The sequence below is a fragment of the Camellia sinensis genome, chromosome 8 (genome assembly GCF_055761805.1).
Source record: "Camellia sinensis isolate YWXY chromosome 8, ASM5576180v1, whole genome shotgun sequence".
Taxonomy (NCBI): Eukaryota; Viridiplantae; Streptophyta; class Magnoliopsida; order Ericales; family Theaceae; genus Camellia; species Camellia sinensis.
In genome coordinates this window covers 156,347,774-156,414,221 of record NC_138968.1, presented here as the reverse complement: position 1 = coordinate 156,414,221, position 66,448 = coordinate 156,347,774, and the positions used below count along the sequence as shown (strand labels likewise).

The window sequence follows — 66,448 nt, the reverse complement described above, 5'->3', positions numbered from 1 at the left end:
GTGTCTACAGGGTGCCTCAATCGCTTCACGGCAGCCCGGCCCCAGCAATGGCCGAGGACCGACCCGCCGGGGGACCACTACCGACATACCGCCCCTGACAACCCGTACAACCTAGGCGAGACAGTGATCGGCTCCCACCACAACCCCGGGCACCAAGAAATCTTGCCCCCCTGGTTGGAGAGATTAGATTCATCGCTAGCGGGCTCGTATGCGGAGGGCCATCGCGTTCGGCTCAGCAAGCCGAACTCCAAAAAATCAGGCAAGGCTCCAACAAAGAAGTAACGACATTGGATTGCCCTTTCAAACACCCCAAGCAATGGTCTGAACCCATCACCTTTACAAAGGCCGACTGCACAAGCATACGTTACCCCCACGACGACCCCTCGTCATCTCAGCTCTCCTATCCAACTACAAAGTTAAACGGGTACTTGTCGACAACAGTAGCTTTTCAGACATCATTTTCCTGAACGCCTATCGCCAACTCAAGGTCGGAGAAGAAAAGTTGTCCCATCTCCAGACCTCTTTAGTCGGCTTCACCAGCGATCGGGTGACCTCCATAGGCTCCATCGATCTTCCCATTACCATCGGCGAATATCCACGGTAGACCACCAAACTACTGACTTTCCTCGTCGTCAACTATCTTTATGCTTATAACATCATCCTCGGACGCACAGCTCTCAACACTTTCCAAGCTATCACCTCTATATACCATCTAGTCATGAAATTTCTGACCAACCTCGGGGTCAGCACAGTAAGGGGGGAGCAGACGATGCCCAAAGAGTGCTACGTCGCTTCTTTAAAGGTGGTCAAATTGAAGAAGGCTATGATCATCGAAGGTCTTGACATTAGAGACGATGAAGAGTTAGTCAGAGGGGAACCAATGGAGGAACTTGTCAAAGTGCCTATCGATCCTACTGATTCAACCAAAACAGCCAGGATTGGTAGCCAACTGTCCTCTCAGGCCAAGGCTGATCTCACGGCTCTCTTGGCCGAGCACAATGATGTCTTTGCTTGGACTTATTCAAACATGCCAAGTATCGATCCCTCTTTCATTACTCATTGCCTCAGTATTGAGCCACATTTCTGACCTTTCCACCAGAGGCAACGTATTTTTTACCTAGAACGCAATACCCTCATTGCTATCGAGGTGGACAAACTACTGAAGGCACAGTTCATCAAAAACGTGGACTACCCCAGGTGGCTGTCCAACGTGGTCTTGGTCTGCAAGAATAATGGCAAATAACAACTCTGTGTTAACTATTCTGACCTCAATCGAGCTTGTCCCAAAGTAGCTATCACCTCTCCCAGATAGATCTGTTGGTTGACGCAATTGTAGGACATCAGATGCTTAGCTTCATGGATGCCTTCTCCGGCTACAACCAAATCCTGATACACCCGGCCGACCAGGAACACACCTCCTTCATCACGGACAGAGGAACTTATCACTATCGTGTTATGCTATTCGGCTTGAAAAATGTCGAAGCAACTTACCAACGCCTGGTTAATGCCGTCTTTCATCACCAGATAGGTCAGAACATGGAAGTCTACGTCGATGACATGCTAGTCAAGAGTAAACTCTCCTCTGATCACTTGGTAGACCTGCGAGAGACCTTCGAAATTGTACGCAAATATCAGATAAAACTGAATCCGGAGAAGTGCGCCTTCGGCGTAAGAATTGGGAAGTTTTTACGCTTCATCGTTAGTCAACGGGGCATTGAGGCTAACCTCGAAAAGATTAAGGCCCTAATAGAAATGCAGTCTCCCAGAACGGTCAAGGAGGTTCAACGGCTCATGGGCAAAGTTGCCACCCCCAACCGATTTATTTCTCGGGCAACTGACAAGTGTCTTCCATTTTTTAAAGTCCTCCAACAAGCGTTCGAATAGAGCACCGAATCCGAGGATGCTTTTCAACATTGAAACAGTGCATGGCTAACCCTCCCATCATCTCTCAAGCGTTGCCAGGTGAAACCCTCTTCCTCTACTTAGTTATGTCAAACACTGCGGTCAATGCTGCCCTCATCAGGGAAGACGACTCAATACAACGTCCAGTCTACTACATTAGTCGTGCTCTCAAGGGGGCAGAACAAAACTACCCTTTGTTGGGAAAAATGGCCCTCGCCTTGGTCATAGCCTCCAGACGCCTCCGACCTTATTTCCAAGCTCACTTCATGGTGGTTCTCACTGACCAGCCTCTGAAAAAGGTCATGCAACAACCAAAATCGTCAAGCCGACTTATGCAATGGTCCGTTGAGCTAAGTCAATTTGAAATCTCTTACCAACCTTAAATAGTGATCAAAGGCCAGACTGTCGCCGATTTTATCTTGGAATTCACCAATCTCACCTCGAACGTGGCCCCTCTACCAGCACACTTCACCACTGATGCAGAAGACCCCCACTCCTGGATCCTTAGTGTTGATGGTTCATCCCACAAAGAAAGTAGTGGAGCCAGTCTAATCCTCACCACCCCAGAGGGTGAGTATTTCAAGTGTGCCATCTGTTTTCTGTTTGACGCAAGCAATAATGAGGCCGAATATGAGGCCTTGATAATAGGTCTTTGACTAGCCAAAGACATTGGTGTAAGCCATATCCAAGTATTCAGTGATTTCCAATTGATTGTCGGACATTGCCCTTCCTCTTGTCCACCTCTTAAATACTTTCCAAATCAGACACATCCCTAGGTCAAAAAACTCCAAGGCGAATGAAATGGCTCAATTAGCCTCGGCCGACTAGTCAGACTTCATCTATGGCATCCGTATTGAATACCTTACCCATCCGGCTACTTCGCCAAACCCACAAGAGGTCCACTTCCTCCAGAACGAACCTATCCCATGGGCTCAAGACATCCTTCCATTTTTGACACAAGGGGAGTTGCTAGACGATAAACAGCAGGCCGGCAAAGTCAGAGCCCGATCATCTAATTACATCATTATCAGCGGCCTACTACGCAAACGGGGATTCTCGTGCCCATACCTCAGGTGTCACAGTCCTGCTCTAGTGACCTATGTGATGAGAGAAGTTCATGAGGGCATTTGTGGAAATCATTTAGGTGGAAGATCTCTGGCTCATGAAATCCTCTGCACCGGCTACTTCTAGCAAACTCTCAATCAAGATGCCAGCAAATTTGTGTTTAAGTGTGATAAATGCCAGCGCTTTGCCAGCATCCCCCATGCTCCACCAACAAAACTGATTACACTCAACAGTCCCTACCCTTTCATTAAGTGGGGCATCGACTTAGTCGGTCCTTTGCCCATTGGTAGGGGCCAAACCAAGTTCGCTGTGGTTGCCATTGACTACTTCACCAAACGGGTGGAAGCGGAACCCTTGCTACAATTACTGAGCGAAACACTACCAGGTTCATCTAGCAGTCAATCGTGTACTGATTTGGAATCCCCCAAGCCATCATTTCGGATAATGGCAAACAATTCGACAATGCCAAGTTCAGGAAATTTTGTAAAGAGCTCAACGTTAGACCATGTTTCACTGCCCCAGGCCATCTCCAAGCCAATGGGCAAGTTGAAGTGTCACGACCCGAACCCGCCCCCATGGGTTAAGGACGTAACCGGCCAGTAATCCTAAGATTACCTACGGCCTCAATCCAAACCAAACGTATTTTAACAGAGTTAATGGGGGCCAAACGGAAGCAATTTAAAACTTTGTCCATAGAGCTGTGCTTACATGGCACATCAAAACAAACCATACATACGTACGTTAATAACTCACAACAGAAACATAGTGACATAGGTTCTGTACAGACAGGATCATTGAAAATTAAGTCAACCCATAAGAACTATAAGCAGACATATACAAAACTTCGCCAACCTGACAAATGTAAAAACATAACAAAAAGGCGAAGGCGGGTCTCATGCGTGAGACACAAGGGCTGACTCTCTCAAAACCTTGGTGGTTTCATACAGACTTCACCGAGGCTGGGTCTGGACTTCTCTTGGCTCACCTACAAACACATGAATGAGTGTGAGCGATAGCCCAGTGAATAATATCAAATACAGAAGTCATATAAACAATGGCCTTTGGCCCATTCAGATCTCCATTCTTGTCAAGCGGCCTTCGGCCCATTCGATTATGTCAAAACGGCCTTCAGTCCAATCATTTATGTCAAAACGGCCTTCGGCCCATACATTCGTATCAAAACGGCCTTCGGCCCATACATTCATGTCAAAACGGCCTTTGGCCCATTCATTTACTCGTTCATGTCAAGACGGCCTTTGGCCTGCTCATTCATGTCAAAACGACCTTTGGCCTACTCGTTCATGTCAAAACGACCTTCGGCCTACTCGTTCATATCAAAACGACCTTCGGCCTACTCGTTCATATCAAAACGACCTTCGGTCCATTCATTTACATCAAAACGACCTTTGGTCCATTCACTTCAAAACGGCCTTCGGCCCATTCACTTCAAAACGGCCTTTGGCCCACTCATTCATGTCAAAACGACCTCGGGTCCATTTATGTTTATCAAAACGACCTTGGGTCCATTTATGTTTATCAAAACGACCTTGGGTTCATTTATGTTTATTCATATCAGACTTACGTCCATAATCCCAATCAGCAATTCATAAAGCTTATAAGGGAATAGACAATTGGACATTCACAAGCATTCAAATATCGATATTACTCACAATGATCGGCTTGTGGATTCACCCTGGAGCTCAACCCTACACATTCCATGAACACAAAAGGGTCATTGACAATTCAATCCGTTCCTTAATTCACATATTCCTCTTTAGGCTTTATTCTTATCTTATTAACTCATTTACAATGCTTAACATATGCCGAAGAGTGCTTACAAGTGAAGGAGAACGGAAAACGAAACAGAACGCAGGAACAAAATTTCAGAAAACAGGGTCCCCGCTCGAGCAAGGACTTCCCCGCTCGAGCGGACCCTATAGGCCTGCAAAAGTGCTGGTTGCATCAAAAATACGCCCGAGCGTGAAATAGGATGCTCGAGCGGAAGGCCTGTCAAAATAGCTCCCCCGCTCGAGCGTGAATTACCCCGCTCGAGCGGACATCAAGTCTGCAAACAGTACTGGGAGCACGCATTTACCGCTCGAGCGTTAGGTTCCCCGCTCGAGCGGACCTCAAAATTCTGGAAAACCCAGAACTGTGTTCTTGAGCTCCAATTCGATTTTCCAGCTACATTACTTGCATGCAATGGCTCAAATCTCAAATATAATCATACCAACATGATACCAATGCAAGATTATAACATCATGAAGCTCAATTCCATGATTTATCTACATGCATGTCCCAAAATATCTCAAACCCATCATCAACATGCTCAAATTCAAACATTCAAGACTTATACTCCCATGATTTGTACATGCATGTGGGAGATGCTCATCATTCTCAACTTAGATAACACAAATGGTGATCAAGACATGAGTTTCCTTTAATATTTCACATAGGTTATACACATTTGTGCTCAAACATGCAAATTTCAAAGTATTTCTTACATGCATGCACATATTAAGCTTCAATTCAACAATTCCAACACAATTTCATTTCAATCTTATTCTTGATCACCAAATTAGCTTGAACACACAAAATTACGAACTATAATCCAAGAATTACTCACCTAGAAGCTTTGATCTTCTAAGCTCTAGTCAATTCTTGAGCTAAATCCCCAAACTTTCCAAGCTTTAAGCCAAATTGCATACTTTCTCTCCCTTTCTCTCACTAAGGCCGGCCCTTACTCTCTCACAATTGAATCCCTTAGATTCTTGAGTTCATAAGAGTTAAAGGGGAGTGTAATGTTATTATACAATAAGCCCCACTAATATAATAATTTAATATAAAATATATGGGCACTTAATTCATCAATTTAATCAGTTTAATCTGACCAGGATCAATTTCTAATTAAATTTCACCGTAGGCTCTAAAAATTATGCCAATCGCAACGGCATAATCAATTTCGGGTTCTGTGGTCGATAAGGCCCTCAATTTAATTTCCAGAGCAGATTATTCAAACAGATATTCCTACGGTGAACAGGTAGAATTCCAAAGTCGCATATATTCACATAATGGCACACAAAAATCATATCAAAACATATAGTCACATACGTATTAGGGACCAATTAGCATATTACGGAACAGGGGTATTACACGAAGTCACCGATCGCGCCCTTCTGAAGATCATCAAGACTAAGTTAGAAGCCACTAAAGGACTCTGGGCTGAGGGATTACCGAACATACTCTGGGCTTATCGGACGACAGTTCGAACCTCCACTGGGGAGACCCCCTTTCGCCTAACATACGGCGCCAAGGCAGTCATTCCAGTGGAAATCGGCCTGCTAACCTCTCGGGTTTTACACCCGAATTTAGAACTAAACGAAGAGTTGCGTCGGGCTGACCTGGACCTAATTGAAGAGCTCCGAAAGGCAACTGTTTTCAGATGGGCATTATACTAACAAAAAATGAGAACCCATTATAACTGCAAAGTCCGACCTTGAGAGTTCACAGTGGGAGACCTAGTCTTGTGCAAAGCAACCCTTGCCATTAAAAATTCCACCGAGGGCAAGCTAGTAGCCAAATGGGAAGGACCTTATTTTGTCAAAAGCAGACCCCGCCCAGGTACTTACCGTCTCCAAGATATGGAAGGTAGAGACCTTCCCCATCCATGGAATGCCGAAAACTTGAAGCGTTATTTCCAGTAAAATGGCGTCTCCTGGTTTTGTATCATTCAATTGTTGTATGTTCTCTTTTGCCAATCTGCACAGTTGTTCATTTTTGCCCTTTCCATACACGGTGTAAATTTGTAATCGACAGGCTGTGCCTTAATGACAACAATTTCACATCTCCATTATCTGTGTTGCGTTTCAATAACAAGTTTTAGACTAAGTCTCAGCCAGACTGAGCATGAAGAGCTCAGCCAGACTAAGTTAAGCCAAGCCTCAGTCCGACTGAGCCCTCCAAGCCTCAGCCAGACTGAGTTAGTCCAAGCCTCAGGCCAACTGAGCCCTCTGAGCCTTAGCTAGACTGAGCATGAAGAGCTCGGTCAGACTGAGTTAAGCCAAGCCTCAACTCGATTGAGCCGTCCAAGCCTCAGCTAGACTGAGCTAATCCAAGCCTCAGCCTGACTGAGCCCTCCAAGCCTCAACTAGACTGAGCATGAAGAGCTCAGCCAGACTGAGTTAAGCCAAGCCTCAGCCTGACTGAGCCCTCCAAGCCTCAGCCAAACTGAGCATGAAGAGCTCAGCCAGACTGAGTTAAGCTAAGCTTCAGCCCGACTGAGCCCTCCAAGCCTCAGCCAAACTGAGTTAAGCCAAGTCTCAGCCAGACTGAGCCCTCCAAGTCTCAGCCAGACTAAGCATGAAGAGTTTAACCAGACTAAGTCAAAACTAGCCTCACCCAGATTGAGCATGTAGTTAAAACTAGTCTAAATTACTTAGTTAAATCTCAGTTCATTCTTATCCTAGGTCATTTTTACCATTCACACAAGTTAGATTACTTGTCTATTTTTACCATTCATACACTTTATTAATAAATTGTACCATTCAAAAAAAAAAAAAAACAACAACAAAAAAATAATAGAACTGGCACCTTTATTTATTAACAACTTGCACCATTATACACTTCATTATAGAAATTACATTTACTCTATTATAAAAAAATAAAAAAATAAAAAAAAAGAAAAAGAAAAAAGAAAAAGAAAAAGAAGCAGAAAGACCACCCAACTCTTACTCCCCTTCACTGGACGCAAGATTTTCCTATTCCACCCCCTCATCCAGGGGAGTCTGGGTGACGTAGTCCTCTCCTACCTTCACCAGACTGAAGTCCATATCTGGGAACAACTCTTGTGCCTTATATTTGAAGCTTATCCAGCCGCTGTCCCAGTATTGGCTCATCTCGTGCTTGTAGAAGTCTGATCGCTGAAAACTTTGGATCACTTCTTCTTTGCTCTTACCTTCAGCGGCCACTCCTAATGGCCCAACATTCCCTTCACCCTCCTTAGCCAAGCTCTTGGCGACCACTGCGTCAATGGCCATCTGGAATTCGGCAGACCCCTTAAATTCCTCCACCGCCGCCACATACAAGTCTGGGTATGCCGCCCTCTCAGAGGCCATTTTGGCCCTCTCCTCTTCCAGCATCCTCTCCAACTCCGCAATACGCTCATCTGCTTCTTCCTTGTCTTTAAGGGCCTGGTCGCGCAGATCTTCGTTGTTGGAGAGGGCCTCTTCCAACCTTTCCTTGGCAGTAGTGTAGGCTTCTTGGACTTCGCCTACCTTCCTCTGCTCCTCCACCAACTCAAACTCCAGCGATCTTGCCTTGTGGGGTACCACTTCCAGCTCTGATTTGGTCACAGCGAGCTCGGAGGCAGTGCGTTTCGCTAAGTAGCTCTGCACCACCGCCAATACTTCCATCTTCTTAGCCCTTTATGCATAGTCCAGGCCCTTTGCACAGCCACTCCGCGCAGCTTTTCTCTAGCCCGCCATCTCTACCTTTAAGTTTTACAACTATGCTTTCACCCCTTTCTGCTGGGCCTTTAGCAGCTCTGCCTCCAGCTTCGCGCGCACCGCTTTATTCAGCAGGGCTGCCACCAAGGTCGTCGGCTCTATCTACGCTGAGCAGAACCCTCTCAGGAGGTCGGCCTCTGTAAGTTGCACCATCGACCGCTGGACCGCATCCTCTACTACCCTTAGGAGATGATCTACGGCGACCCTGGCTTCGCCCTCTTCTTTCGCCGATCGACCAGCTACCACGCAAACATGATATGTGGCAGTCTTTAACATGGCACTCATCTCTAATCTGGTCACTCGCCCTCTCCCTACCCCAGGACTTGGGCACATTTTTGGCATAGTCCTAATCTTTGGCGATTGCTCTCCCAATCTCTCGCCTCCTGCCAACTGCTTTAGTTCAGCTGCGCTACTCACCACTTGGGTACTTGGGCCTATGGCCTCTCCTACCACTTGGGCACTTGGGGTTGGCTCTGCCATCCCCTCCTTCACCTTCTTCAAAACTGGCCCCCCTTCACTTTCCTCTGCAGCCGCCCTCCTTTTCTTCTTCTTCTTCAACACCGCCTCCGCCTCTTTTTTGCTCCTCTCCTTTAGTGGATCCACTAGGGGCGACAGCGATGCAAAATTAGTCAGATCCTTATCTCGCAGAGGCTTGGGGCGTGGTCGGACTCGCTCTTTCATGACCAACTTAGGTGCACAGCCTAACTACGATTCTTTATACTTGTCAGCCTTAGCAAATGTCCTCTGATCCTCTGCCTCCTACATTTTTCTCCTTGCCACTAACTCTTTCGGCGCAGGGTCCTTCACCCGTTTAACTCTATTCACTGCCTCTGCCTCCAGCCTTGGCTCCACCGACTTGATAAGAATTTTCCACATTGTGCGCACCCCCTCTCGCTATTTGTTGATACGTAGAACCACCTTGGTCTCCACCCCTTCACCTACAATGGTAAACCCGATACTAATCGTCTACCCGTCACTGCCTGCAACGTCACCCATGTTTCTTGTTGGCTAGAGGCCTTGTAGCAAGAAAAGAACTCATCCACTGTCATCGCTGCTCCCCCGGTCGCCCGTGGCTATGCGATCGCACAGGCCAGTAATATTTTCCATGCATTGGGCATAAGCTACCCTGGCGCCACCTCCAATCAGTTCAGTATGTCCACCACTATTTGTGGGAGCGACAACCTCAGACCCTCTCGCAATGCCTCCTTGTACAACGTAAACTCTATCGGACGTGCATCCGATGCCCTCTCCTTAGACGTATGCAACTTCGACTCTATCTCCACTGGAATCTGGTACTTCTTACGCACCTCCTCTAACTCCTCTGTCGTAAACGTCGACTTGTCAGCCTTGGTGTGTTAGTGGTCAAGCCCTACTTGGCTAATCAGCCTTGTGCCACGATCATGGTAGACGGACGAGGTCGCGCCGCTTGCTTCGCCCCTCTTTCCTCCCACCTCTCCATCCTATATTGCTCTGCCATTTCCACCGCATCGTCTTCACCCAACGCCTTTAATCTCATGGCTGGCGCTTTGTCTCAAGCCATCTCTTTTACGTTTCTAAGAATTGCTTCGGATGCAGGCGCGAGGAAGTTCGCAAACTGTTGAAAGAGAGTGTCACACGAAACGAATGAGGTCAGGTTTGGGATGTGTTGGTTTCTCACAATGAGATATGTAAAACGGATAACTCTAAATGCCCATAGTTTGCCTATATTCCAAGGATCGAGATTAAATTTCACCAGTTTAAAATTTTTAAAAGTTTCAACCCCCACAATTTCCACGTCCTATCCTAGACCTAACGCTTCGCTTTCTACTAACGCATCACCTCCCTCACCACTGGTTTAGATCATGCCACATGTACAATCACGATTCCCCACCCTTTTCCATTCTCTGTCTATTCCACTTCACATCACCACATGCTTCATCGCTCCTCGAGCCACGCGCGCCACCACCACTTCTCGCTTGGTCCCCCTTCGCGGTCGGCTTTCCTCTCGGTCAATCTTCTCGCTCGTCCCCCTTTCGCCGTCGGCTCTCCTCTTGATCGATCTTCTTTCTCGGCCCCCCTTCGTGGTCGGCTCTCCTCTTGGTCGATCTTCTTGCTCGTCCCCCCTTCATAATCGGCTTTCCTCTCGGTCAGTCCTCTCGCTCGTCTCCCCTTCGTGGTCGGCTCTCCGCTCGCTTGGTCTTCTTGCTCGTCCCCCCTTCGCGATCAGTTCTCCTCTCGATTGGTTTTCTCGCTCGTCCCCCTTCACGGTCGGCTCTCCTCTCGGTCGGTCTTCTCGTTTGGCCCCCTTTTGCGGTCGGCCTTTCTCTCGGTTGGTCTTTTTGCTCGGTCCCCCCTTCGCTGTCGGACCCCCTCTCAGACGATTTTCACAGTCGGTCCTCCTCACAGTCGGCTATCTCACTTGGCCCTACACAGTCTCCATCTTCCTTCTTATTCCCTTCGTTGAACTGAAGCTGCACTTGGTAATAAGGGACTACTGACATTGGTAGGCCCACAAAAGGTTTTGGCCTACCACTTAAAACCCAATTCACAATTCAAGTACTAAAGTCCAACACCCTTGAGAACCCAGTGTTAAACTAGAAACCAATGGCATCTAAACACGTGTGAAGTAGGGAACCAGCCACGCAAGTAGATAAAGATCCAGTAGAGTTATTGCACCACACATCAGCCATTAATGAGGCTCCCACAACATTAAATGTTATAACCCTTCACATCGGAACAGACAGCCTCACCGTGAACAATGCAAGCTAGAGTATAGACTTTCGACCAACACGACAGGTCGGAGTGGGCAAGGAAATGATGGACAAAGAATATAAGGAGATTTCCAAGACACATCAAAGGTTAAGATCTACATTCTTCTTCTTATCTCTCTCTCTCTCTACATAGTCAATCTCCTCTCTTCTAACTTGATCGTCGGAAGGTCCAGTGGAGGACTCCCATTCCCCGTTGGACATTTTTGCAAGCACGCTAGCAAGCTCAGAGATTGGTGAAAGGTGTAGGAAGCGTGGGTCGGCCCGGCTCGCCCACCCAGTTGACCAGGAAAATCATTATATTTAATATTTTAGTATATCTATATATGCAATGTTTTAAAAACCGGACCGGTGAGTGAACCGGAAAAGGGATCGGGTGGACGGGTCACCGGTTCAACCCAACGGTTGAACCGGAATCGAACCGTAACGTAATAAATATATTAAAATTATATTTAAATAAAAATATAAGTAATAAAATTACAAATTAAAAATATTAAAAATATTAAATTATCTTAAATATTTGTCCTAATATTTTTTTTACTGAAAAATATAATAATATATTTTAAAATATTATTAATTTCAATTTTAGAAGATGAAATCAAATATTTAATATTCCCTTCAAGTGTTTTTAATTCAAATAATTTGATTGAAATGAGAAAATTTTTTTTGGAGGGATATCAAAATTTCAATATTCCCTCCAATGCATTTGATTGAATCCCACATGGATTTCTTGAGTCTTTTTGAAAGAATTTTTTTCTTATAAATAGGTGAAGACTTTCACAATAATTTCATCAAGCACTTAATGGGATTCCTCACAAGAGGAGACCCTTGAAAAAGAGTTTCAAATTAAAATTTTCTTATATTCTTATATATATATATATATATATATATATAAAATAAGAAAGAAAGAAAGAAAATAAAAAAAAAAATTTTGGCTAAATACACCGGTTTCCATCTTTGGCCGGTTCAGAGGGTATGTCCGGACCGGAACCCCGACCGGTCGAAGGTTCAACCGGTCGAACCGGCCAGTCCGGTCCGATTTTTAAAACCTTGTATATATGTATAATTCAGGTTGCTTGGGTTATTAGACGTCTTTACCCAAATCCGTCCAAATTTAATTCGAGCTTCTGAATTTTTATCTGAGCCCGTACCAAATTTGAAAATATCTTATCCAAGTCCTAAAAAAATTCGAATTGGGTTCAGGTTGCTCGGGTTTAACCCGCTCAAGTTGCACCCCTACTCGACTGTAATGGTCAAAAAAATTATTGGGCGAATTATACTAATAGTCCCTATAATTTGGGACTTGTTTCACTTTGGTTCTTAACTTTTCAATTGTGACACATTTGATTTTGAATTTTGAATCTTGTTCCACATAAAGACAATTGAAGATACCATTGCTTAATTTCAAGGAAAAAATCGTTAATTTGATAAAATATAAACTAATTTAACCCCCCCCCCCGAAAAAAGTCAAATAAATATTTTCAAAATTTTAAAAATTGCTTCTACCAACCAAAGATAAAATTATGTAAAATTGATAAATCTTTTAGACATTTATTTATTTACTAAATTAATTTTTATTATGTTTTTGGGTAATAATTATGTAATGGGTGGTTGTTAGGATTTTAATGTGTAATCAATATATTTAATATATAAAATATTTTTAGTTTTGGATTTTTTGGTTTAATGGATTAGTTTAATAATAATATTAAAGTTGTCGCCATATTTGACTTTTGAAAAAATAAAAACTAATTTAATGAAAATAAAAACTACCCATTACATGATGATCATCCAAACATATAATAAAAATTAATTTGATAAAAATAAATAAATGTCCACAAGATTTATCAATTTTATATAATTTCATCTTTAGTGGGTAGAAATAATTTTTAAAAATTTAAAAATATTTTTTTGACATTTATTTTTGTCAGATTAATTTATATTTTATCAAATTGACAATTTTTTTTCTTGAAATTAAGTCATGGTATCTTCAATTGTCCTTGTTTCGAACAAGATTCAAAATTTAGAATCAAATGTTTCACAATTAAAAAATTAGAAACCAAAGAGACACAAGTTCCAAACTATAGGGATCGCTAACATGATTCGCCCAAAATTATTTCAATCATTTGATGTGGGGTTAAATTTGTGATGGTCGAAAAATTGTTTCAATCATTTGATGTGGGGTTAAATTTGTGATGGTTGAAAAAATTATTTCAATCATTGACTCAGTAATTTCAATCATTGTTATGGGGTAAATTCGTAAAATGATGATGTATATAAGATATAATGGAGAAAATTTGGCTTCAAAATTAATCTGTGTAGGAAAATTACTTATAAAATTATTTGATTTTAATTTATAAAAATTATATTTTATTAGTATATAATTTTACTTGATTAATTTTATAATAATGAACCAAAAAAAAAACACACTAGCTTCAATTGAAAATAAAAATATATATAATATAAATTAGTCTTAAAAAAAAAAATCTCAATGAATTGGATGGAGTCATGGTGAAATTAATGAAAATAATATTAAAATATATAATTTATTTTTTATTAAATAAATTATTCTTAACAATTTTATATTATACAAGTTTCACATTAATGTAATATATTTAATATTTATTAGATTGTGGCATATTCACATGCTCGAAACTGGAAATTGTCAAGCCCAGCTTTGCCTACTTCTTATAATTATATTATTATTTTTACCATTAATCGAGTGACTGTCTGATTGACTGCAACAACACCCAAAAACTATTGGTAAAGAACTTCTAAAATATACATGTAGGGACATGTTATATGGTCAACCCTTCTCAGTTGTATATTTTATTGTTCCATTAGATGTTAAAACTGATGACAATACTTGTCCTTCGTTTGGGAATATGGGTTGATTTTTTGATTTTTTAATTATTTTAGCATGAGGTTAAAATAAATGATTATGGTTTGATTTTTGTGAGAGAAAAATAAAATGATTATAGTTTGATTTTTGTTAGAGAAAAATAAAATGATTATGGTTTAAATGTAATATTTTGTCTATTAATTTTTTAGCCTATTTTATCTTTTTGTAACTAAAATAGCCAAAGTAACCTATGTCAAACATACCCTAAGATTGTATTTGAAGTATAAATTTGAATATGAATTTATAAAGAAGAAAGAAAAATATGTGTGAAATATAAATGAAATATAACCATATTTCACTCATATTTTTTATATTTCTTTCCAAATTTCTATTATATCCATACTCCAAACAGCTAAGAATGAGAGAACCAAGATCGTATTGGCATGGAAAACAAACAAGGATGCAATTGGACAGTTTGTTTGGTGGGTTTCAAGCATTTTAGTGTTTTGTAGTTAAAATCTACTTGACTCCTTTATGTGTGTGCGCGTGTTGTTTTTTTTTTTTTTTTTGTTAAATTGAAAAATCTGATGGGATCAAAGGGTAGGTTGTGATTTTGCCAATTGTAGTAATAGGAGAGTTTGTTTGCACACTTCCAATCCCTTTATGCACTTCTTTTTTTTTTTATATATTTTTAATTTAATGTTTTTATGAACTTTTAGTAAAAATGTAAGGATACTAAATGTAATAATTCTAAAAAATAGTTAATTGCAAAATTAAAGTGGAATGACCAAAAGGAGAATTCAATAAACATGTAATGAAAAAAAGTGGGATGTTAGAAGTGTGAAGGTACTAATGAACCAAGAAAAATGTCACTTGTTCTATCAACTTCATTAACACTAAATGGATGGAAGATGACGTTATAATTTGATCTAAAATGTAATAGTTTGTTTGTGACAATTTAAAATGGAAGAGTGAAAGTAAGATTTTGATAAAAATATCACGGTGCTAAGTATAATTGATCCCAAAAAAGAATCATATTTCTTATTTTTAACTTCTTTTGGAAGGAAAGATTTGTGTTAAGAGGTCAATTAAAGGGCAACCATGAATGTTGGAAATTGGGTCTAGTTTAGAATTCATATCCAATTGGGTCGCCTATGGTGACATGACCATAACTCATTAGGAGACAGTTATTATGAGAGATTCATTTTGAATCAACTTGTCATTCATATAACCCACTATCTCATCTTTTAAGGAGATAGAGTTGTGAGTGGTTATAACTCTTCTACATAACATATACGTATTATATTTGGGACAGTAAGAAATTTAATCGTATAAATAATGTACTAGTCTTTTTCTCCTAATCTCTCTCTTCCTTTTCACTCTCCTTGGAAGCACAACCCACATTATCCATGAATTTGGTTTTAGTATGAAATGTATGCCTGAATCTGTTTATTTCCGTTAATTATTATTTTTTATTTTTCCTACAATGAACTTCAATTTCCCAACTTGAATATAGTATATAGGACAATAATTGGCGTTAGCTCTTTGAAAAAATGTTTCAAGCAATTGAGAATCTGCATAAACCCTTACTTTATAAGCTGAGTTACACAAAAAACTTGCATCAATTATTGTAGCCATGTTAGATGGAGATCCATTCTTTACAAATCTACCTGTACTTAAAACTCTTAACAAATGAAAGCAGGCAAAATTCAACTTCAATCTATTCCTCATAGCATATTTTTAATCACTAGTCAACCCTTTGTTTTAGACATTTAATTATCAAAAATGCAGAACAACGCAGTGACAGCTTTTTTCATGACAAATTCAAAGGCCTCAGCTCAACTATAAATACTGAACTTGTGTTTACTAAGTAGAAGCAAATTCATATTACTTGTCTCTGAAGTATGAAATCAATGGCTAATTCAAAGCTTTTCTCAGTTTTGTTTATTCAGTTGACACTTGTTCTTGTTCTCTTAGACCTTGCTAATGCACAAGGCTTGAAACTAGGGTTTTACAGCTCATCATGTCCCTCTGCCGAGGCTATCACCAAGAAGATTACAACAAAATTTATTTCTCATACTCCAAGTTTTGCACCAAAATTGCTAAGGATGCATTTTCATGATTGTTTTGTTAGGGTAATATATTCTCTCTCCATCCCCTTCTCTTTGTTCTCTCTTCTTTTTTTTTTTTTTCTTTTTTTTTTTTTTTTTTTTTTTGAATAATCCAAGAATATCAAATAAGGAAAAAGATTTTTGAGAAATCGACCCCGCTAACAAATTCTGTAAAATCTTATCTATTCATATTTATTTTTGTGTTAATTTTTATGTTTGGTTTTCATGTTTTTGGTACTTGTTAAGGGTTGCATGCATGGCTTAAGTTTTCACATAAATGATTTATTTATCTATTTTATATGGGTTAGTTTTCATAAGAATGGTAAGATCGTTGGTTGTTTCCACCATATCAAGTATGACGTTAGTTCCAATGTTTGAAACACATTTTCTACTTGGGTATCTAAAAACAATTTAATGGATGATTTTAGATAAAATATGCTTCTGCTTTTGGCATTTTTTTTATTAATCAAAAGTGGCATGTTATCCTGCTATCTATTGTGTACTCTCAATCGCACGATGTGATTAAAATCTCGAGGGATAATTATCTGGTTGGGAGTGCATTTGAAATAACAAGACAATATTTTGAGAATATAAGATTTAACCCTTGCAAGTTGCATGACTTAATTGTCATCGATAAATTTTTTAATCTAATTCTTGTAGGGTTGTGAGGCTTCTGTGCTACTCAATTCTACCACGAATAACCAAGCGGAGAAGGCTGCAATTCCCAACCTAAGTTTAAATGGATTCCAAATTATTGATGCTGTGAAAGCTGCACTAGAGAAGAAGTGTCCTGGTGTTGTTTCTTGTGCTGATATTTTAGCCCTAGTAGCTCGTGATGCAGTTTCAGTGGTAACAAATTTCTTCGATTAGATTTACCAATTAAGCTTGAATCAATCACTTACAGTTCACTAATATTACAAAGTTTCCTTGCAGATAAAAGGCCCATTTTGGCCAGTCCCTACGGGACGAAGGGACGGAAGGATTTCACTTGCCAGTGAAGTATTGACTAATCTACCATTCCCTACTTTCAACATAACTCAACTGAAATCATCTTTTGCCTCTAAGGGTTTAAATGTCAAAGACCTTGCAGTTTTATCAGGTAATTCAGAAATTAATTTTAAATATGGTACTGTATATATTGATATGTGTCGATTTTTTACGATTTTGTCATGATATATCCAAGTTCACCGATAGAAATGAAAATCGCATGTTCCCTACAAATACCATTTCGTAGTCGATTCACAGTTGATATTGCATGTTTGCAGCCAATAAAGACGTTATAAAGTTCTCTTTTTTAGCACTAGTAATTTTAAAAAATTCACAATCACTGATTTCATACATATCACTAAATATTTCCAATGTCGTTATGCTATGTTATTTAAAACTTGATGATAGAACTATTAATCAGAAATCTTTCAAGAATCATTCCCAAACCTTGATTTGATATTCACTAAATTTCTTTTTTCGTTCTGTTTTTCACAGGAGGACACACCATAGGAATTTCGCATTGTCCTTCTTTCACGAGCCGCTTGTACAACTTCACCGGTAAAGGTGACACTGACCCAACAATGAACCAGAATTACATAGCTCAGCTGAAGAAGAAATGCAAGCCAGGAGATACAACTACAATTGTTGAGATGGACCCAGGAAGCTCAAAAATATTTGATACGGATTACTACACTGTAGTGAGTAAAAGAAGAGGATTGTTTCAATCCGACGCGGCTCTTCTCACTGACAATACTACCAATGCTTATGTCCAGCTTCAGAAAACTCCCAAAGGATCTACTTTCTTGAAAGATTTTGCAGATTCCATGGTTAAGATGGGTCAGATTGGTGTCCTTACTGGCAATTCTGGTGAAATCAGAAAAATATGTTCCCGCATCAACTAATAGCTAATTTTCCCGTATTTTCTTTTCTTTTCTTTTCGTTTTCATTATATGTTGTTAAATTGGTAATTAATGATAAACTAAAGAGAGAGAATAAACTGTATATTTAATTGAATTGAATTAAATCTGCAGCTGAATTATAGTTTGTTTTTGGTAAGGATATATCTTGCTTTTGTAAACGTTGTCATCTTATGGTGCATGGTTTAAGCTTGTCATGCAATCATTTATTTATTCTTCCAATTAATAAGATTGTATTTTTATTTTTTTACATGAGTCCATTTGTTCAAATTTTATACTTCTTGGTTGTGTTTAATTTTGGTAGAGCTAGAAAGGGCACAAAAGAAAAAATACAGGTAAAATATAATTATATTTTATTCGTATTTTATCCATATTTTCTTTTTACCTTTTCAAATTTATTATCCAAATAAAGAAATCATTACGTTGTATTTAGTTGAGAGATTTGTGAATACATTTTGAAAGGGAAAGGAAAAAAAAGTAAGTGAAATGTAAATAAAATATATTTACATTTCATCTAGTTTCACACACATTTTCTCTTTTTCTTTCCAAATTCCTTCTCAAATTTCCAAAATAAACACAACGCCAATATCCTATCTGAGTCACTTATGGTTCTCAACTTGGTGTTATCACTTTCATCATAAACTATTAGTCGTGTGAGGATGTGAAAGAAAATGGATTGAACAGGGTCTAGTACAATCCCATAGAGAAATGCATAAAAATTTCTATCGTATAATAAGAAATGAGAGGTATGAAAGATTGAGATGAAGTAGATATTGAGATGAATTGGTTTAGTTTTTGAATGCCTGCAATTAGATGTCAACATGTTTCCTCCTTTTATGGAGTTTTAGTTTTTCTCATGTGTTTGGTTTATAAATTTGGGTAGAAATTTAAAAAATAAAAGAGAAAAGATGTATAAAATGTAATTATATTTTATTCATATTTTACTAATTTTTTCCTTTTCGTTTCTCTAAATTCCTACCGAAATTTATAAACCACACAAACACAACCTAAGTGCCACAATTTTGAAAGCCATATTTGTTTGTCAAATTGGATATTAGATGGGATTAAGAACTATCAATTCTAGAATAATCAACTCATTTGGATTGCATATCATAACTAATCTTTGGATTAACACAAGACTATTATAAATTTATAATTTAATCAATTTTAGGGAAATTCTATGGTACACATCCCTCTAAGGGTGTGTATCATGTGCACCCTATTATAAATTGATATAATTTTATTATAAAATTTAGTAATATCAACCACAAAATGTATAATCTCGTCACAAATTGGCGTAACAAAAAAAAAATCATAATCAAGTCACAAACTTTTGTCACATGAATCACAAAATTTTAGACATTTTATTAAGCTAATTTGTGACGGTGTTATGCATTTTATAATTGATGTTATGAAATTTTGTGATAAAATTATGTCAATTATGATAGGGTGCATATGATTCGCACCCCTACCATAGGATTTCCCATTAACACCAATTTCTCTTTAAAGTAATACTCATCACGTTCAGATGTTCAAATCGGCTTATTGGAGTCTATGCCTTGTTTCAACTGTAGACTTGACTCTTCCAGAGTCTATAAAACACCAGCAATAATACGAACACAGACTTAACTATTTAGAAATTATTGAGAATTATTATTTTGTAATTTAGATTTATTCTATATATGAATCTTATATTACCAAAATTTAATCTCTACCACACAATTCCCTATCCCAAAAAATCTGGGCTCTTAAGTCTGTGGTCCCAAACTTTTTCATAAAACACAGGCAAGTTCAATGTTCATATACTCCCAACCCTCGCTTCAAAAAATTTCAAGACTCGTGAGCATATTATTATGAATGATAAGAAAATTGTGAGGCACCTTTCAACTAGTTGAAGAACAAATATATAAATATATATTGCCTCTGCCGTAGCCTTCGCATTTGGGGTCTTTCAATCCAACCTCTTTCATTTAAAAATTTCTATTTCAAATCAATCTAAAGGCACGCTTTCTTTGCATCTGGACCCAAAAAAAAAAAAAAATCATACAGATAAACTCAACCCAGAAACAGCCCTCCAAGAAAGAAAAAAAGAAAAAAAAGAAAAAAAAAAGTAGTAGGTAGAATGAGAGTACCACATTGATTAAATATGCGAGAGGTTTCTAACCAAAAATAAATAAAAATAAAATATGTGAGAGGTTTCTGAGCTTTTAGTTTCTAAAAGTTCGAAAACCTAATCTTGTGAAGGAGCGTGCATTATTATTTGTCTTGTGGCTCGGAAAGTGGTAGGTAGAGTGGGAGTACCACATCGATTAAATATGCAAGAGGTTCCTGAGCCCTTGGCCTCTAAAAACTCGAGAACCTAGTCTTGTGAAGGAGCGTGCGTTATTACTTGCCTTGTGATTCGGACCATCTATCCCACTCAGAGTTGAGAATTAGGCCTATTTTGGTCACAATTTTAATCAATAAAATACTATAATTTTAATAAAAAAAATTAAAGAATATTATAAAAAGTCAATTTCTCTTTACTTTTATGTCATTTTGTAAAAAAATAAAAAATTGCTAAAAAAATTAATCCCCAAAACATTGTCAGTTGCGGTCCACTCGACTGTAATGGTCGAAAAAATTATTCAATCATTTGATGTGGGGTTAAAGTTGTGATGATCGAAAAATTATTCAATCATTTGATGTGGAGTTAAATTTGTGATGGTTGAAAAAATTATTTCAATCATTGACTCAGTTATTTCAATCATTGATATTGGGTTAAATTTGTAAAATGATGATGCATATGAGATGCAATGGAGAAAATTTGGCTTCAAAATTAATCTTTGTAGGAAAATTACTTATAAAATTATTTGATTTTAACTTATAAAAATTATATTTTACTAGTATATAATTTTACTTGATTAATTTTATAATAATGGACCAAAAAAAAAAAAAAAAACACACCATCTGTAATTGAAAATAAAAAGATATACATTAGTCTAAAAAAAATTCTCAATGAGTTGGATGGAACCATGGTGAAATTAATGAAAATAATAAAAAATTGTAATTAATTCTTCATTAAATTAGTTATTTGTGTTAATTTCGTATAATATAAATTTGATATTAATGTAATATATTTAGGGGTTGTTTGGGGTGTCCTAAATAAGTGCACTTTTTTATCTTTTTGGACTAAAAAATTGAAGAAGAAAATATAGATGTTTGGGGAAACTTTTTGACTTTTTATAGAAAAATGTGTAATAAAAAATTGTAAAAATTGATTTGTAGAAGAAAATTAGGATTGAGAGTTGTGCAGCCGTAATTGTTGACTTTTGATGAATAGTGTTAACTTTTTAATTTTTTAAATAACTTTTTAACTTTTTGATTTTTCCTAAATATGCCAAACTTAACCTTAATATTTATTAGATTGTGGCATATTCATGCTCGAAACTGAAAATTGTCAAGCCCAGCTTTGCTAACTTCCTATAATTACTAGCGTATAAAACTTAATAGATTATGGCGGATCAAAGATTTGTGTGATGAATGTTAAAAGAAAAAAAAAAATCTCGAGAGAGAGAGAGTCAGCCGAGAGAGAGACTGAGCCTCCGTTTGGGAAGTGGGTTGACTTTTTGGCTTTTTGACTTTTTTGACTATTTTAGCCTGGACTTAAAAGCTTGGTTTGGGAAGGACTTTTTGGCTTTTTGACTTTTTTGAGTTTTTTTGTGAGAGAAGAATGTAATGATTATGGGTTGGATGTGATGTTTTGTTTGTTATGACTAAAATAACCTATTTTATTTTTTGTAGCTAAAATAACCAAAAAAATCCAAACCATGATTTCCCACACCAAGCCGGAAGAAGAAAAGAAAGAAGAAAAAAGAGAAAAAGAAATGAGGGTAAGGAGAGGAAGGGGCAGCCCCACGTGAGTTGCCTCATTTACATAAAACAAATAATTTATTTTTTAACAAGTATCTATATATATATATATATATATATTAGTAGATAGTACACCTAATATGTGTATAATTTAAATAAGTAAATATAAAAATAAATAATAAAAAAATTAATATTATAATATGTATATTGTTTAAGTGGTAAAAATATTTTTAATAAAATTCAAAATCTTGAATTCAAGTCTTACTCTCGCTTTTGGATAGTATTTTTTTATTTTAGAATATGAAATTTTAGAATATGAAATTTGTCACGTGACAAAAGAAGAATCCACCACACTATTAAATAACAAGTCATATACTCACATATATAATAGTATGGATATTATTATTTTTACCATTAATCGGGTGACTGTCTGATTGACTCCAACAACACCCAAAAACTATTGATATGGAACTTCTAAAATATACGTGTAGGGACATGTTATATGGTTAACCCTTCTCAGTCGTATATTTTATTGTTCCATTAGATGTTAAAACTGATGATGATACATGTCCTTTCCTCACAATATTTAGATACAGGTTTGTTTTGATTACTTTCTCGCACTGAACTCTATTAAGATTGTATTTGAAGTATAAATTTGAATAGAAATTTATAAAGAAAAAAGAAAAATATGTGTGAAATGTGAGTGAATGTAACCGTATTCCATTCATATTTTTTATTTTCTTTTTCAAATATTTATCAAATTCATACTCTAAAGACAGCCTAAGAATGGGAGAACCAAGATCGTATTGGCATGGGGAACAAACAATGATGCAGTTGGCCAGTATGTTTGGCTGGTGTCAAGCATTTTGGTGTTTTGTAGTTAAAATCTGCTTGACTCCTTTTTTTTTTTTTTTTTTTTTTTTTTTTTTTTTTTTGGGTTTGCTGTTTTTGTTTTTTGTTTTTTGTTTTTATTAAATTAAAAACATCTGATGCGTTGTGAGTTTGCCAATTGTAGTAATAAGAGAGTTTGTTTGCACACTTCCAATCTCTTTATGCACTTTATTTTTTTTATACCTTTAATTTAATGTTTTTATGAACTTTTCGTAAAAATGTAAGTATACTAAATGAAGTAATTCTAAAAAATAGTTAATTGCAAAATTAAAAGTGGAATGACCAAATGAAAACTTAATAAACATGTAATGAACAAAAGTGGGATGTTAGAAGTGTAAAGGTACTAATGAGGAAAGAAAAATGTCACTTGTTCTATCAAATTCATTGACATTAAATAGATGGAAGATGACATTATAATTTGATCCAAAGTGTAACAGTTTGTCCGTGACAACTTAAAATGAAAGGGTTAAAGTCAGATTTTGATGAAACATCGCGGTGCTAAGTGTAACTGATTCCAAAACAGAATAATATTTCCTATTGTAAACTTCTTTTGGAATGAAAGATTTGTATTTGAGTGAGAGGTTAATTAAAGGGAAACCATGAACTTAAATTTCCCAACTTGAATATGGTACATAAGACAATAATTGGCATTAGCTCTTTAAAAAAATGTTTCAAGGAATGGATTGCGTAAACCCTTACTTTATTAGCTGAGTTACGCAAAAAACTTGCATCAATCATTTTGGCCATGTTCGGTGGAGATCCGAGATCCGTTCTTTACAAATCTACCTATACTTAAAAACTCTTAACAAATGAAAGTAGGCAAAATTCAACTTCAATCTCTTCCTTATAACATATTTTTAATCACTAGTCAACCCTTCGTTTTAGACATTTAATTATAAAAAAATGCAGAACAACGCAATGACAGCTTTTTTCATGACAAATTCAAATGCCTCAGTTTAACTATAAATACTGAACTTGTGTTTACTAAGTAGAAGCAAATTCATATTACTTGTCTCTGAAGTATGAAATCAATGGCTAATTCAAAGCTTTTCTCAGTTTTGTTTCTTCAGTTGACACTTGTTCTTGTTCTCTTAGACCTTGCTAATGCACAAGGCTTGAAACTAGGGTTTTACAGCTCATCGTGCCCCTCTGCCGAGGCTATCACCAAGAAGATTACAAAAAAATTTATTTCTCATACTCCAAGTTTTGCACCAAAATTGCTAAGGATGCATTTTCATGATTGTTTTGTTAGGGTAATGTATTCTCTCTCCATCCCCTTCTCTTTATTCTCTCTTTATTTTTTTGTAAAATCTAAGAATATCAAATGCAAATGAAGGAAAAAGATTTTTCAGAAATCGACCCCACAAACAAATTCTGTAAAATCTTATCTATTCATATTTATTTTTGTGTTAATTTTTATGTTTGGTTTTCATGTTTTTGGTACTTGTTAAGGGTTGCATGGATGGCTTAAGTTTTCACATAAATGATTTATTTATTTATTTTACATGGGTTAGTTTTCATAAGAATAGTAACATTTTTTTGATCCGATAAGAATAGTAAGATCGTTGGTTGTTTCCACCATATCAAGTGTGACGTTAGTTCCAATTTTCATCCAGTTGAAGCACATTTTCTACTTGGGCATCTAAAAACAATTTAATGGATGATTTTAGATCAATCATGGTTCTATTTTTGGCATTTTTTTTATTAATCAAAAGTGGCATGTTGTCCTACTATCTCTTTTGTACTCTCAATCGCACGTTGTGATAAAAATCTCGATAGATAATTATGTGGTTGGGAGTGCATTTGAAATAACAAGACAATATTTTGAGAATATAAGATCCTTAACCCTTGAAAGTTGTATGACTTAATTGTCATTGATAAATTTTTTAATCTAATTCTTGTAGGGTTGTGAGGCTTCTGTACTACTCAACTCCACCACGAACAACAAAGCAGAGAAAACTGCAATTCCCAACCTAAGTTTAAATGGATTCCAAATTATTGATGCTGTGAAAGCTGCACTAGAGAAGAAGTGTCCTGGTGTTGTTTCTTGTGCTGATATTTTAGCCCTAGTAGCTCGTGATGCAATTTCAGTGGTAACAAATTTCTTCAATTAGATTTACCAATTAAGCTTGAATCAATCACTTACCAGTTCACTAATATTACAAAGTTTCCTTGCAGATAAAAGGCCCATTTTGGCCAGTCCCTACGGGACGAAGGGACGGAAGGATTTCACTTGCCAGTGAAGTATTGACTAATCTACCATTCCCTACTTTCAACATAACTCAACTGAAATCATCTTTTGCCTCTAAGGGTTTAAATGTCAAAGACCTTGCAGTTTTATCAGGTAATTCAGAAATTAATATTAAATATGGTACTATATATGTTGATATGTATTGATTTTTTACGTTTTTTCCTGATATATCCTAGTTCACCAATAGGAAAGAAAATTGCATGTTCCCTACAAATACCAATTCATAGTCTATTCACAGTTGATATAGATGTTATAAAGTTCTTTTTGTTAGCACTAACAATTTTAAAAAATTGACGATTACTGATTTCATACATATCACTAAATATTTTCAATATTGTTATGCTATGTTATTTAAAACTAGATGATAGAACTACTAACAAGAAATCTTTCAAGAATTATTCCCAAACGTGGACTTGATATTCACTAATTTTCCTTTTTCTTTGTTTCACAGGAGGACACACCATAGGAATTTCGCATTGTCCTTCTTTCACGAAACGCTTGTACAACTTCACCGGTAAAGGTGACACTGACCCAACATTGGATACGAAATACATAGTTCATCTGAAGAAAAAATGCAAGCCCGGAGATACAACCACACCTGTTCCGATGGACCCAACTCCGAAAAAATTTGATATTGGTTACTATACTAATGTGGAAAAGCATAGAGGATTGTTCCAATCCGACGCAGCTCTTCTCACTGACAGCACTACTAGTGCTTATATCCAACTTCAGAAAACTCCCAAGCGATCTACTTTCTTGAAAGATTTTGCAAACTCCATGGTGAAGATGGGTCAAATTGGTGTCCTTACTGGCAATTCCGGTGAAATCAGGAAAATATGTTCCCGCATCAACTAATAACTAATTTTCCCTCTTCTTTTTTATTTATTTTTTATTTTTTGTTATTTTGTTATTTTGTTTTCGTTTCGTTTTTCATTAGTTTTATTTTCTTGTTAAATTGGTGAATAACTCTGCAGCAGAATTGTATTTGTTTGTTTGGTTGGTTTTGTAAAACGTTGTGGCATAATTATCAATCATTCCAGTTGATAAGATTGTTTTGGTTGCTTTTACTTGTTTATCATCTCTCTGATCATAAATTATTAACTCATGTGGGAACGTGAAAGAAAGAAAATGGATTGAACGTGTTTGTACCAAGTCAATGTTAGGTTTGTGAAAGGTTAATTAATATATCTATTTTTTTTTGTTTTTTTTTTTTTCTACTTGTGATCAATTCTTCTTACTCTATCTTCTCATTTGGGGTCTTTCAATCGCATCCTTTTCTTTTAAAATTTTTCCAATCCAAATCAATCTAAAGGAATATGCTTTTTGCATCTGAAAACAATCAAAAAAAAAAAAAAAAAAAAAAACAGATCAGACAATTGACAAGAGAGGCATAGTGAATACTCCCACATTGAAAAATAATCAGAAAAAGTGGATGTATGTGTAAGGAAAAGGAGGGAGTGGCGAGACCTTACTTGAACAGGATCTGTTCTGTAGGAATCGTACCTCTGAGTCCTTGGCCTGTTATGAGTCAGGAACTCTGGTCTTGGTGGATGAACCATGGCTGCTTGACTAGACCGTGATTATTGGTTCTAAAGTCTTAGAGGATCGTTCTCAGCCAGGATTCACCTGGTTGCGATGGTCAAGCAGGCTGTCTGACAGACCCTCAAATCTTTTTTGCAATTATTGACAAAAGAAACTTCATTCTTTCAACTTTCTATATTTTTGTAACTTGTAATTTTAAAAAGGAGAATTTCAAAAATAATTACTCATTCAGGTCAATCTTTTTTGCAATTATGGACAAAAGAAACTTCATTCTTCCAACTTTCTATATTTTTGTGACTCATATTTTTAAAAAGGAGAATTTCAAAAATAATTTAATTTTTACAAAAATTTACGGAGTAGTTATTTCCCATTTTAAAAAGGGTCTGGCTTTGGTCCAGTCCGATAGTGGACTGGACCATCCTGTTGGGCTCGTGGAGGCCCACCACGGGTCTCGTTGTGAGAATCTGAACCGTTCAATGTGTATAACTCGTCGAGTATGATATGCTTGTAAAAAATCATGTTGATCGGATATCGATAGCTATGTGATCAAATCCGTTTTATATAAAAAAAATGGACGGTGAATAAATTAACGGTTGATAAAAAATTATTTTGATCACATAGCTATCGATATCCAATTAACGTGATTTTTTACTGACATATAGTACTCGACGAGTTCTATATATTGAACGGTTCAGATTTTCAAAACGGGACCCGTGGTGGGCCTCTACGAGCCCAACAGCACGGTCAAGTCCGATGGTGGACTGGACCAAAGCCAGGCCCTCTTAAAAAACATTTGTCATTGATTTCAAACTTTTTTTTGTATTTGCTAGGGATACAAAGAAGATTATTAAATATTTTACCAAATATCTCAAATGGGTGTCTGTCCCACATATGTGAAACATTTGATAAAACTCTTAGGTGCCGCTTGGTAACACTACGTTTTCAGTTTTCTGTTTATATTTACAAAAATTTAAAAACTCAAATAAAAACTTGTTTGGTAAAATTTTTGATTTATAAATCAGTGGTCTCAGTTTATAAATTTGGCCACAAAATGAAAACACAAAAAATGTGTTTCCGTTTTGAGTTTTAAGTTTTTTTTTTTTTTACCACCTAACACTAGCCACCACCCGTCACCATTTTCCACCACCGTCTTTCGCCACCACCACCCACCACCCACCACCACCTGCCACCACCACTCACTACCCACCTGCCACCACCACTCACCACCCACCTGCCACCACCAGCCACCTGCCACCCACTCGCCACCACCACCGACCCCTCGTCGCCGCCACCACCACCACCACCATCACCCACCAGCTATCCACCGACCACCACTCGCCACTACCATCCACCGCCTGCACCTATTTTCCGCCACCACTTACCACCCACCTGCCACCACCATCCACCACCTGCCACCCACCCGCCGCCACCACCACCATCACCTGCCACCCACCCGCCACCACACCTGCCTCCACCACCCACTACCCACCACCACCCACTCACTACCACCTACCATCCGCCACCGTCACCCACCCACCTACCTACCACCACCACCCGCCATCCGCCACCCACCTACCACCACCGCCCACCACCACCACCACCACCACTCACTTGCTACCACCCATCATCACCCGCCACCACCCGCCACTACCCACCACCACCCGCCATCCGCCACCCACCTGCCACAATTACCCACCACCCGTTACCACCACCATCACCACCCACCACCGTCACCCACCCACCCATCGTTACCACTTTCCACCACCGTCTTCCGCCGCCACTTGCCATTTCTCAATCTTTTTTATATTTTTAAATTTTTTTAAACATTTTGTCAATTACCAAACACGTTTGTAGTTATGTTTTTCTAAAAATAAACAAAAACCAGTTTATAAATTTTTTGTAAATATAAACTGAAAACGTAAACGTTACCAAACGCTGCCTTAGTAAATATGTTAGGGGTCCTGTTAGCAAAAACCTGAATTGGGCCAAATCGGCAGGGTTGAATCTAGAAAAACTAATTTTACAAACAATAAACCGATCAAGCAATTGTGATTTGTATCCTATGCCTTACTAGATTTAAGAACTTCTTTTAAAAGTTATCAACAAAGAGAAACAAACTAAAAATAATATTATATTGTTAAAATTATTACTTATTGCAAAGATTTAAATAAAAACAAAAATATAAAAAATCAAAAAAAATTATTGATTACAAACAAAAAATCATTACGGAATCACTAAATTAAAACTACTCCAATGATAACAAACTACTCCCATAGATCTATTCTAACTCACGTTACGTGTTGATAATTTGTTGATTTCCCACTTATTCCTCCTTTAGCCTATTTATAGGCTTAACGTTGCCACAAACCCCTGCTAAACCACGTTGCCGCAAATTGCTCCACTATTATAGCACGTTGTTGCCATATACCCATGTTTGCGCCAAACGAAAACTAATAATAATAGATGCGGCCATAGTCACTTTTGAAATATGGTGCATAGTCTACCTTGATCTTGCATCAAACGAAAAATAATAATAATAGATGCGGCCATAGTCACTTTTAAAATATGGTGCATAGTCTTAATCGATAGACTATAATTGATAGGTCATCATTAACAAAATCAGATTTGGTTTATTTTGACAAGTTACAATTGACAAAAAAAAATAAAATATGGTGTCAACGGATTCCTAGCATTTTTTTTTTAATATTTTAGTACAAAACGAAAGTTAATAGGAAATATTTTTTATGGTCAATGAAAAATAATTCTATTTGGACAAAAAATGTTATTTACTTTTAAAAGGCTAAAAATATTTTTGTAACAAATTTTTTAGCAATGTCACTACACCACCACCACTACTCTTAAGATTGTACAAAATATTATCCAATCCACTAAAATGTCACCAATCCATATCAATCCACATCACTCTATCCATTACTTGTGGATTAAACTGTAAAATTTTTAATTCGCCTTCGAAACTGTTCTGTTTCGCTATAGTTAATACATATATATTTTTTAACTTCTAATGAAATATCGAATTAAAAATAAGTGTGAGAAATATTTAAGATGCAAAATTTATTACAAATTAATAGTTATATATACATATATATAAAATATTATGCAAAACTAGTTTGTATTATATATATGAAAAATATTATGCAAATACTTGATAATTGATTAAAATATCCTTTAATTCGCCAATCCGTCGAAAACTGTCCAAACCACGATTTGCCAACCCGTCAATCTGCCGTTCAATTTATAATTTTTCTCTCAAACTGCCTGAATCGCACCGTGCACACCTTTTACTACTCTTACCTCCACCATTATACTACCATCATCACAGCCATCACCACCTTTACCATCGCTCCACCACCATACTACCACCTCTATCTCCACATTCGTTCCACCAACACCAACACCACCACCAAACATAAAGAAATACTTTCTCTAAAAAATATATATTTTTTAAAATTTTTTTGTTCAAACAAACAAGCGTTAAAGGCACTTATTAAGTTGTTAGTATTTCATCTCCAATTTGGGCCTGATTCGTAGTTGCTTCTGAAGTGGTGTTGAAGAGTGTGAGATATGTGTTTACAGTGCTCTTTTTTGCTGGTTAGTATTGTTGGTTTGTGTTGCTGGTTGTTCTTCCCTTTGCTTTTGGGTTTGGGTACCAGTGCGGAGACATCTCAACACTTTGCTCATTTGTCATTGTACATTTAGAAGTGATGATGTTCTGAATTTTTGGTGATTTGTTCTTGGTGGGTTGAGTTTGGGTGTGTTTTTGGTTGGGTTGTTTTTTTTCCTTCCCCCTAGTCTCTGTTTGGTCTCTCACCAAACTTGGCTTAATGCTAGCATATGATTGGGTTTTCATATTGGTGCCAACTTAGTTAGAATGAGTATGTTTAGCTATGATACTTTTTACACTTACTTTTTTTTATTGATGCATTATTGGTGGACTTCTTCTAATTGTCAATAAAATTCTTTTTGGCTGATCAATTAAAAACGGCGACAAAATGAGCTTGCAGTGTGTCGTTCCCATCCCATCCCACATCATATTAGTAGCAAGACACTACAAATTCCTATAATTTTGTAAGTATAAAAATAAAAAAATAAAACTAATATAATATAATACGTTATAAATAATATTTTATAGCAATGTTGCATCTACATACTTTTTCTCTTACAAATCTCTCTTAATGACGTTACAAGGTTGACTGAAAGATTTTGAGAGAAGAAATGAGTGTATAACCATGAGACATTAATTTGTCTTTTTCTTGTCATGTCATTCGGTGAGATTTGTAAATAAAAATAAATAAAAATAAAGAATTGTGTAAGTAAAACATTTTTCAATATTTTAGTATTAACAGAAGTTTAATATACTTTCCAAGTATTTATATTTCTTGCACTTGGGTTTCAGGTAAATTTTCCACAGATGCAGTGGGCTAGGGGGCCACTCAGAAGTTTTACGTGTTCCAATCCATCTCAAGATTGGCCCATGTAATCAATCTTTTAGCCCAAACTCCATCCAGCCCACGTCATATACAGCCTTTCAACTTCCGTAATGAAATATGTTCTCTCCCTCCGCTCTCAATTAGTCGGCTCAAACCCTAGCCAGACTCGGCAACCCTAATTTACATACGCATAGCAAAGGCCTCTATATATATCACGCCTCCTAACCTTTCTTTTCCTATCAATCTCTTTTCCGTAGCTGCTGCGCCTTTCTGGTTAATCTTCTCTTCTTTGCTATCTCTTGTGTGTTTATATGTTTGTTCTTGGGTGTTGTTTTTGTTCAATGGTGGTGTGTGTGCGGTGATGAGTATATTTTGTGGACTAGAGTTTCTGATCTGGGTTTGGATCCCAGAATCTGACGACTAACCCTTGGCTGTCTGAGCACACTTCTCCCCAATTTTATTTTCTTTGTTATGTATTGAAACTGGTACTCTGTTTCCAATTGAATTAGACATGAATGGTTTCAAAATCAGAAAAACTATAAAAAAATCGTTTATACTTGTATTCGCATAAAATGTTTTTCATTTAATTTCATGGACAAATCTTTTTTTTTTTAAGATCAATTGTGGGGGCTTATGATGAAAATTCAAATTATCTTAGCGGATTTCAGTGAGATAATTTTTATCAATGATCTGATTGTTACACACACTGAAGCCTTTATTGTTATTATTATTATTCTGTCGTTTTTTTTTTTAATATATTTTTGTTTGTTATTGATTTGACGAAGTGTTTTTGACAAATTTGAGAAGAGGGATGTGTTGGAATTGCTATGATGAGATGAGACACCATTTGGTGTTTTATAGGGCAGTGGAAGATGTATCTCCGTGAGCCCCATTCTATAAACGACTTCTCCTTCCACTGAGCACTATCCAATCCCTTTCTACTAATTTGTTTTTGGTTTTTATTTGTTTAGTCTGAATTTGCCCGAATGAATTTTTTTTTCCGGAGTTTCTCATGGGAAGAGACTTATTTTGGTGAATTCAGAATAAATAAATTTGGTGGATGGATAATTAATTTTTCACAAATTTGTTTTCAGTTTTTGTTATATTTTTGACGATAGTATAGATTGCGCCCATTACCAATTCTTGGGGATAAAATAGGTTCCTCTAGGTGTAATGGCTAGGGCGCTATATCAAGTTTTTGTGGCCATCCTGATTGGTGGTTGTTTTCAGTACCATTTAATCCCGGAAACACCACATACAATTATTCTCATTTACTTGTCATATCGATCAGAGAGTGAAATTTGATTTCAGAACCCAATTCTCTTCCGAAAAATATTTGACAAAAAAATAATACTACTAATATAAATTGGTTTAAAGGTAAATTAATTTAAATTTGACAAAATATTGGGGAGTTATAATTTGCAAATAGATTTGGCTACCATTCTAATATTTTTAGACAATCTATAGGAGATTTTTTTAACAAACCCAATATAAAAGTAAAATATAAAAATCTACCGTAAAGAAATATTTTTGTGATCGTCTAATATAAAAATATACATTAATTATTTTTTTGCAATTTAAAAAAATGTATTCAAATTTATGATTTGCCTCTTGCAGGACAAGAGGATTATGTCTATAACACTGGCTGGATTACATGTGCTTCTCCTGAATTGGAGAAATGAAATTGGGAACTTTGGTTCACCTGAATTAGAGAAATGGGTGTGTGCAAATAAACAGAGATTGCTAACCAAGCCAGGGTTCTGAGTGCTAAATCCAAAAGGGTTACATTCTTTTACCAATGAAGGCAGTTCAATAAACACAGAAACAGATTAATGAGTGAAAGACCCAAACAACAGAATAGAGCTTGTTTGTAGTAGGAAATAGTGTTCCTAGTACTCTGTTTTGAGTCTTCTCTTCTGATTTTTCTGATCACCCACGAAATAGACATAACCAGGAACAAAATTAGGTGCAATGAATCAGAAAACCCACGTGAATATGAGAAGTTATTATTGGGAAGAAATTATTCAATACTTTTTGAAGTAATACTCTATTCTCTTTATCCATATTTCCTCATCAATTACCTCTCATGTTCTTTTATAATTTAAAATCAATACTCAATACTTTACTTTCTTTACCAATCATTGTAGAACCAAACAAGTATATAGAAATCACGAGAGAAGTAGAGGGAATTCAGTACTTTATTCATTGACGATTAGCTACTTAAATAGAATCATACAAAACTAACTTTGTTGAAAATAGGAAGCAATTAAATTACTACTAACTGATTCCTTTACTAGTGGGCAACTGACTTCGTATGGAATAGGACAACTAAGACTTATTCAAAGCAAATTAAATAAACTCTCAACACCCTCTCTTAAATTGAATGTTCTGAGATCGGTTTAGAAAGAAACAAAAAAAGCTTCAACAACCATGTATCACAACTCCATCTTTAAGCAAAATCTTTCAAAGAACAAACACCAAGCAATTGTCTCCGCTTTAAGAATGCAGGAAATGTGAGTGGTTTGATTAGAATGTCTGCAGTTTGGTCTTCACTTTTGCAAAATATCATATTTATAGTTCCATCCTTTGTGAGATCCCGTAGAAAATGGAACCGCACATCTATATGTTTGCTTCTTCTATGAAAAATTGGATTTTTGGATAACTTGATGGCAGAGCTATTATCACGATAGATTGGAATTGGACCTTGTTGATGGTAGTGTAATTCTTCAAGTAACTTCCTCAGCCTAATAGCTTGACATGCGCATGATGTTGCTACCACAAACTCAGATTCGGTAGTAGAGAGAGTAACAATCTGTTGTTTCTTTGATGACCATGAAACTGCTCCAGATCCAATGATAAAAACATAACTTGATGTGCTTCTTCTATCATCCACATTCCCTGCATAATCACTATCTGTGAAGCCAAACAAAGTCAAATTCTTTTCCTTCATGTAGAACGGCCCAAAATCAATAGTACCTTGTAAATATCGAAAAATTTTCTTGGTGGCGAGGAGGTGAAGCTCTTTTGGTCATTCCATATACCTACTAATGAGACTCACCGCGTGCATGATGTATGGCCTAGTTGTTGTGAAGTACATTAAACTTTCTACAATCTGCTTGTAGAAAGTGTTTTCTACCTTCTTTCCTCTGGGATCCTTCATTAGCTTCAAACCATGTTCTGTTGGTGTGCCAACTTGGTTGCAATTCTTCATTTGAAACCTATCCAAAATCTCTTGAACATATTTCTTTTGAAAAATAAAGATACCAACAGAAGATTGCACAACTTTGATGCCAAGCAAGTAGTGCATTATTCTAAGATCTATCATATCAAACTCTAACATCATTGATTGTTTAAAATCATCAAACATAGCCTTATCATTTCCTGTGTAGATCAAATCGTCAACATACAAGCATACAAAAAGAATTTTTCCTCGAAGTCCAATTTTCACATAAAGTGTATGCTCATATGGACATTTTTGAAAACCTTGCTTAGAAAAATAAGCATCTATACGACTGTACCAAGCTCTCAGTACTTGTTTCAGTCCATAGAGTGCCTTTTTTAATCGGTATACCTTGTTCTTACTCTCTTGTTGTACATACCCAGGTGGTTGATCAACATACACTTGTTCCTATAACTCGCTATGTAGAAATGCTGACTTCACGTCTAATTGGAAGATAGGCCATGAATTTTGTTCAGCCATAGAGAGCACTAGCCGAATAGTGTCTAGCATTGCAACTGGAGCAAACACCTCTTTGTAATCAACGCCAAACTCCTGTCTGTAACCTTTTGCCCCCAAACGTGCTTTATGCTTATCAACTTCTCCTTTCGCATTCAACTTGGTTTTGTAGACCCACTTGACACCGATCGTCTTCTGCCCATTGGGAAGATTTGTTAATTCCCAAGTGTTGTTTTTCTCAATAGCTTCAATCTCTTCATCCATAGCCTTTTGCCATTTTGATTCTTTGACCGTATCTTAAAAGACTATAGGAGCACAATTTGAAAAAAGAGCAAAATGTGTGGGTGGGTCTTCAGATTGATCAAAACCACTGACATGGTAATCACTCATCCATGCAGGTCTTTGTGTAATGCATTGAGGATGTGAACTGGTTGTTATATCTTGTTGCCCACTTGAAAATTCATCAACTTCAACCGCTGGTGGATTTTGATATGTTGTAAGAATGGAACCTGTTGAATATTGCTCATTTATCACAGGTTGTTGCCTCCTCTCATAATCATCATAATCAAAGGTTGCCGGAATTTGATGTCCATCACCATTATAATCCCATGACCAGATCTTTATTTCATCAAAAACAACTTCACAACTGATAACAATTTTCTTGGTGATAGGATTTTACAATTTGTAAGCTTTTGATTAATCACTAACACCAAGAAAAATGCATTTTTCTCCTTTGGGATCTAGTTTTCTTCTCTTCTCATTTGGAATGTGAGCATATGCAATACAATAAAAAAATTTAACGTTTGGTTTACATCCACTCCATGCCTCTGCAGGTGTCGTGTCTCGAACAGCAAATATAGGACTCCGATTCAGTATATGCACGCTTCAGTTTACTGCTTCAGGCCAAAAATTCTTTGGAATGCTCCCTCCTGCTAGCATGCTTCTCAGCATATTTAGAATTGTATGACTCTTTCTCTCGAACACACCATTTTGTTGTGGTGTGTAGGCTGTTGTAAGTTGCCTCTGGACACCATGCATATCACAAAAATTAGCAAATTCTTGTGAATTGTACTGTCCGCCACGATCAGTACGAAGAGTTTTAATGGCTCTTCCAACTTCATTTTCTACAAGAGCCTTAAAGTTTTTAAAAGCTAAAAAAGCTTCGGATTTTTCCTGTAAAAAATATACCCAAGCTTTCCGACTATAATCATCAATAAAAGAAATAAAGTATCACTTGTTATCGTTGGATACTGGAGTAATTGGTCCACATATGTCGAAATGAATTAACTCTAACGGTCTATAAGCTCTTCATGCCTTCCCTCTTGGAAAATGATGACGGTGCTGTTTACCAACAATACATTCTTCACAAACTTCAGAGGGACAAATGATCAGAGGAAGACCAGTCACCATCTCTTTCTTTTGTAATGCTTATAATCCAGTGAAGTTCAGATGACCATAGCGAAAAAGTCAAAGCCATGTTGAATCATTTACTTTGGTAAGGAAACATGACTGAATATCATTCTTGATATGCAATGGGAACATTCGATTCATCTTCATCTTGACATAAGCAATTAAACTTTTTTTCAGATCATTTATCTGACAAACACCATTATGGATAATGATCTCATACCCTTTCTCTTGAAGCTGACCCACACTAAGCAAGTTGTTATTCAAATCAGGAACATAGAAAACACTAGAAATGGTTTGAAGAGTATTAGCTCGTGTTCGGATTTGAATGTTACCTTTTCCCATAACAGAAATTTTTGAATTGTCTCGAAATTGTACCCCGTTCGAAAAGATTCATCCAACTTTGAAAAAAATGACTTACTGCCACACATGATTGCTATAGCTTGTGTCTATAAACCACAGGTTTTGGTGATTTTCTTCCATGGTATGACACGCCATTAAAAGAGTGGCTTCTTCTCCTTCTGCGAAGTTGGATTGGTCTCTATTTTCTTTTTGCAAATTGGTGCGACATTCAGAACGGTAATGACCAAGCTTATGACATCTGAAGCACTCAATATTTGATTTGTTCCATTTTGATTCATAATCGGTTAACTGCTGATTTTCGCGTCCTTTGCCTTTCCATCGGGGATCATAGGTGTGATGATCTTCTGATCTGTAATTTGTGAGTCTGCTTCCTTTTCTATTACTTCTGCGTCATCATCTTCCTCAGCCTCGACTCGATCCTCTCGATGTTGAGAATTCATCATTCGTTGAAATTTTCAAGCTTGCTCCTCTGAGGTTGTACGGTTGACCTTTTGCTCATGGACCAACAAGGAACTTTGCAGTTCATCAATCGAAAGCTCATCAATGTTATTTGATTCCTCGATTGAGCAGACAACATAGTCAAATTTTGTTGTCATCGATTGAAGAATTTTTTCAACTACTGTAACATCTTCCATTTTGTCACCATGGATGCGCATCTTACTTGCAATCACCATCGTCCTTGAAAAATAGTCAGAAACAGACTCTCCCTCTTTCATATGAAGAATCTCAAACTTTTTGCGAAGAGCTTGAAGCTGGGCACGTTTCACCTTCGTTGTGCCTTGATACTTCTTCTTCAATGAATCCCAAATCTGTTTAAAAGTGTCTTTCTCAAGAATAGTCTCCAAGATTGCACGATCAATTGCTTGAAAAAGATAGTTCTTGGCTTTGAGATCCTTCAGCTTTTGTGCTGCCAACTCTGTCTTCTGTGTATCTATCAACACCGCTCCACTTGCAGGATCAGGAATACCTATCTCTACCAGAGGCTAATACTTAGTTCTCCATCAACATGCTCTAATGATCATAGTGACCATCAAAACGAGGAATAACAGGTTGCACATAATTGTTGTCTGATGCCATGAGACATTAACTTGGCTCTGATACCACTTGTAGAACCAAACAAGTATGTAGAAAACACAAGAGAGAAGTAGAGGGAATTCAGTACTTTATTCATTGATGATTAGCTACTTAAATAGAATCATACAAAACTAACTTTGCTGAAAATAAGAAGCAACTAAATCACTACTAACAAATTCCTTTACTAGTGGGATACTTCTAGAGAATAGATGAACAACTGACTTCTCATGGAATAAGACAACTAAGACTTATTCAAAACAAATTAAATATACTCTCAACAATCATACTATCATAGAGTATCATCTAATCATATTCTTAGATTGTTGAATAATCATCCTCCATTTATAAGTTGACACCTAATTGATTGGCCCCTAAAAATATAATAATGATGGATCCTATAGTTTAAACCAATAATTACTACCTAGGATTTGCTCTTAGAGCATTGAATAAATAATTTAAAACAAATAATCAATATTTCACTTTCTTTACCAATCATATTATAAGCATCATGTAACCGTATTCTTAGATTGTCGAATAATCATCCTCCATTTATAGGTTGACACCTAATCGATTGGCTCCTAAAAATATAAAAGTGATTGGTCCTATAGTTTGGACCAATAATTACCACCTAGGATTTGCTCTTAGAGCATCCAATAATTTGTTGTTTGGATGGTATTGGAGTATTGTTTCACACAATTCGTTGAGGGAGTTGTCTCTTAAAATGAGATAAAAAGATGGTGAGTCTCACTATTTCAACAAATAAAAATTAAATTAGAGTACCACATTAGCATGTCTACGAGCAAACAAAAATTTCCTTTACAGGTTGGAGGAGGAAATTAGTAAGAGCAACTCTATTCATACGTTTTATTTTTTATTAGTTAAAATATAGAAAAAATAATTCTTTATTTTACCTAATTCCTTTTTTATCTTTGTACTTTACTTTTTATTTTACTTATGTATAAGATACAAACTACTTAAAGAGACACCCAAAACTCTTTACATATAGGTAATCTTAAAATTTTTGTCTTAAAATAACTCCCTTTTTTGTGAAGCGTTAAAGATGGGTGTGTTTGAATTTTACTGGGATTTGGATAACAGAATGATACAACCTGATAGAGTGGATGTTCTTGCGTGTGTGATGTGTATATATAGTCCGAGGTGTGACTATAAGTATTTTAGTATAAGAAGATGGGAAATGCTTCAATGTAAATTGCATATTGTAACAACAATTATTATTTTTGAAATGTTATTAAATTTTTGTGATTTTCTGATAAATTATGGAAAAATGACTCTGTATTAATCAAAAATAATTGCATAGTGTTTGGGATGATGGTTTGAAGTTAAAATAGTGAATAAAGACAAAAAAAAAATGTTAAAATAGTCAATAAGATAAAATGTTATATCTAAACCATAAAATAAAATTTAAAAAAACAGTTATTATCCTAAATATAACTTTTTTAGCCAAGCTAAAATGGAGAAAAAAAATCAAAAAGTAAACTAAATAGTTCCCAAATGAGCCCATAAATAAATAAAAAAATTATGAGTTTAACAATCAAAATTTATAAACTTTATCATTAATTTGAAGAAAAAAAATTCAACCTTTACACTGACATGTTATTTCCCTAAAATTATTAATGGTAAAGTTATGATGTTTACCTAAAAATTATTTATTGTGAAAAAGAAATTATATTTTTTTATGACAAAAATTATCCATTTTGTGATCAAAGTTACGATTTTTGCATAAGATGCATATCATATGCGCTTAAAAAAAGAGGCACACAACAATATTTTTCTGCAGTTGTGTTTGGTTTATAGATTTAGAGAGAGATTTGAAAGAAAAATTAAAAAAAGGTGTGTCAAATGTAATTATATTACATTCACATTTTACTTATCTTTTTTCAAATCATTCTCCAAATCTATAAACCATTTTTTTCCTTCTAAATTTCTGTCTAAATCTATAAACCTAAATACATGAATTTAAAAGGGAGAATTACTTAACAGTGAGGCAGAAAGAAAAAAAAAATTCAAAAACAATGTAGGTCTGCAAGTGGTTCAGTGATAAAGTGCAAGTGAAAAATTATAAAGTGCAAACGAAAAATTGCGCGAGGTGCAAATCCATATTTGAGTTATTTATTTATTTATTTATTTGTCCACCTAATAAGTAATTCCCTAAACTTAAAACATTTGTCATTACCCTTGGCATACACTGAAGCTGGCTTGGCAAATGGTCACCATCGGATTATCATCGAATCAGACTCAGCCGAAGCAGTGCAAGCAATCAAAGTTTTGAGCCCTCTAAATCCCCATTTCAATCTATGCCAGGAAATATGGGAACTCATAAACAGGGAATGGCAATGGGACCTCCAAGTGATTTGGCATGAAAGCAAACTTTTATGCAGATAAGATTGCAAAAGAAGCTCTTCATATGATACCTTATGTTGTGTTTGGTTTATGAATTTGAAGAGAAATTTGAAAAAGAAAAGTAAACAAAATGTGTGAAATGTAATTATATTTCATTCACATTTCACTTACTTTTTCTCTTTTCTCTTTTCATCTTCAAAACTCTCTCCAAATCCATAAACAAAACACAGCCTTAAAGAAAACTTCTGCTGAATGCACCACCTTTAAATAACAACAAACATGGGGTGGGATGCCCCCGGGTTGTTAAATTGTAGTTTTCCTTTTCTGGCTTCGGTCCCTTTTATACCCAAAAAAATAAAACAAAAAAACAAACACGTGTACTGAAAGTAGGCGTAATATGGATCACATTCGTATCAAACCTTGCAATTACATGACAAAGGCTTGTGTTTCATGCCAAACCATGTGTTTATCACATTCGTGACTTTTTTTGAAAAAATATACAAAAAAACTAAATAAATAAAAAGATAATGACTATGTTTGGTTCCATTTTTCTAAAAATAGTTTTCAGAAAATTCTACTTTCTTATTTTCTGTATTTTTTTGTTTTTACTGAATTTTTTTAATATTTTATGCAAATTTTTTACTTTTTAGATACACCTAACATAAATACACCTAAAAAGTTAAAAAAATTGTAAAAAAATATTTTAAAAATTCACTAAATACCAAAAATATAAAAAAAATACAAGAATTCAGTACATTTTTTATATTTTTATGTATTTCTTAATTTTTTAAAATATTTTTTCACATTTTTTTTTACTTTTTAGATACATCCAAGGTACATCTAAAAAAGTAAAAAAAATGTTTAAAATTTTAAAAATATTCACTAAAAACAAAAAAATACCAAAACTAAAAAATTCAATTTTCAAAAAATTAATACAGAAAACTCAAACCAAATACACTAAATGTAATTTAAATAAGGGATTTTTATTGATAAGTCCAATTTAGAAGTGTTTTAACCCAAGAAGTCCATGAAAGAATTTTTTAACCCATTTAGTCCCATGTATGTATAGTTTTATTCCATAAAGTCCATTTTCTTGATTTACACTATTTTCTTGGACACTTATGCCCTTATATTTAATTTTGATACCCTTATAAATATTTTTTGAACGATTAGCAATTTAATGATGTGAGCATTCATATTTTAAAATTCACATTGGTAGGAATGTAAAATTGGCCCATGGGCGGCCCGAAACCCGGCCGCGAGCCGGGGCGGGCTCGGCCCGTTGACAATGTGAATATTCACATTGACATATTAACATTCACATTAATAGAAGTGTAAAATTGACCCCCGTCCCGTGGCGGCACGAAACCCGCCCGCGACCCATGGCCGGCCCGGGTGGTCCCGGTCCAGCTCGTCTACAATGTGAATATTCACATTGACATGTTAACATTCACATTGATAAGAGCATAAAATTGGGCCGCGGCCCATGGGCGGCCAAAAGCCCGCCCGCGGCCCGGGGCGGGCCCGGCCCGGCCCGTTGACAATGTGAATATTCACATTGACATGTTAACATTCACATTGATAGGAGTATAAAATTAGCCCGCGCCTCATGGTTGCCCAAAACCCGCCCACGGCCCGTGGGCGGGCCCGGCCCGGTCTGTTGACAATGTGAATGTTCACATTGACATGTTAACATTCACATTGATAAGAGTATAAAACTGGACAGCAGCCCAGGGCGGGCCCGACCCGGCCCGGCCCGGCCCGTTGACAATGTGAATATTCACATTGACATGTTAACATTCACATTAATAGGAGTGTAAAATTGGCCCCCGTCCCGTGACGGCGCAAAACTCGCTCACGGCCCATGGGCGGCCCGGGGCGGGCCCGGTCCGGCCCATTGACAATGTGAATATTCACATTGATATGTTAACATTCACATTGATAAGAGTATAAAATTGGGCCGCGGCCCATGGGCGGCCAAAAGCCCACCCGCGGCCCGGGGCGGGCCCGGCCCGGCCCGTTGACAATGTGAATATTCACATTGACATGTTAGCATTCACATTGATAGGAGTATAAAATTAGCCTGCACCTCATGGCTGCCCGAAACCCGCCCACGGGCCGTGGGCGGGCCCGGCCCTGCCTGTTGACAATGTGAATGTTCACATTGACATGTTAACATTTACATTGACAAGAGTATAAAACTGGACAGCAGTCCAGGGCGGGCCGACCCGGCCCAGCCCGTTGACAATGTGAATATTCACATTGACATGTTAACATTCACATTAATAGGAGTGTAAAATTGACTCCCGTCTCGTGGTGGCGTGAAACCCGCCCGCGGCCCATGGGCGGCCCATGGGCGGCCCAGGGCGGGCCCGGTCCGGCCCGTTGACAATGTGAATATTCACATTGACATGTTAACATTCACATTGATAAGAGTATAAAATTAGCCCGCGGCCCATGGACGGCCAAAAGCCCGCCCGCTGCCCGGAGCGGGCCCGACCCGGCCTGTTGACAATGTGAATATTCACATTGACATGTTAACATTCACATTGATAAGAGTGTAAAATTGGCCTGCAGCCCGTGGGCGGCCCGAAGCCCGATGGCAGCCCGAGGCGGGCTTGGCCCGACTCGTGACAATGTGAATATTCATATTGACATGTTAACATGCACATTGATAGGAGTGTAAAATTAGCCTGCGCCCCGTGGCTGCCCTAAACCCGCCCACGGCCCGTGGGTGGCCCGGGGCGGGCCCGGCCCGACCTGTTGACAATGTGAATATTCACATTGACATGTTAACATTCACATTGATAAGTGTGTACAATTGGCCCGTGACTCGTGTGCAGCCCGAAGCCTGACCTCCGGCCGGAGCGGGCCCGGCTCGTTGGCAATGTGAATATTCACATTGACATGTTAACATTCACATTGATAGGAGTGTAAAATTGGCCCGCAGCCCGTAGGCGGCTCGAAGCCTGATCGCAGCCCGAGGCGGGCTTGGCCCGATCCGTGACAATGTGAATATTCACATTGACATGTTAACATTAACATTGATAGGAGTGTAAAATTTGTCCGCTGCCCGAAGCTCGCCCGCGGCCCGGGGTAGGCCCGGACCCAAACCCGGGCCGCTCGTGGGACGCGAGTCAATTTTACACTCTTATCAATGTGAATGTTAACATGTCAATGTGAATATTCACATTATCAACAGGCCGGGCCGGGCCCGCCTCAGGCCGCCTACAGGCCGTGGGCGTATTTCGGGCAGCCACGGGGCACGGGCTAATGTTACACTCTTATCAATGTGAATGTTAATATGTCAATGTGAATATTCACATTGTCAATGGGCCGGGCCCGCCCCGGCCCGGGGCCGGGCTTCGAGTTGCTCACGGGTCACGGGCCAATTTTACACTCTTATCAATGTTAATGTTAATATGTCAATGTGAATATTCACATTGTCAACGAGCCGGCCGGGGCCGCCCTGGGCAGCAGACAGGTTTCGGGCCGCCCACGGGCCACGGGCCAATTTTACACTCCTATCAATGTGAATGTTAATATGTCAATGTGAATATTCACATTGTCAACGGGCCGGACCGGGCTCACCCCGCGCCGCCCACGGGCCTCGTGCCGCCCATGGGACGCGAGTCAATTTTACACTCTTATCAATGTGAAGGTTAACATGTCAATGTGAATATTCACATTGTCAACAGGCCGGGCCGGGCCCACCCCGGGCCGCCCACGGGCCGTGGGCTAGTTTCGAGCAGCCACGGGGCGCGGGCTAATTTTATACTCTTATCAATGTGAATGTTAACATGTCAATGTAAATATTCACATTATCAACGGGTCGGGCCGGGCCCGCCCAGGGCAGCCCACGAGTCGCCGGCGGGTTTCGGGCCGGCCACAGGCCGCGGGCTAATTTTACGCTCCTATCAATGTGAATGTTAACATATCAATGTGAATATTCACATTGTCAACGGGCTGGGGCGGGCCGAGCCCGCCCCAACCCGTGCCCGGGCTTCGGGCTGCCCACGGGTCGTGGGCCAATTTTACACTCTTGTCAATGTTATTGTTAATATTAATTTGTCAATGTGAATATTCACATTGTGAACGGGCCGGTCCGGGCCCGCCCCGGGCGGCGGGCTGGTTTCGGGCCGCCAACGGGCCGCAGGCCAATTTTACACTCCTATCAATGTGAATGTTAACTTGTCAATGTGAATATTCATATTATTAACAGGCCGAGCCGGGCCTATTTTTTTGGCTTGTGGGCCGGCCCGGCCCGACTCGAATTTTTCCGGGCACCCACGAGGATCGACATGGGTCGAGCCCCTACACATTGACGATATGAACATTTACGTTGACGGTGTGAACATTCACATTAAGGGTATTTTGGTAATTATGTCACCCATAGAACTTATTGAAATATGAGAAAATAATGTGAACTAAATGGAACATAAGTAGATGAAAATGGTATTTGGTCTTCTTATCTCAAATTGGACCTAATGGAATAGTCAAAAAGAATATGGGTTGGATGAAATAAAACTCTTAGAAAATGAATTTATCAAAAAAGCTCCCTTTAAATAATTCAATAAGATGACTTTTTTCTTAATTGCCAAACTAGGCCAAAGGCATATGTTTATCACAGCCTACACGAGAATTTTCTAGGCACACGTTTTAATGCTATGAACCAAGAGTTATCAATCTGTAATTTGTGGTGTGTTTGGTTGGGGGATTTGAAGAGGGATTTAGAAAGGAAAAGGAAAAAGGTGTGTGAAACTATGTGAAATATAAGCATGATTTATTCACATTTTACCTACACTTTCCATTTCCCTTTCCAAATCCCTCTCCAAATCCCCCGACCAAACACAGCATAAGTATTTGTATGGTGGATATCAAATTGATAAAATTTGGAGTTCATAAGTTAAAAAATAAAAAATAAAAAAAAATTAATCATTAATTCCTTTTTCTTATATAAATTTTGAGTTCATAAGTCTGGATTTGTAATCCTATTGCTTGCAAAATGGTCCTCATGTTAGCTGGATATTTCATGGCCTTGAAGGGTAACTTTCTATATTCTCCCTAATTATTTATCTCATATTTGGAGATATTTTTATTTAATTAAAATATCTGAATTAGGCTTATTTTAAAGAGTAAATAAATTTATTTTTTGTGCCAATTTATTTTTTTATAGTTTTAATTGTATGAATTTTATATTTAAATTTACTGTCTCATGTCAGTTTAAATTATTTGATAATATCTATTGAGAAAATTGAACAGAAATCAAGAGTAAAATAATATATTCACTCCATTTGAAATAATTGAGAAACTAGTTTTTGGCCCGTGCTATAAACGGGTTGTGTGTGAAAAATTCATTTATATATAAATAATTATATAGTAAAAAAATAAATAGAAATCAAAACATACTTGTAAAAAAGGCTAAAGAATAAAAACTTATAAAAATAAATTTAAATAGAATTTATATTCTCAATTAAAGTTAAAATTTAAATTTTGATAAAAAAAAAAACTATACAAAATTATCCAACTAATCTATCCAAACATTTTTTTGCAAATCGTTTTAAAATAAGATGTCAACAATAGTTAAATTGAATTTGAAAATATGTATTAATTGACATATCAATTCAAATATTTTTAAAAATAATATAATATTGTATTGTGTATATATTGATTTTTTTTTTTTTTCAAGGTGATTGTGATAGAAATTTTATTTTTTTAAATTTAAACTCATTGTAATGTAAATTTGATATTTTTTCATGTTTGCAATAATTGTAATGTCTTTTTATAGTAAAGATGTTAATTTGATTCTATAAAACGATTTACATACTTAAAAGTTTATAATAACCAAACAAAATTAAAAAATAAGTGCCTGCTTGGGATTTACTTATGTAAAATTTCTAATAGCATGAAGAAAACTTTCCAAGATGAGCAATTTAAATTAAAATTTTAACGCATGATTGCATTTGAAGACACATTCTTACAATTCAACTAATAAAATAAGAAATGACATTCTTTACGTGAACTCTATCTTCATTTTTCAATAGAGTGGCGTTACATCCCTCTCATTTTTTTCTCCTTAATTCCACCTCTAATAATGTAATTCACTTCCATGTATAACGGTTTCACACTCCCCTTCCTCTCATCTTCAACCACCCTAATTCCATATCATTAAGGGTGGAATTGAGGAAGTAAAATAAGGGATGAATCATTATTCTTTTTAATATTAAATTCCATTTCCATTGATCAGAAATTCATATCAACTTAGGAATTTTTGTTGCATTATGCATAAAATTGCAAAGTAAAAATTCTCTATTGACCTAACTAAATACAGAACAGAAAAAATATAAGAAATGAGAGATTGTTTATGAGCACTTAAAATATAGGATAATTTACACTTACACCCCCTGAGGTTTAGGTTTAATACATATCACCCCCTGACGTTTGAGAAATTACACTAACCCCCCTATCATTGAAATTATTTAGACTAAATGAAACTATTGAACTCATACACTCTCTCTTTTTTTGCTTTGCTTTACTGTAACAACCCTCATACAGTTTACCGACTTATGACTGATTGATTACCGATAACCATCGATTACCGTTAAACTGAATTGATTATGACTGATAATTGAACTGATTAAAGTACTGAACTGACTGACTGAAATTGGAAACCGAATTGATTGAGTATATGTTAGTTAAATTGCATTTTATCTGTTTGACTGTATGATTATCTGTTCATGCTTATATGTTTAAACTGCTAATTGAAGGCCATATCGGCGGCCGAATTAGAAACCGATTGATGTTCCTTGACCCTCGTAATTAATGTGATTTTATGGTGTATTTACCTGAAAACTGATTAGGTATGATTAAATTAGATTAAAATAAGCTAATTAAAGAGTTTGACGTAATTACACTTTTGCCATCTAGTGGGACCTTTGTTTACTCATATTTGAAGCCTTGTGTATGCTTTATCAAAACATTTCATCAGCCATTTCTTCTTGTTCTAGCCGAATTTAGAGAGAGAGGAAGTGAGAGTCTTGAGTTCACATGTAGAATTGTTTGGAAATTGAAGAAATTGTTAAGGAGATTGCATATTTGAGCTCCCTTCTTGAACTACAAGACTAAAGGTAGCTCCATTGTCTTCTTGTTCATGTTTTGAGTTGATTGTTGCATGGTCCATGTTAGATTGTAGAGCTAAGTCGTGATTTGGGTCATTAATGGTGAATTGAAGCTCATTTCATGCATGCATGTTTGAATTAATGAGTTTTGAGTTGAAATCATGGTATAATGGTGCATGCATGTTCATAATTTTGTGGTACCCCATGAGTTCATCTTGTTTTTGAAGGTTTAAACTCTTTTGAAACAGCATTAAAGCTTTGAAAATGATTTAAGATCATGCATGTCATGTTTGAGGATTGTTCTTGGAAGTGGTTTGAAAATGAGTTTGAATATGGTTTTAATTGACTCACCTTTGGGGCTTGAATTCATAAATTGAGCTTTGAAACTTGTTATACATTGAATTTAGTTATGTTTTCCAGAATTTGGGCCCAAGAGGTCGAGTTTGGAGTGGTAGAATGCTTGGTTTGAACTTGGGAGGCAAATCTGGAAATTCCAGATTTGGCTTCCTCGCTCGAGCGAAGGATTCCCTGCTCGAGCGAGAACCTTTGTCCAGGGCTCCGCTCGAGCGACCATCGAGCGACCATCGCACGCAAAATCACAGCATCCAGTATTTTTTTTTACTGTTTCGACAGACCGCTCGAGCGAAGGATTCCTCGCTCGAGCGAAGCCTTTGATTTTGGACTTCCGCTCGAGCTAAGAAAGTCTCGCTCGAGCGAGGCTCCTATTTTCAGCAAAGTTTGCAAAATGTTTTTTTTAATGTACATCTTTGCATCCTCATCCCATTCTAGGCATTCTTAGGCCTAGTTTAGGGCATCTTGTTGAGGATATAGATGTAGAACACACCGAGGCATTAGGAATTAAGTTATTACCGTTCCCAATTGGGTAGCTTAGTGTGTGTTCAATCTGTTAACTGTGTAGGGTTGGTGACTGGGGAGACACGCTCTAGCATACTGTAGCCCAAACTCTGTGAGTAACAATTGTGTAAAGATATGTTCAACTGATATCTTTTGAATACTGAACTGAACTGTTTACTGAACTGGTATTACTGAATGAATGTATGTCCTTTATTTCTGAACTGTACTGTGGCATCCTTAGTACCTACTGTTTACTGTTACTGTTACTGTTACAGAGATCTCTGTCGGTTCCCTCGTGGAACCACTACTGTTTACTGACTGATGGCCATCATTACTGTTCGGTCTTTTAAGACCTACTGTTACTGTTATGCTAATAGATGTACCACATATGACTGTTTACTGTACTGAACAACTGAAATACTGATTGAATTGAACTGTTTTCATTACCGTAAGGACATTCATTCTAAACCCCTTTACGCTTTATGTTATTCACTGGGCTTTAGCTCACTGCTCATATATATATGTAGGTGTACAGGCACCAGATCGGAGCTAGGAGCGTCAGGGTAACTCCAGTCTTGTCAAGCCAGCCTTTGTGCCTCACTGCGAGGTTCCGAGTTGCCATGCTATGGCTTGGGGGTGTTTTGTTTGTTTTCCCCCGCCTGTCTTCATACTGTCTAACTGTTCTGTATAGACTGAATGTTTACCGTACTGTTATTAAGGGATTAGGTCCCTATACTGTGTGACTGTAAATTCTGTATAGACTGTACTGTTTGTGTATGTATGAATGCATGAAAAATCTTTTTGGCATACAGACTGTCACAGCTCATTGGACATTGTTTAATTACTGTATTGGCTTCCGCCAGGCCCTGTACTTTGTTTTACTGTATTACTGTTAAGCAGGCCTTCGGTAATCTCGGATTACTGGCCGGTTACGGTGCTAAACCCATAGGGTCGGGTTTGGGTCGTGACAGAGTGGTATCAGAGCGATACTTAACCACGAGTTATACCGCACACACGTGTCCAGATGAGCTATAGGGTGTCCTAGAAACGTAATTAGGGCATCTCATGAGCATGATAAGTGTGTGGTTATGTTGTGACTGAGTTTTGACTGAATACATGCTAATGTGTTAAACTGTGAAACAATGACTGCTCGTGTTTGCTTATAGTGAAAATGGATAACGCAAACACTGCAAATGAACCTGAATCCTCATCTACTGAGGCAAGAATGGAAAGAATGGAAAGAATGATGGAACTGATAACTACTAGACTTGATCAACAGAACCAACAGCCCCCACCTCCTCCTCCTCTGGTACAACCGGAACCTAATGTGAATGTGAATGATGGGGATATTATTGCTCTCACCCATAAATTCAGCAAGATGAAACCGCCATCCTTTCAGGGAGGCCTCGAACCGTTAAAGGCTGAAGCTTGGGTGCTTGAAACAGAAAAATTATTTGAAGTGTTTCCATGCTCGGAAGCGAATAAGGTATTACTAGCTACCTTCACCCTACAAGAAGAAGCTAGAAGGTGGTGGATGTTGATCTGCGATACAAGCACTGTTATGACTTGGGCTCAGTTCAAGGAGTCCTTCTTTGAAAAGTACTTCCCTCAGTGTGTCAGGGATAGAAAAGTGACTGAATTTGAACAGCTGAAACAGGGCACAATATCCGTTGCCGAGTATGAAACCAAATTTACTGAACTTGCCCGTTATGCACCGCACATGGTGGATACTGAATATAAGAAGGCCAGAAAATTTGAAGGTGGCCTTAATGTGGCAATACTTGACCGGATAAATGTTTTGAAACTACCGACTTTTGTGGGTGTTCTCGACCGGGCATTGATGGCCGAGTCGAACATTGCAGCAGTGAAACAATCTGAAACACCAACAACTGAATGGCATGGTAAAAGGCAGGGTTTCAAATTCAAGAAAGGCAAGCACAACCCGGCCAACAAGAAACAGAACACGGGATCAACGACTAGCCCCAACCAAGGGAGTGGATTCATACCGCCGTGCTCTGTATGTGGCAACAAGCACAAGGGGGTTTGTCACAAATTATCTGGAGCCTGTTACAGGTGTGGCAAGGTGGGCCACATGGTTAAAGACTGCCCCTCTGCTCCACAAGCCAGTAGTAAAGCTGCACCAAGCGCAGCAGCATCAACTGTAGCACCAAAGCCTAACCCCAGAGCTACCGGGAAAGAGCCCATGAGGCAGGGCCGAGTGTTCGCCCTAGTACCGGGAGACGTGCAAAATACTGAGACCGTTGTGTCAGGTATTCTCTCTATTTGTACACAAAATGCATATGTATTGATTGATTTGGGGTCTACACATTCTTATGTATCGCATGCTTTCTCACGGAAATTGAATAGACCCTTAGAACCTATGAACTATCTGCTAGCCGTATCATCACCCGTAGGAGGGTCCATGGCATGTGCTTATATGTACCCCGCATGTGAAATCATTGTTGGGGATATGCATCTGTTTATTGATTTACTGTCATTGAACATTGATCATTTTGACGTAATATTGGGGATGGATTGGTTACAAAAATATCATGCCACTATTGACTGTGTGACCAAGCAAGTTGTTTTCCGTCCACCTGGTTTGCCTGAATTTGTGTTTAATGGGAGTGGAGTAGTACCTCCTCCGTATTTGATTTCGTCAGTGAAAGCTGTTAAATTAATTAGGAAGGGGTGTAAAGGGTATCTGTGTTCTGTGCTGACTGCGTCTACTGATGATAGTGTTAAAATTGATGTGAATTGTGTTCCTATAGTCAGAGAATTTCCAGATGTTTTTCCAGATAATCTTCCAGGAGATTTGACTGACAGGGAGATTGAATTTACTGTTGATGTGATTCCCGGAACACAACCAGTTTCAAAAGCTCCTTACCGAATGGCTCCAACTGAACTGAAAGAACTGAAAGTACAACTGCAGGAACTGCGGGATAAGAAGTTTATCAGGCCCAGTACTTCACCATGGGGTGCACCTGTCTTGTTCGTAAAGAAGAAAGACGGCTCACTGAGACTGTGTATAGACTATCGTGAACTGAATAAGGTAACTGTAAAGAATAAATACCCATTATCGCGCATTGATGATTTATTTGATCAGTTACAGGGTGCACAAGTGTTTTCTAAGATTGATCTCAGATCAGGGTATCATCAACTGAAGGTTAAACCGGAAGACATTGATAAAACTGCTTTTAGAACGAGGTATGGCCATTATGAATTTTTAGTTATGCCTTTTAGAGTCACGAATGCCCCTGCTGCATTTATGGACCTTATGAACAGAATCTTTAAACCGTACCTTGATGACTTCATTGTAGTGTTTATTGATGACATATTGATTTACTCCAAGAGTAAAGAAGAACATGAACATCATCTGAGACTTGCCCTGCAGACCCTAAGAGAACAGAAACTGTATGCTAAACTGTCTAAATGTGAATTTTGGCTTGACCATGTTATGTTTTTAGGGCATGTTGTTAGCAAAAATGGAATTTCTGTTGCTCCGCAGAAAATTGAAGCTGTAGTGAACTGGCCTAGACCAACAAATGTGACTGAAGTCCGAAGCTTTTTGGGACTGGCTGGATATTACAGAAGATTTGTCAAAGATTTCTCCAAAATTGCCCTACCATTGACTCAGTTAACTCAGAAGGGGACATCATTTGACTGGACTGACCAAAGAGAATCTGTTTTTCAGGAGTTGAAAACTCGATTAGTGACTGCACCGGTTCTTACCTTACCTTCAGGTACGGATGGTTATACTGTATTTAGTGATGCTTTTCATAAGGGTTTGGGATGTGTTTTAATGCAGAATGGGAGAGTAATTGCCTATGCTTCCCGTCAACTGAGACCGCATGAAAAGAACTACCTGACCCATGATCTGGAACTTGCTGCAGTAGTATTTGCACTGAAAATCTGGCGTCACTATCTGTACGGGGTGACATGTGAAGTATACACCGACCACAAGAGTTTAAAATATTTCTTCACACAGAAAGAACTGAACATGAGACAGCGGAGATGGCTATAACTGATTAAAGATTATGACCTACAGATATTGTACCATCCGGGAAAAGCCAATACCGTTGCCGATGCATTGAGCCGGAAATCGATTGGAAACTTAGCCTGTTTGCTGACAGGACAGAAAGAGTTGCTTTGTGACCTTGAAAAATCTGAAATCGAAATTGTTTTACGAGAATAGGGTGGAATCTTAGCTGCTATTTCTGCTCAACCGGCGCTGATTGAGGAGATTAAAGAGAAACAGCAACTGGATGACTTCTTGAAAAAGGTCATCGAAGAAAGAGAATCTAAACTGAGACCGGGATTCAAATTTGAGAATAATGTACTGAAATTTCAAGAAAGACTGTGTGTACCAAATGATACTGAACTGAAAAGAAGAGTTCTGCAAGAAGGCCACAATTCGAAATTGTCTATCCATCCGGGGAATACGAAAATGTACCAAGATCTGAAACAGAATTTCTGGTGGCCGGGAATGAAGAAAGAAATTGCTGATTTTGTATCCAAATGTCTTCATTGCCAACAGGTCAAAGCTGAACATCAACGACCTGCCGGACTATTGCAACCCTTACCCATACCAGAGTGGAAATGGGAGCATATCACGATGGATTTTATCGTTGGGTTACCTCGCTCCAGAAAAGGTATGGATTCAATTTGGGTTATTGTTGATAGATTAACCAAATCTGCTCACTTTTTACCTGTCAAGACAATCTATAATGCGGACAAATTGGCTGTTATCTATATTGATGAGATTGTAAGACTGCATGGAGTGCCTGTGTCTATTGTTTCTGACAGGGATTCGAAGTTTACATCGAAGTTTTGGCAAAGCCTACAAACTGCACTGGGTACTAAACTGAGACTGAGTAGTGCCTATCATCCTCAGACAGATGGCCAATCAGAAAGGACCATCCAAACTCTGGAGGATTTACTGAGAATGTGTGTCCTTGATTTTCAGGGAGACTGGGAAAGTCATCTGCCATTAGTTGAATTCGCCTACAATAACAGCTACCATTCGAGTATTGGTACGGCGCCCTTCGAGGCGTTGTATGGCAGAAAATGTAGATCTCCGATTTGCTGGGCAGAAGTTGGAGATGGGCCTTTGCTTGGGCCCGAGATTGTGTATGAAACAACTGAAAAAGTGAAACTGATACAGCAAAGACTGAAAACTGCACAGAGTAGACAGAAAAGTTATGCAGATGTCAGAAGACGGGACAGAGAGTATGAAGTGGGTGATCACGTTTTTGTGAAAGTGACACCAATGAAGGGCCAGACTCGTTTTGGAGTCAAAGGCAAGTTAGCACCGAGATACGTCGGACCATACGAGATCATTGAGAAAATCAATCCGGTGGCGTATCAAGTTGCGCTTCCTCCTGAAATGGAGCACATGCATAACGTCTTCCACATCTCTATGTTGAGAGACTACCTTCGGGATCCTTTCCATGTAATAGAGCCTACTCGTGTAGTGCTGAGTGATGACTACACTTACGAGGAACGGCCCATACAGATTGTAAACAGACGAATCAAGAAACTGAGGAACAAAGAGATCCCGTTAGTGAAAGTTGACTGGCAAAACCACGGTGGCGTGTATGCCACTTGGGAAAGGGAAGATGACATGGCCAAACGATATCCTGAACTGTTTCCACTGAATCCTGTTTTCTTCTAGAACGAAGGTAACTCGAGTTTAGAGGACTAAACTCTTTATAAGGAGGGGAGACTGTAACAACCCTCATACTGTTTACCGACTTATGACTGATTGATTACCGATAACCATCGATTACCGTTAAACTGAATTGATTATGACTGATAATTGAACTGATTAAAGTATTGAACTGACTGACTGAAATTGGAAACCGAATTGATTGAGTATATGTTAGTTAAATTGCATTTTATCTGTTTGACTGTATGATTATCTGTTCATGCTTATATGTTTAAACTGCTAATTGAAGGCCATATCGGCGGCCGAATTAGAAACCGATTGATGTTCCTTGACCCTCGTAATTAATGTGATTTTATGGTGTATTTACCTGAAAACTGATTAGGTATGATTAAATTAGATTAAAATAAGCTAATTAAAGAGTTTGACGTAATCACACTTTTGCCATCTAGTGGGACCTTTGTTTACTCATATTTGAAGCCTTGTGTATGCTTTATCAAAACATTTCATCAGCCATTTCTTCTTGTTCTACCGAATTTAGAGAGAGAGGAAGTGAGAGTCTTGAGTTCACTTGTAGAATTGTTTGGAAATTGAAGAAATTGTTAAGGAGATTGCATATTTGAGCTCCCTTCTTGAACTACAAGACTAAAGGTAGCTCCATTGTCTTCTTGTTCATGTTTTGAGTTGATTGTTGCATGGTCCATGTTAGATTGTAGAGCTAAGTCATGATTTGGGTCATTAATGGTGAATTGAAGCTCATTTCATGCATGCATGTTTGAATTAATGAGTTTTGAGTTGAAATCATGGTATAATGGTGCATGCATGTTCATAATTTTGTGGTACCCCATGAGTTCATCTTGTTTTTGAAGGTTTAAACTCTTTTGAAACAGCATTAAAGCTTTGAAAATGATTTAAGATCATGCATGTCATGTTTGAGGATTGTTCTTGGAAGTGGTTTGAAAATGAGTTTGAATATGGTTTTAATTGACTCACCTTTGGGGCTTGAATTCATAAATTGAGCTTTGAAACTTGTTATACATTGAATTTAGTTATGTTTTCCAGAATTTGGGCCCAAGAGGTCGAGTTTGGAGTGGTAGAATGCTTGGTTTGAGCTTGGGAGGCAAATCTGGAAATTCCAGATTTGGCTTCCTCGCTCGAGCGAAGGATTCCCCGCTCGAGCGAGAACCTTTGTCCAGGGCTCCGCTCGAGCGACCATCGAGCGACCATCGCGCGCAAAATCACAGCATCCAGTATTTTTTTTTTACTGTTTCGACAGACCGCTCGAGCGAAGGATTCCTCGCTCGAGCGAAGCCTTTGATTTTGGACTTCCGCTCGAGCTAAGAAAGTCTCGCTCGAGCGAGGCTCCTATTTTCAGCAAAGTTTGCAAAATGTTTTTTTTAATGTACATCTTTGCATCCTCATCCCATTCTAGGCATTCTTAGGCCTAGTTTAGGGCATCTTGTTGAGGATATAGATGTAGAACACACCGAGGCATTAGGAATTAAGTTATTACCGTTCCCAATTGGGTAGCTTAGTGTGTGTTCAATCTGTTAACTGTGTAGGGTTGGCGACTGGGGAGACACGCTCTAGCATACTGTAGCCCAAACTCTGTGAGTAACAATTGTGTAAAGATATGTTCAACTGATATCTTTTGAATACTGAACTGAACTGTTTACTGAACTGGTATTACTGAATGAATGTATGTCCTTTATTTCTGAACTGTACTGTGGCATCCTTAGTACCTACTGTTTACTGTTACTGTTACTGTTACAGAGATCTCTGTCGGTTCCCTCGTGGAACCACTACTGTTTACTGACTGATGGCCATCATTACTGTTCGGTCTTTTAAGACCTACTGTTACTGTTATGCTAATGGATGTACCACATATGACTGTTTACTGTACTGAACAACTGAAATACTGATTGAATTGAACTGTTTTCATTACCGTAAGGACATTCATTCTAAACCCCTTTACGCTTTATGTTATTCACTGGGCTTTAGCTCACTGCTCATATATATATGTAGGTGTACAGGCACCAGATCGGAGCTAGGAGCGTCAGGGTAACTCCAGTCTTGTCAAGCCAGCCTTTGTGCCTCACTGCGAGGTTCCGAGTTGCCATGCTATGGCTTGGGGGTGTTTTGTTTGTTTTCCCCCGCCTGTCTTCATACTGTCTAACTGTTCTGTATAGACTGAATGTTTACCGTACTGTTATCAAGGGATTAGGTCCCTGTACTGTGTGACTGTAAATTCTGTATAGACTGTACTGTTTGTGTATATATGAATGCATGAAAAATCTTTTTGGCATATAGACTGTCACAGCTCATTGGACATTGTTTAATTACTGTATTGGCTTCCGCCAGGCCCTGTACTCTGTTTTACTGTATTACTATTAAGCAGGCCTTCGGTAATCTCGGATTACTGGCCGGTTACGGTGCTAAACCCATAGGGCCGGGTTTGGGTCGTGACATTTACTTTCTCTTTTTTTTTTCCCTTTCCTTTACCTTTTTTTTAAAATATAATTTTCTCTATTGTTCTACTAAGAGTTGTTATTTTTTATATAAGTAAAGGGGTTTGTGAAATGAAACTAATAACCACAAGGGTGGGAATGTAATTTCCAAAACATCAGGGGGTGGATTGTAATTGGACCAAACCTCAAGGGATGTCAATGTAATTTACCTTTTTTTTAATTATGTAATTAGTTTAGAACACTACATAAATTGTTGGAAAAATGGTTTTATATAAGCTTATTTTAGGTCATTTTTTAGCCCAATTTTCAATGGGCCCAAACGTCTTTTGGGATGGGTCCAAAGAGGTTTCGTGTTCCTTGCCGAATGGCAAGTCACACAGTGAAGACGATTCGTTAAAACCATTTATGAGTGAATGGGAAGTTGACGTCATTTTCGGGTTCGTGGAATTGGACATTTAAAGATTTAAATATGGGTTTCTTTGTAAAGTTAGTCCCACATTGAAAGTTGAAGAAAACTTATGTGTGTGTATAAGTTCTAGGTGGCAAGCCCCAAGGGGCATCCCAAGTTCGTAGAAGGGAGGAGTTATAGACAAAGTGAACCTTAGCCCAAACCACTACACACCCGCGGCTCCGCTGTCTAACCGGGCACGGGTGTGGGTCAGGTCAATTCTTATATTAATTTTTTGGACAAAATTTATTTGAATTTTTTAATGAAATCAAATTCAAATTTTGTGCCAAAAACAATTGAATTAATTTTCTGTCCATTTTTACTTCCTTCAATCCAAAATATTCCTAACAGTTTCAAACTGTTTTAACAGTTTGAAAAAACCTGTATCTGTTCAATTCGGTTTTGCACTTGTTCATTCAAAATAGCACCTGTTTGGGTCTGTCAATTTTGCCTATAAATACCAATATTTCCAACCGTGTTCAAGCATCCAAAAAAATCTGAAATTTTCATTTTGTTGTCCAGATTTTGTTCCTTTGCATTATTTATTCTTCATTCTAGTTTTAGAGAAAATTAAAGAGAGTATAGAACACAAGGTTCTAGTTCGCCGAAAAAATTTGTTTGGAGTGCTACTACAAATTTGTGAAGATCATTGTATCCTGAGAGATAGACGCCACTTAACCGTAAGCACCGTAGCGGGGCGAATCTGTCTTAAGGACCACACACTCGACTTGGTCTTTAAATATTCATTCGGTTTGGTAAAAATAAATTCGATATGTAATTTATTTGTTTTATTTGTTTCAATTTATTTGTACACAGAAAATTGTTCCAACAATCTTAAGACAGACTCGAATTATTCTGTTTACAAAATTTTTCGTTTGTTTCCCTTTCTCTTTCTTCTTCTTACACAAATTATTTTCTGTGATTTTACAATAATAATATTCTGGTTGGAAAACAAATAGTAGTAATATACTGTCTATTTTCTTTGACAACTAGTAGTAATATACTGGTGTCATTAACAATTCAGAATATTTATTTGTGAAATTTGTCAGAAATTAATTTTGGTTTTCTTAAATTATTTCTGAGTATTCATTAATTAAAAATAAATTCATTTTTTTTTTAATTATTGAAGTGTTACAGAAATTTAATTTTCTGTGTAGAATTAATTTGGTTAAATAAAATTTTATTTTAAATTAATTGAAAAATAAAAGTTACATTCTTATTTTTTTTTATTTTTACAGAATTTAATTCTGTGAATTTGGATTAATTATAATTTTGTTTTATAAATTAGAATTCATGGCTACTGAAACTGGTCAAACTAATGCCCGAACAAGTACTAGTATGGTGGCTACAATTGCGCCAACCCCTCCTGTTGTGATAGTATTGGTAAATCACAGTGAGAAACCAGAGAAGTTCTCAGGAACTGATTTTAAAAGATGGCAACAGAAAATGTTGTTCTATCTTACAATTTTGAACCTGGGTCGTTTTCTCCATGAGAATGCTCCTACTCTAAACGAGGATGAAACTAACCCGCAAGTGGTTGCTGCGGTCAATGCCTGGAAACATGTTGATTTCCTTTGTTGAAACTACATCTTGAATGGACTTGATAACACATTATACAACGTCTACAATCCTATCAAGACAGCAAAGCAACTTTGAGAGTCTTTGGAGAAAAAGTACAAAACGAAAGATGCCGACTCAAAGAAATTTGTGGTTGGCAAATTCCTGGACTTTGTGATGGTTGATTCTAAGACTGTGATCAGCCAAGTTCAAGATCTCCAACTCCTTCTACATGACATTCACGCAGAAGGCATGTCTCTCAGTGAATCCTTCCAAGTTGCAGCCTTAATTGAGAAATTACCACAAGGCTGGAAGGAATTCAAGAACTATCTCAAACACAAGCGCAAAGAAATGTCTTTAGATGAATTGATTGTGCGTTTGAGGATTGAAGAGGACAACCGCAATTCTGAAAAGCGGGCTAGTAAGCATCCAATGGAGTCTAAAGCAAATGTGGTAGAACATGCTCCAAAAGCAAAGAAACAAAAGTTTTCTGGAGAAAGTTCCTCACATGGTTTCGAAGGAGTGGAAACTAAAGAGTACAAGTTTAATGGCAAGTGTTACATTTGTGACAAAGAGAGACATCGGGCCAAAGATTGTCGTAGAAAAGGCAAAAGCAAAAGAAGAACAAGCAAGAAGTCTGCTCAAGCCCATATGACCGAAGTGGACAATATTTCCAATGGTGTAGATGACATCAATCTTTCTGCAGTTGTTTCCGAGGCAAATCTTGTCGGAAATCCTAAAGAATGGTGGGTGGACACTGGTGCTACTTGCCACATTTGTGCCGACAAAAAGATGTTCACATCTTTTTCTACAGTAGACAACGGTGAACAACTTTTTATGGGAAACTCCTCAACTTTCAAAGTTGAAGGACAAGGGAAGATTGTTCTGAAGATGACATCTAAAAAGGAACTCACTCTCAACAATGTGCTGTATGTACCGGACATTCGCAAGAATCTTCTTTCCAGATCTTTGTTGAGTAAGAATGGGTTTAGGCTAGTGTTTGAGAGTGATAAATTTGTACTTACCAAGAATTGGATATATGTAGGGAAATGTTACATGTCTGATGGCCTTTTCAAAATGAATGTAATGACCGTTGTACCCTTAGTTATTAATAAAAATACATCTTCTTCTTATTTGCTTGAGTCTTCAAATTTATGGCATGGTAGACTTGGACATGTTAATTATGGATCTTTGCGTATATTAATTAATATGGAATGTTTACCTAAATTTGACATTAATTCAAATCATAAATGTGAAATTTGCGTTGAGACAAAATTATCCAAAACTCATTTTCATTCAATTGAAAGAAGTACGGAACCACTTGAATTAATTCATAGTGACATTTGTGATTTTAGGTTAATTCAAACTAGAGGTGGAAAAAAAATATTTTATCACTTTTATAGATGACTATACCAAATATAGTTATGTTTATTTAATTCTAACCAATGATGAAACTTTGAAAATTTTCATTCAATATAAGAACGAAGTTGAAAATCAACTTGGTACAAAAATTAAAAAAAAATTAAGAAGTGATAGAGACGGTGAATATGAATCACCTTTTTAGAGAGTTTTGTAAAAAATATGGAATAATTCATCAAACCACCGCTCGTTACTCACCTCAACAAAATAGAATTGCTGAAAGGAAAAATAGGACTTTAAAAGAAATGATGAATGCCATGTTAATAAGTTTTGGATTACCTCAGAACTTGTGGGAGTGAAGCAATACTTTCTGCTAATTATATTTTAAACAAAGTACCCCGAAGGAAAATGAATCAAACACCTTATGAATTGTGGCGTGGAAGAGTACCATCCCACAAATATTTAAAAGTGTGGGGGTGTTTGGCTAAAGTGGCTATTCCTAGTCCTAAAAAGACTAAGATAGGTCCTAAAACTGTTGATTGCATTTTCATTGGTTATGCCAAGAATAGTAATACATATCGGTTTTTGATTCATAAATCAGAACATTCTGAAATGCATGTAAATACTATTATTGAATCTCGGAATGCATTTTTCTTTGAACATGTGTTTCCGAATAAGATTGGACAAGAGACTAGTAATAATAAAAGATCTTTTGATGCTATTACTAGTAATGATCAAAAACAATATCAAGAACAAGAGCAAAATCAAATTGATGAAGAGAAACCAAGGCGTAGTGAACGTGCTAGAACCTCAAAATCTTTTGGTCCAGATTTTCTAACTTTTTTGTTAGAAAATGAGCCTTTAACTTTTAAAGAGGCTATGTCCGGTCCTGAAGCTCCTTTATGGAAAGAAGCTGTCAATAGTGAAGTTGAATCCATCTTGCAAAATCACACTTGGGAATCGGTAGATTTGCCACCAAGTTGTAAAGCTCTTGGATATAAGTGGATTTTCAAAAGGAAAATAAAAGCGGATGGATCAATTGACAAATACAAGGCAAGACTTGTGGTCAAAGGTTTTAGACAAAAAGAAGGTCTTGATTACTTTGACACATACTCACCAGTTACTAGAATAACATCCATTAGAATACTAATTGCCATTGCATCTCTACATAATCTAGAAATTCATCAAATATATATGAAAACCGCTTTCTTAAATGGTAAGTTATATAAAGAAATTTATATGGAACAACCAGAAAGTTTTTCTGTTCCAAGAAAAGAAAAGAAAGTGTGTAAATTAGTTAAATCATTATATGGTTTAAAATAAGCGCCAAAACAGTGGCATGAGAAATTTAACAAGGCAATGATGTCAAATGGATTTAAAATTAATGAGTGTGACAAATGTGTTTATATTATAAACACAGACAAAGGTTATGTCACTGTATGTCTTTATGTAGATGATATGCTCATCATAGGTAGTAATAATGAAATGATTAAAACTACAAAGAAAATGTTGAATAAACATTTTGACATAAAAGACATGGGTATTGCTGATATAATTCTTGGTATGAAAATTACCAAAACATCAGAAAGTTATGCTTTGTCACAATCTTATTACATTGAGAAAATACTTGACAAATTTAGCAAAGATGATGATCATTTTGCTAGAACACATATGGACGTTAATTTGTTTCTTTCTAAGAATGTACAGAAAAGTATTTCTCAATTAGAGTATACCCAAATTATTGGAAGCTTAATGTACTTGATGAACTGCACTTGCTCGGACATAGCTTATGCAGTAAGTAAATTAAGTAGATATATGAGTAACCCAGGAGTAGAACACTATAAAGTAATTATAAGGGTTCTAAGATACCTCATACTTACTCGTAACATTGGGCTGAATTATACTAGATATCCAGTAGTACTTGAAGGATACTGTGATGCAAATTGGATATCAGATACTAAAGACTCAAAGTCCACCAGTGGGTATGTTTTTACTCTTGGTGGTGCGGCTGTATCTTGGAAATCTTCCAAACAGACTTGCATTGCCAGGTCTACTATGGAATCATAATTCATAGCTTTAGATAAAGCTGGGGAATAAGCAAAATGGCTTCACCACTTTTTTGAAGATATTCCAATGTGGCCAAAACCGGTGCCTGGTTTATGCATACATTGTGATAGTCAATCAGCAATTAGTAGAGCACAAAGTCAGATGTATAACGGTAAGTCATGACACATTCGTCATCGACATAACACCATGAGACAACTACTCTTTAATGGAATTATTTTCATTTAATATGTGAAGTCTAAAGACAACATAGCGGATCCACTAACCAAAGGGTTAGCAAGAGAGTTAGTTGAGAATTCATTGAGAGAAATGGGACTTAAGCCTATTAAATAAAAGTTACCACAATGGCAACCCAACCTAGTTGACTGGAGATCCCAAGATCTAGGTTCAAAGGGACAACCGAGTTGTGGATGACTCAGAAGGATCATTGGGGAGTCAAACTCCTACCCATTTCTATGATGAAATAGTGATGACTGCAACGTTTTAGGTTAAGCAATACTTTTAATGATTCTTATATCTAGGTATACCTAGTGGAGTATAGCAGGATACTTTTCATAAGAATCACCTATATGAGTGTGAACTGGGCCGGTTCTATGAGATTTGTGAAAGACTACAATTCTCTAGAGTACTCATGAAAGATCAGGTTGTTCAGGGCCAAAATAAACACAATAGTGAGAACTAAACTGTGTCTGGTGATATACTGTGTAAGTTCTATTGTCTTGGTTTACACAAATGGCTGAACAGTTCAAGACATCATGTTCACTGATTAGCTAGTAAATCCGATAATGTCTCACAAGGGAAGGTTCAAAGCCAAAAGCTACCTATCCTTTACAGAATATTTCCAATTTTTGTACTCTCTGTAATTAGATCATGTTGTTGCATTTTCTTTCCGTCAAATTCCATTCATGTAGGGGATTGTTGGAAAAATGGTTTTATATAGGCTTATTTTGGGCCATCTTTGAACCCAATTTTGAGTGGGCACTAAACATCTTTTGGGATAGGTCCGAAGAGGCTACGTGTTTCTTGCCGCATGGCAAGTCACATGGTGAAGACGGTTCGTCAAAATCATTTATGAGTGAATGGGAAGTTAACGTCGTTTTTGGGTTCATGGAATTGGACATTTAAAGATTTAAATGTGGGTTTCTTTGTAAAGCTAGTCCTACATTGAAACTTGAAGAGAACTTATGTGTATATATAAGTTCTAAGTGACAACACTTGGGTTGGGCCCTAAGGGACACCCCAAGTTTGTAGAAGGGAGGAGTTATGGACAAAGTGAACCTTAGCCCAAACCACCACACACACGCGCACCGCCGCCGTCTGTCCGACCGGCCAAGCTGAGCCGTGTCGAGCACGGGTGTGGATCGGGTCGGTTTTTATATTAATTTTTTGGACAAAATTTTTTAATGAAATCAAATTCAAAAAATTGAATTAATTTTCTGTCCATTTTTACTTCATTCAGTCCAAAATATTCCTAACAGTTTCAAACTGTTTCAACAGTGTAAAAAACTGCCCAGCAGTTACAGATCCAAAACTACTAACAGATCTGTTTAGTTTAAACCTGTATCTGTTCAATTCGGTTTTGCACTTGTTCATTCAAAATAGCACCTGTTTGGGTCTGTCAATTTTGCCTATAAATACCAATATTTCCAACCGTGTTCAAGCATCCAAAAAAATCTGAAATTTTCATTTTGCTGTCCAGATTTTGTTCCTTTGCATTATTTATTCTTCATTCTAGTTTTAGAGAAAATTAAAGAGAGTATAGAACACAAGGTTCTAGTTCGCCGAAAAAATTTGTTTGGAGTGCTACTACAAATTTGTGAAGATCATTGTATCCTGAGAGATAGACGCCACTTAACCGTAAGCACCGTAGCGAGGCGAATCTGTCTTAAGGACCACACACTCGACTTGGTCTTTAAATATTCATTCGGTTTGGTAAAAATAAATTCGATATGTAATTTATTTGTTTTATTTGTTTCAATTTATTTTGTACATAGAAGATTGTTCCAACATAAATAACATCACAAAAAAAGATCTTGGGTAATTGCTCAAGTGGTCATGTATAAGGTTATATGTAAAAGTAAGTGAGATTCCATATTTGAGTTAATAAAAAAAAAACTTAAGTTGTAATCTAACTATTAATATACTAATCGATATCTTGTGTTCAAAAATAATAATTAATAATAATAGTAAAAATAAATTACACAAAAAAAAAAAAGAGAAAAGAGAAGATATTTGACTCTTCTAACAAAATAAATCCTCAATTTTTAATTTTATTAATTTAAACTTTTATATTTTAATTCATTTTCAATCAAATTATTTGTCTATTTTTGTTAAGTAAAATCAATGAAAAAATAATATTTTAGTCATTAAACTCAATAAAAATGATATTTTAGATATTTTATGTATACCTATATTAAGTTTAATGATTAAAATATCATTTTACGTCGGTTTATTTAATGAAAATAACCAAATAGTTTAAATTAAAAACAAATCAAAAGATGGAGATTTAAATTAAAAAAATAAAAACTTAAAATTTATTTTATTATAAACATCAAACTTTGAATTTATATATATATATATATATATATATAATTACTCCTAAGAGCATACCCATTCGAGTTGCCAATACTTAGGTAGCACTTTTGAGAAATACATTTCGCATGCACTTGTGCTTCACTCGAACCTTCAGAAGTGAAATTACATTTCACATGTCTGGAACAATGTCAATTTGGATGTAGCAAAAACGAAGATGCCAAATTATCTGATTTCCATTATTTTAATGGTATGGACACATGAAAGTATTAAAAAAAATATTAAAGAAAATAAAGTTTAAAGTAAACTACTAAAATAATACGAAAAATGTTATAAACTTTAAATAATTTACCAAACTTTTTATATGGGTGTGAGATTTATACAAATTTATATGTGTGTGAGTCTCACACCTATATCAGAGGTTTGATAAAAATTTTGGTAAATTAGTTGGTATTCCTAACATAACTCAAATAATAAATTTAACATATTAAGTGAGATGCTTTTTTAGAAATATTAAATTTATATATGTCATTTATCCCTTCAATTTTCAAAATAACTTCACAAGTAAATTTTTTAGGGGTATTTGATTAGAACCCTCTCATAATAAAACTTAAATGTATTGAGGATAAGTACACAAAGTTTTTGTAACAACTCCGACCCATGATTAACGTTAATCCATACTTAATTATGCCTAATAAATAATTAAAGTGAAATGTTGCATCATATGTTGCCTTATATGTGTTTATATCTGTTTAACGTAGAAATATCTATTCATGTTCCCGTTTCGGTTTGCGAATTGAAGGCCTTATCGGCATCCAATTCAGAAATTGACTTGATTTATGTGTTAATTGAAATTTTTAAAATTTTATGGTAGGTTTAATTGAAATTCGATTCGGAACAATTAAATTAGATTAATTTAATACCCATTTGATTAGCTTTAATGAACCACCACTAAGTAAGCCTATATAAGGCCACCCTCATCACCTCTTTTATACTTTACACTCTTATTCACTCATATCTTTGAACTCAAACGTAGGGGAGAGAGAGAGAGAGAGAGAGGGAGGGAAGGAATTGAGATCAAGAGCTTGAAAAGAGAGATTTGCTAGGAATTGTTGAAGAATAGGGGTGAATTTGGAGATTGAAGCTTTTACACTTATGAATCTAGCACTCTAGGTAAGAATTCTAGTCTTTGGCCTTGTAAAGTAGTTGATTAATGCATGGAAACAAGTGAACTAGGTGAATTCATAAGGGAATTGAGATAGAATTGAAGAAAGTTAAGTCATTTCTTACATGCATACATATATCATAGCATTTTGAGTTTGAATTTCAAACAAATCCCCTATGCATGTGTCTATCTTGACTTTGTTTTGAGAATTCATCATATTTCTTACTGTGTGAGTCAATTTCTAATCACACTGTCAAACAAGTATTCAACTGGAGAGCACTAGCAGAATAGATGGCGCCTGAATGACCTGTAACAGAAAAATGAGATTCCGGCGGTGGTTCGTCCACCCGGGGGCACTCCGACGATCAAGTCAGTTATCTCTCTAAGATAGCAAAAGTGCTTAACTCACTATGCAAAACATAAAAAGCATACCTTACACCCATGGGGGTGCCTCTCTTTTATAGCCAACACTTACCTAATCCCAATAGAAGCCTAGCTTCAATGGACTTAGGATTACTGCTAATCTTGGACTCCCAGTAGGATTGGGATAAACTCTCTAAGAGTCTTATCTTTATCCAAATTGAAGTTTTCTCCCATTCTCGGACTCTTGTCCCTTATCCGCTTATCCCGGATTCCGGTATTCTCTCAGATAACCTCGGCCAAGCCGAGATCATCTCGGCATCATGACCAAGACACGTGACACCTCGGCTGACATTTCGGTGTCACCTCGACCACGTGTTGTCATTCAAAAGTTATGTCCCCACACGTACCATTTGACCTTAATTGATCATGTTTTGAAAAGCCTTAGTTCAAGAAATTTACATGCATGCCATTTCCATATTATGTTTTCATAATTCAAGTTTGAGTTTGCTCAATTGTCAAGCTTAGGGGCCTTGATTTCATGAAATGATCCTTAATTCTTAATATTTTTCAAGTTTAGACATGTTTCCTTAAGTTTTGGCCCAAAAGAATAAGATTTGTGGTTTTGAAATTGAGTTTTGAAGCTTGGAAGCAATTCTGGAAATTCCAGAATTCTGGTCATATGCTCGAGCAAAGGAATCCATGCTCGAGCGACCACTCTGAGTGCGTGCACTTTGGCTCGAGCGACCAGAAGTTCGCTCGAGCGTGAAATGCATGCTCTCAGAAGTTCTTAATGTTTTGCAGACCGCTCGAGCGACAAAAGTTGCGCTCAAACGAGGGCATATCCCTCACGCTCGAGCGAGCGTCAAGTGAGCATCGAGCGGAAAAATCAAGCAACCAGCACTTTTGTAAAAGATTAC

At 37.0% G+C, this 66,448-nt stretch overlaps 2 protein-coding genes, 1 long non-coding RNA gene, 4 other non-coding genes and 1 pseudogene across 7 annotated transcripts; all 8 read left to right on the top strand.

Moving 5' to 3' along the window:
* The first annotated feature begins 15,929 nt into the window (after positions 1-15,929).
* Positions 15,930-18,324, top strand: LOC114266648 (peroxidase 27-like). Its single transcript, XM_028207570.2, has 4 exons — positions 15,930-16,192; positions 16,829-17,017; positions 17,102-17,267; positions 17,651-18,324. Exons 1-4 carry the CDS (start codon positions 15,962-15,964, stop codon positions 18,055-18,057), a joined length of 993 nt encoding a protein of 330 aa, XP_028063371.2. The 5' UTR covers positions 15,930-15,961; the 3' UTR covers positions 18,058-18,324.
* Positions 18,325-23,732: 5,408 nt separating this feature from the next.
* LOC114266627 (peroxidase 27-like) lies at positions 23,733-26,113 on the top strand. The gene is made up of 4 exons (XM_028207555.2): positions 23,733-24,068; positions 24,720-24,908; positions 24,994-25,159; positions 25,518-26,113. The coding sequence occupies exons 1-4, from the start codon at positions 23,838-23,840 to the stop codon at positions 25,919-25,921; spliced, it is 990 nt and encodes a 329-aa protein (XP_028063356.2). The 5' UTR covers positions 23,733-23,837; the 3' UTR covers positions 25,922-26,113.
* A 413-nt stretch (positions 26,114-26,526) lies between these two features.
* On the top strand, positions 26,527-26,728 carry LOC114266653 (small nucleolar RNA U3; annotated as a pseudogene).
* A 4,294-nt stretch (positions 26,729-31,022) lies between these two features.
* LOC145797229 (uncharacterized) lies at positions 31,023-33,133 on the top strand. Its single transcript, XR_014338500.1, has 2 exons — positions 31,023-31,329; positions 32,674-33,133. It is a non-coding gene; the product is annotated as an uncharacterized LOC145797229 (long non-coding RNA).
* Positions 31,406-31,503, top strand: LOC114266654 (small nucleolar RNA Z157/R69/R10). Its single transcript, XR_003630712.1, has one exon. It is a non-coding gene; the product is annotated as a small nucleolar RNA Z157/R69/R10 (small nucleolar RNA).
* LOC114266656 (small nucleolar RNA R11/Z151) lies at positions 31,684-31,771 on the top strand. The gene has a single exon (XR_003630714.1). It is a non-coding gene; the product is annotated as a small nucleolar RNA R11/Z151 (small nucleolar RNA).
* On the top strand, positions 31,878-31,981 carry LOC114266650 (small nucleolar RNA Z152/R70/R12). Its single transcript, XR_003630709.2, has one exon. It is a non-coding gene; the product is annotated as a small nucleolar RNA Z152/R70/R12 (small nucleolar RNA).
* Positions 32,192-32,319, top strand: LOC114266651 (small nucleolar RNA snoR80). Its single transcript, XR_003630710.2, has one exon. It is a non-coding gene; the product is annotated as a small nucleolar RNA snoR80 (small nucleolar RNA).
* Positions 33,134-66,448: the final 33,315 nt, after the last annotated feature.

What these genes read in the sequence shown, in the direction of transcription:
- LOC114266648 (XM_028207570.2), top strand. Translation starts at nt 15,962, where the DNA reads ATGAAATCAATGGCTAATTCAAAGCTTTTCTCAGTTTTGTTTATTCAG. An exon ending in TTCATGATTGTTTTGTTAGG is followed by an intron (nt 16,193 to 16,828) that starts GTAATATATTCT and finishes TAATTCTTGTAG; the next exon opens with GGTTGTGAGGCTTCTGTGCT. An exon ending in AGACCTTGCAGTTTTATCAG is followed by an intron (nt 17,268 to 17,650) that starts GTAATTCAGAAA and finishes TGTTTTTCACAG; the next exon opens with GAGGACACACCATAGGAATT.
- LOC114266627 (XM_028207555.2), top strand. Translation starts at nt 23,838, where the DNA reads ATGAAATCAATGGCTAATTCAAAGCTTTTCTCAGTTTTGTTTCTTCAG. An exon ending in CTCGTGATGCAATTTCAGTG is followed by an intron (nt 24,909 to 24,993) that starts GTAACAAATTTC and finishes GTTTCCTTGCAG; the next exon opens with ATAAAAGGCCCATTTTGGCC. An exon ending in AGACCTTGCAGTTTTATCAG is followed by an intron (nt 25,160 to 25,517) that starts GTAATTCAGAAA and finishes TTTGTTTCACAG; the next exon opens with GAGGACACACCATAGGAATT.